The 72089-nt window shown below is 38.2% G+C and overlaps 4 protein-coding genes, 1 long non-coding RNA gene and 1 other non-coding gene across 6 annotated transcripts in view; 3 read left to right on the forward strand and 3 right to left on the reverse strand.

Annotated features, from left to right (window-relative positions):
• Positions 1-5424: 5424 nt before the first annotated feature.
• LOC133784494 (uncharacterized) lies at positions 5425-7126 on the reverse strand. Its single transcript, XR_009871370.1, has 3 exons — positions 7011-7126; positions 6323-6384; positions 5425-5604 (listed from the first exon to the last, which is right to left on the reverse strand). It is a non-coding gene; the product is annotated as an uncharacterized LOC133784494 (long non-coding RNA).
• A 15538-nt stretch (positions 7127-22664) lies between these two features.
• Positions 22665-25013, reverse strand: LOC133786033 (uncharacterized). The gene has a single exon (XM_062225247.1). The coding sequence runs from the start codon at positions 25011-25013 to the stop codon at positions 22665-22667; it is 2349 nt and encodes a 782-aa protein (XP_062081231.1).
• LOC133787514 (small nucleolar RNA R71) lies at positions 24475-24581 on the forward strand. Its single transcript, XR_009872532.1, has one exon. It is a non-coding gene; the product is annotated as a small nucleolar RNA R71 (small nucleolar RNA).
• A 12019-nt stretch (positions 25014-37032) lies between the features above and the next one.
• Positions 37033-37944, reverse strand: LOC133786034 (uncharacterized). The gene has a single exon (XM_062225248.1). It carries the CDS (start codon positions 37942-37944, stop codon positions 37033-37035), a length of 912 nt encoding a protein of 303 aa, XP_062081232.1.
• Positions 37945-39692: 1748 nt separating this feature from the next.
• On the forward strand, positions 39693-41568 carry LOC133783210 (cytochrome P450 71D9-like). Its single transcript, XM_062222757.1, has 2 exons — positions 39693-40612; positions 40725-41568. The coding sequence occupies exons 1-2, from the start codon at positions 39713-39715 to the stop codon at positions 41352-41354; spliced, it is 1530 nt and encodes a 509-aa protein (XP_062078741.1). The 5' UTR covers positions 39693-39712; the 3' UTR covers positions 41355-41568.
• Positions 41569-72024: 30456 nt separating this feature from the next.
• LOC133783211 (cytochrome P450 71D11-like) overlaps positions 72025-72089 on the forward strand; it is a 2626-nt gene continuing 2561 nt past the window's right edge. The window contains exon 1 of the mRNA XM_062222759.1: positions 72025-72089. This exon is cut by the window's right edge and continues 977 nt beyond it. The gene's annotated coding sequence lies outside the window, so the exon portion shown is untranslated.

Consider the following 72089-nt stretch of genomic DNA (forward strand, 5'->3'; position numbering starts at 1 on the left):
CATACCAAAGCCAGTCATAACCAGCTTTATCGAAACCACTGATGAGTCATTTTCATCATAATCCAACTCATCTCTTAAGTCACCAATACAATATTACTTTCCCATCATAACATAACCACGCAATCTACATAAAAACTCTATGCTTCTCTAGATGCAACAAGCAAAGAACAACATGGCACAAAACTAGTCAGCACAATACAAAATCAAAATTAAAAAGCTGACCTGCCACCCCTAAGGAACTAGTCTCAGTCTCAGTCTCTGACTGCCTATAAACACTCGAGCTGGATTCGAGCTGTCTATCCCCTTTTGCTCATCCTTTCTTAGCCTTGGGAAATCCTTCTTGAAATGCCCAACCATGTCACATAAGAAACATGCCTTTTCTCAACATTCTCCCAGATGATGCCTCTTGCACCGAGTGCATACTGGATAAATTTTCCAGCTTTCATTCTTGCTTGCTCCAATAAGTGGAGGTGCCACTGCCTAAGCTCCATGCTCCCAAGCACTCTTCTTCTCATTTCTTATGCTCTCAACAGCAAGAGCCTTCTCTACCACAGGTAGAGATTTCATGCACTGGGGCAACTCTAATGCCCTGAGCTATTTTGGAATTCAACCCTTGAATAAACCTTTCCTTCCTAGCTACATCTGTGGGTACCATATCAAAAGAAAACTTGGCTAACTCATCAAATTTGTTAACATACTCGGTTACTGCTGCATTGCCCTGAACGAGATTCAGAAACTCATTCATCTTAGCAATCTTGGCTGCATCACAATAATATTTTTCATTGAACAGCTGCCTAAATTTCTTCCAGTCCATCACAGTTATGTCTCGTGTCTGGGATACTACTTCCCACCACGTCTGGGCATCATCTCGCAATACATATGTCGCACAAATCACCCTATCGTGACATACCAGCCCTATACTGCCCAGAATAGAACTGATCATGCCCATCCATTGCTCAGCTCTGAATGGATCTAGGCCCCCCCTCGAAGACTAGAAGGTAATACTCCTGGAATATTCCACAAAGAAATTCCCACCTACTTTCAACCCTAGGCTGAGCCAAAGCTGGTGCCACTCCTGGCATAGCAAAGGAAGAGGTGTTTCCCGACAGGTTCTACTGTTGCTTCAAACACCTAATCTCTTCCTCATGCTTCTGCAACCTTCGTTGCAATTTTGTAAACATTTGCTGAAAATTCATAGGAGCAGATGGAGAACTAAAACCCTGGCTGTAACTCTCAGCCTCTGTATAATCACCACTAGGCCTCATTATCTGCCTTGGATATAAACCTGCTAATTGAATCTGCAGTCAATAACTTGACCCATTAATCATGATGAGCATATCAAGAGCTTTCCCCGTGGAAACAATCTTACCACACCATATTCACAAATCATTGTAGTGCTAAAAACATGCTCATGGAATTCATACATCAATCTTAATCCCTTCTCTTCCAACATGCACACCATGCCTCCAACTCCAACATGCAAGTATTACAATTATATATGTTCATGGAGCAGGTAATCATATGATAATATTCGTATATATATATATATATTCGCGGACCATGTAATCATATAGTCAAGAGCCAGGCTCTATCAGAATCTCATGCTCCTTAATACAATGTGCAGGTAAAGCAGCTACATTCTATTTAAGCAATTAAGCACATAACTACAGAAATAGTTACCGTTCCCTGAGTGAAGCTATCTTCAGTGACGAGTTTACATGGCCAACTTTTCTTTAGGAACCATAAACCTTGGCTCGCTCTGATACCAAATTGTAACACCCTAAACTCCAGGGACCGTTACGGTGCGCATTTTAAACAGTGTTAAACTCGTTAATCGAGTCATTAGGCCATAATCGTGTAACTAAGTATGATTAGTGGTTTAGGGATTAAAAAATTTGGTTATGATATAACGTTTCACTAAAACATTTACTATATACACTAGGATCCCAAAAATATAATTTAAAGATATATTACAAGAAAATATTTACAACCAGCCGATCTAAGCGGCAAAATAGGGTTTAACCTTAGTTCCTCTTTCAACCCTCGGCCGTGGCGGTCGAGCATCCGCATATGTACACATCGTCACCTAAGCTCTCCAACTCAAGGATGATCCAACTTCCTTTTGCCTTTACCTGCACCACATAGCACTTGTGAGTCGAAGCCCAGCAAGAAAATTCAATATGCTCATGAACAGTAATAACATGTCATCAAATCATAAAGTGCATGCCTAGCTATAATAGCCTTAATCACGCATGCAAATAAGTTTAGACAATGAACAAGTGACTGATCAACTAGTCACTAACAGGGGGTCTGTACCTTTAAACGAGTGACTAATCAACAAGTCACTAACAGGGGGTCTGTACCTTTAAACCGAGATAGGTATCTGATGAGATAGTCGCCAACATAAACCTACCGAGTGACCATAGAGTCATTAACGTGGGATTCTGTTCCCTTAGCCGTGTGACAAAATGGTCACCTAGGACTTTGGCCCTGGCTCTAAGTATCTAGTCATAGACTAGACAAGCGCTTCTAATTTTCATTGAACTTAGGGTTGATCCAACATTAATACTCCATATGAGTCATTCAATGCCGATGTCGATTAGATCTAATCTTTTATCGGCTCTGCGTTCATGACGCTTATCCCGCTTCTGACTCTTAGGTCAGTAACATGCGACCAATGCCGATTCAGACTCTTCAGTGCCACACACAAGTAAGCAATGCTACCAGGCATATATCATATGTCAAATATCTGAATACAAGGCATTCAACATGCTCATTTAGAAATTACTAGCATAATTAGAATCATGCACAAACACAGAGACTCAAACTCTGATCAATCTCACATTTAACATTCATGGCATGCCCTAACCACATGTTTCTTGTGCATCACATGCATCACATTTAAACACTCGACATGCCTCAATAACAACCATGCATGTCATATATATAGGGTGCAGTTTTCTTACCTTTCGTCCAAGCACAGGTTACCAATAAACGAGCCACAAGCACGATCTTGATTCCAAGCCTCTAGTGATAACCTAGTCACAACCATAAACGGTGATCCAATGAGTTCAAGTTCTAAAACCCAATCCCGGAACTAAGACCTAGCCTCTGAGACATCGATTCCCACTACACCAGGTAGTAGGAACGATTCCAAGTCCTAAGGTTTGAGTTCCCATAATCAAAACTTCATTTTGGCCACAAATGGCCTTAAGCGCCGCAGCCCCCCTGACAAGCACTGAGGCCCTCAAGCCCATCAGCACCATCACCCACCTGCAACAAGCTCGGGCCGTGGTACACAAGAATAGGGCTGCAGCCCCACCTTGAAACCCAGCCAAAACCTCGTTTTTACCATTTTAAATCCTTCCAAATACCTATCCAAACATCTCCAAATTCAAAAATCAAAGTTCCCAAACATCCCCATGATCCAAAACCAACAAAACCCAAGTCTCAAATCAATCAAAAGCTCATCAAAACACAAAGTCCAATTCAAGCTTAAAAATTTCAAAAACTTAGAACTTAAAACTTGAATTACCTCCGATTGAGTTGTTTCCAACTAAATCCTCCAGGTAATAAGCTTGTAATCTTCCCTAGGATCATTATGCCTCGATCCTCGCTTGAATCTGAGTCCTAGAACTCAAGTTTCCTTCGAAAATGCGATCGGGAGACGAAAATGGAACTTTGAGGGAGAGAGAACTTACTGAACGTTCTTTCTATTTCTTAACAGGTTACTTCAAGCTTAAGTAGCCTCAAATAAATCCTAACGCTCGGGGTCCCGAAAACGTCCCGGGGAAAAATAGTCAAAACCTCCAGAATTTCCCCCTGATCTTACTAAGTCCCAATTTATCATAAAATATTGTTCCCAATAACCCGGTAATGCTCTAAATACCCCTTGACTTACACCGAGTCAAGTATAAATCCCGTTGTGACTTTCCCACTAGCTTACCTCCTAGGATCGTCTTGTGCTGAGTAACCCTAGCATAACCAAGTAATAATAAAGCACCACACACATATCACATATATGCTAAATATGCCCGAAATGGCCAAAATATGAAAATCACTCAATTAATCAGAAATGGGTTCACATGTATATTTAATACACCTAAACATGCATATTATCATTAAATAACATAATAAATCAATTATGGCCCCTACCGACCTCCTAATCAAGGTCCTAAACCTTATTAGGAAATTTGGGGCATTACACTATGTCTTTGGATTCCAACTTCTTTACAATAGGTATCAAATTGCTCATTACAAAACCCTAATCCATTGTCGGTTCTTAGTGTCTTAACTCTATGGGTTGTCGAATTTTCCATGAGGTTCTTCCACTTTGTGAACTTAGTAATGGCTTTGTTTTTATGTTTAAGTAAAAATACCCACACCTTTCTAGAGTGGTCATCTGCTATATAAAATAGGTACACCTCCTGTGAGTAAGAACCGAGTGATATTCTAGTGTGTGCTTAGTCTTGTGAGTGCCAATTTTGAACTTTAGTCTATGATGTTTATAAAAAATGCATGACTCACAAAAATCAACTTTACTAACCTTGTCTTTACCAAGTATATTTTGTTCACTCATTATTTGTATCCCTTTCTCACTTATATGTCTAATTCGCATGTGCCATAAAACAAATTTCTCATCTTCAAGGGTTTGTACAACTGAGTTGTGGCATCTTGATATAGGTTCTCCTTGTAGATAATATAATCCTTCATGTTTGTGCCACTTTATTATAGTCATAGCACCCTTGATGAGTCTCATAGTACCTGTTTCAATTTTGCTCACAATACCCAAGTCATCTAGAACACTAATTGAAATTAGATTTCTAGCAAGATTAGGAACATACCGTACTCCAGTAAGTCATCTTACCACTCCATCAAACATTTGTAGCGCCTCAAATTTTTTCTTAGTTAGACAGTTTTATCTTACACTGTAGTATTTTAGTTTTTGTGGATATTGGTCAAAGCCAGGATTTAGTTAGAAACTTGTAGAGCTAGTTATGAATTTTATAAGTTTAGCCTATAATTTAGAAATATTAATTGTATCATAAGGTTTGATTGATGAAAATAGTCCTAGGAATATTATTTATTATAACCTAAGGTTTAGATAGAATAATTAAGAATGTGAAATTTGTCACATGTATGTTCATTAAAGATTTAAGGTTTTTGATGAATAAAAATAATCATTGATAAGTTTAGGAAGTCTAGAACCTTCCCTCAACTGTTAGGATCTCGTATTACTTAGTCAAGGTGGTTTTAAACAACTTCAAGTGTAACATCCTCACTTATTTTAGTTAAAACCATATTTGAGGTGTTACGTTTTAAAACTGTATCATAATTTATTACTGCAAAAGTCTGAACATTTTTTTTTTAACTTGAAAACTTATTTCACATTATTTACATTAAACATAAAGTGTGTCTTAAACATATTATACATAAGTATTAAATAACCCAATTTGTTTTCAAAACATAACTTCACACTTTATTACAAACATCACACTGATAACTGAAATAACCCACAAAAAGGTCGATATGTTCATATGTACAAATCAGGGTCAGGACCATGCTTCAGTTCTCCTCATGTCATTCACACATTTCTTTCTCTACCTGCAACACAAGACAACTGTGAGCCTAAAGCTCAGTAAGCAAAGTAATGCATGCAATGCTAATGATTACCCAATATCAATGGACATACACAACTTCTTTTTAAATTTTGGGCACCTTAATATTGTGCACACTGTTTGAATTGGTCAATGCCTGCAAGGCTTGTTACACATACAATATAAAATCCCATGGGTTCTCCTCCGGCTAGCCATCACCACAGTAGGGCACATTAAAAACCTTATTCCATCGTTGCCCCGTCGGGCTCAAGAGTTAAGGCGGCCACACACTGTGGTGTCAATACATATAACAATAACTCATATGGAGGAGAAAAAAAAACAGAAATATGGCAAACAATATAATTGGTTCACTAAAACCTAGCCAAAATTATTGGGCAGCCACTATAAGCCTACTATGGGCCTCCGTTTACACTTATTAACACTTTCATTTGCCTTTTCAAAACAGTGGCACTGAACTTAAACTTCTTATTACAACTTTCTTTTATGTTGCACAAAACTTGCAAAGGCATCATATAATTAATCATCATAATATCATGCATGGTCTTATATCATATAATAATTTACCATATCACTATTATGCCATGCATACAAATTTATGATGAAGTGTCAATGTATGTTAATACTACTTACTCACAAAATATTCATATAATGCATACTTTCACATAACATGCAATTCTTGTGTTGCAGTTGAGTACTTTACTTACCTTCTGTCCAAAATATAATTCACCATGTAACAAGTGGTGTCTTAGGTATTGATGTTCTTATCCTGACAATGGCATGGATTTCTCATCATAATGATGGTAGTAATACATTGAACTCTCATTTAAAAATACCCATAAAACATCATATCAAATTTCATTCCCAAAACATGCCTAAAATGCCTTAAACCACCTAGATCGAGCATTCGATTTATCTTAGACATTTGGAGAAATTTTGACAAATTTTTCCCTTAATTTTAGCTATCCTCAAATATCAAAATCAACCAATAATCAACATCAAATAACCTTCCATAACCATATATATTCCAAATAACAACATAATTCATCATAAAGTTATCATATACCGATTTTGATAAAATTCTAATTTCCTAGATCATCACCTAAATTAAATGAGTCTCCACATCTATTCAAACATTTATAAACATATATACTCTCTTATAAACTCAATAAAATAACCAAAAATCAGCTTGTACTCCAAGAACCCCAAAAACCTCATAAAACACAAAATTTCACTTACCGAGCAACTTTTTCGGCGAAAACAATCTCTTCAAGATTTTCTAAACCTCAAACCACTTGGAAACCCCAAGAAATATCTTAAAAAGGATAAAACACCATATATAAGCTTTCAAAAAAATTCAAAAACATGGTTTAACTTCCAAGTACAAGAACTTACCATAAAAAGGCTAGAACTAAGCTTAATCTACTTCTTTGGCTTTGCTTTCACTTGGATCTCCTTAGAATTTCTTCAAACCAGCCAAGAAATGGTTTTTGGTTTTATTTTCTCTCTGTTTTTCAGAGTAATGGTCATGCAAAGTGATAAGGTTGATGAAAATTCTTTATTTTCAATGATTAAGCCTTATTGTATCAAAATTTGACACCTTTCATCTCATCATTTCACCTTTTGACTTATGAAAACCTTATCACTTCAATAATTTCGACTTAATCATCTGCTAGGCCTATTATCCTTATGTGTAAAACACTCACACCAAACCTTAGGTCCATATGACTTCATACCCAATAGTTATGCTTACTCGATCGAGTGTAGCGCACTTATGCTAAGCTCGTTTTGACTTTGCATCAATACCACTGATTATGTATACCTCCCATCAAGAATTGATCTAATGGTTCTAAAACCATTTTTACATCATCAATGAGACCTTAATCATACCTCGATTACATTTGGTAAATCCATAAATACTCAATTTTACACCCAAATTCTAGTAATCGAGATTGTACTATTTTTCACTACTTAACCTATTTTTCCTTCTATATCTCACTTTCATCACTTAATTCCATGCCTTGTACATATTTTTCATACTTTCTTATATCTTGAGCACATCAAACACCCATAAAAGACAACTCAAATTCCACAAGGTTAATAATATTGAGCATACATATAGACATCACATACACAACTTTTATACTTATACATGAAAACACTTATAAGAATATGCATATGCTCAAATTATACATATTGTATGATATGTAATGCAATGAAATCATGTGATTATTGGCTATATTACATCAAAATAATGTGGGTGCTACATCAAGTGTGTTGAAAGTGTGCAAAAATGTGTTTAAAATATCGCCGTAAGGCGATATATCGCAACTTTAGGGGCCGATATATCGCCTATGCTTTTACGAAAAAACACGTCTACTTTTCATGAACAGAACCACGGACCCTCGTGATTATGGTACAGGCGATATATCGGCTTTAGTGACCATTTTTGAATTTTCGTGGAATCTGAAGCTAGAAATAGCCCTCAACAACTTTGACTTGTTCCTTAACATTTTTTTACCAATTTCTGGGCATTTTTTGAGCGAAAAATGTTATTTTTGATCATTTATTTATTCATTAAAATGGGAGTTAGTTTCACTCCTTGAACTCTATAATTAGGACCCTTCAATCAGCCATTTTCATCATCTTTCAAGCACTTTTCAGAGCCTTCAAGCTGCTATTTCCGTTCTAGAGAGAAACACTAGGTTTTTGGGGATTAAAGCTTTCAAATAGAAAGCTTTTCTCTTCAATTGGGAAATAAGCTTTTGAGTGATTTCGATGCTTGAGGTATATAACGAAGCCATAAGCTGTCTAAGGTACTTTTAATCTTCAGGTTTGGTCATTTTCCATTCTTCTAATTCTTCTCTTTTATTTCAAAACCTAACTCGTTATAATGAGTTTTGGTTAGGTGTTCGATTTCTTTGAAACTTAAGGTTTTTGGTAAGTCTTATTCCAATGGTTTAGATCTTCTCTTCATCTTATTTTCTCTAGAGGACTTACGGTTTCTTTATGTTTGGTTTAGGAGTTTTCCATCCGGCACTTGTCTTCAATATCCCGGATTTGGTAAGGAAAATTAGGTAGTGTAGTTTATGACCTAGTTTATGTTTTGTTTGACATAAAATTTCAGGTACAATAAAGGGGTAAGTGTGTTTGGACCTAAGTTTTCTAATGATGTATGACAGACTTATGTTCGGTAGGCTCGGTTGCCAAAATTTTATGACGGACCTAAGTTGATGTCCGGTGTATGACGGACTATTGTCCGGGGCATAATTGTCACCCCTGTATAAGCACTTATTTTTTTATTATATCTGACTTGGTATTACCTATGACCTATAGTTACGATTATGACTTATGACTATAAACTATGACTTAGATTATGATTTATGATTATGACTTAGGCTATGATATGACTAGGGTTTTATGATGTTGTATGATTAGTATAAATAAGTTTTGTTATGACGCTTGTGAAATTTATGATATGTTTGATTATATGATTATATGACTAACTCTTGTTTGTATTTTCCTTACTGGGCTTAGAAGCTCACCCCTTATGATGTTGTTATTTCAGGAAATTGAAGATAGAAAGGTCGGTGGCGAGTGGGACCTATGTTTACCCCTTATAAACACCTCACAGAGCCCCCTATACCTATAAATCGGGGACTAAGCTTGCCTTTCTTCCTTGCTGGGCATTAGGCTCATTCCTTTTTGTGTATATGTGCAGGAAAATAGCTTTGGTGGCGGGAAAGGTTCTAGAAAGCTTGGGGATGTGTATTGAGGAGGAATGGAGTCAATGGACCGAGAGTTCGATCGAGGATGAAGTCTTTTTAAATTTTATATGTATTTTTATAAAATACATATAAAATTTTTATATGTGCAGGAAAATAGATTTGGAGGCGGAATGGAGTCATTGAAGATAGAAAGGTTGGTGGCGAGTGGGACCTATGTTTCCCCCTCAAAGATATCTCCTATGAAAGGTGTAAAGCGGTTTGGGAAGAAAGGCAAGCTTAGTCCCCGATTTATAGGTATTTTTGAGATATTGGACAAAGTGGGAGCAATTGCGTATAGACTAGCCCTACCGCCAGCACTAGCAGATAGTCACAACGTGTTCCACATCTCGATGCTACGCAAGTATGTGTCAGACCCATCTCACGTCCTCAAGTACGATATGATAACACTCCAGAACGACTTGAATTACGAGGAACAACCGATTAGCATCCTGGATAGGGGGTGAAGAAGTTACAGTCCAAGAGCTTTCCTATAGTCAAAGTCCTATGGAGTAATAGTTTAGAACGAGAGGCAACGTGGGAGTTGGAGGAGGACATGCAAGGCCGGTATCTAGAGTTATTTGGTAAGTAAATTTCGAGGACGAAATTCTTTTTAGTAGGGGAGAATTATAGAGTCCAAGAACTTTACTTAGCTAGTTAGATAGTAGTATAATAGTAATAGTAGTATTATTTTTATGACTGTGGATTTTTGGTTCAGACCGGGATTTAATTGGACACTCGTAGTAACACTTGTAGATTTTCTATGTTTAACCTATAGTTTAAGAATATTAATTTTAACCTAAGGTTTAATTAATATGACTGATATTGAGGGTAACATTTATTATATAATAAGGTTTAGATAGACCCAATAAGATAGTAGCACTTGTCATGTGTATGTTTAATGATGATTAAGTATTTTTGAGGAATAAACATATTAAGAGTAATATTTGAATATCCTAGGGTCTTTCAACAGCTTTGAAAACGTTAGAGGACTTAGTCAAGGCTATTTACTCAATTCAAATTAGGCTAAAAACGTGCAATTTTGTGATTAAATATTCAGCGTAAGCCGATATATCGCAACTATAGGGGCGATATATTGCAATACGGGGATACGAAAAACACGAAACTTCGCACGATCACCTCGGGCATGCTGGCCAAGGTGATATATCTCCTAAAGGGGGCGATATATCGGCCCCTTCAGTGTACTTTTGAATATTTTTGAAAACGTTCCCATTTAAATCTTTAACCTTTTGATAAGTCCAGCATCTTTCTGAACGAGTCTTCAGCCTCTGCTGAACGATAATTCAAATATTTTTCACTTATAAAGCCATTATTTTTATTCAAGTTAAATGAAGATCTTTTCATCCTTGAACTCTATAAATAGGACCTAGTACCCAGCCATTTATTCATTCATTAAGCTAAGTTCAGAGGCTGCAAGTTGCTAGGTTATTATTGAGAGTGTAAACACTTGGGCTGGGGATTATAAGCTTACCAAACACTTGGGAAGTAAGGATTATAGCACATTTCGGTTCGAGGTTTAGATCGGTCATATAAGTCTTCAAGGTATTCCAAAACTCTAGTCTATTTCTGTATTGTTTTCCTTAAAATTCTTATAGTTTCTACCCAACATCCTAACTTTATTCCTTATTCTTGCATAGGAAATCTAAGATCTTGAACATAAGGTTTTTCGTAAGTATGTTCTTGATGGTATAGTTCATCCATTCTTTTCATCTCATTCTCTTTAGTATACTCACCCTTCCATTTATGGTTTTTAGGAGTGTTCCAAAGTCCCAAATCTGTTCTCATATCCCAGTACTTTTGGTAAGGAAAATAGGATAGGATTTATGTGTTATGTTATATGATTTATATGTTATGATAAATGTTATCTTATGATTATGTGTTATGTAATATGCTATAATATGTATGATTGTAGACTTGGGCATATGACCCGTACAACTAACAAGCCCCAATTAAATTATGGGCATATGACTTGCTTAGCTAGCAAGCCCCACTAATCTAATGGGCATATGACTTGTTTAGTTTATGGGACCCCAAGTAATAATGGCCATTATAGTATATGTGATATATGTTACGATACGTTTTAGTGTATGTTGATATGAATTTGATGTATATGATTTATGTGTTAGATTTTCCTTGCTGGGCATTAGGCTCACTCCTTTTTGTTTATATGTGCAGGAAAATAGCTTTAGTGGCGGGAAAGGTTCTTTGAAGCTTGGAGATGTGTGTTGAGGCGGAATGGAGTCGATGGACCGAGAGTTCGATCGAGGATGAAGTCTTTTTGAATTTTATATGTATTTTTCCGCACTTTATTATGTAATTCATGTTATTTAAAATTATGTTATGTTTTTCTTTTAACAACAATGGGATCCCATATCCTACTTATGAATTTATATAGTTTTAAGCCTTTAATAAAGATATGTTATTTTAAATTTATGTTTTTGTAAGTTTTATTAAAGAAATTAAGAGTCTATGTATAGTTGTCGTTAATGGTCCAAAGTCTAGAGTAGTTGGGTCATTACAGCGACGTTATTTATTTTATGTCTTTTAAATTATGTTTTGATATAATTCTGCTATTAGTATTTAAAGTTATGTTTTATGTTTTATCAAGCAATGGGTACCCATACCATATTTTACATCTTATTTTGTAATTTGCAGAGTATTTATTTTGGGGTTTAATAAAGTTATGATTATTTCTTAGGTATGTTTTCCCAAAAATAGTAGCTATGTCTAGTAGTTTTAATGATCCACGGTCTTAGAAATATTTGGGTCATTACATAATAATATCATAAATCTATATTATACTATAATAATCATAGCCATTAAATATTATTTAAAAAAAATATTAAACCTTATTCTATCACCATAAGTCAAGTTGAATCTATTCTATAAAATGAAGACATCCTATAATCACATAAATAAAGAGGTCTAAGAGAAAGGTAACCTTGGTTACTACGATACAGAGGGAAGAGAAGATATTATGGGCCATGACTGTGGACGAAAAGGTTTTAAAACCCTTCTACTGCAGTTTTTAGATAAGAACCGAAGTACAAAGTGGGCTTTCTACTTCGGTTCTTGTCTAAAAACCACAGTAGTAGGGATTTAAGAGTAGTGGGGCATGAGTAGCTGGGCACTTTCTACTGTGGTTTTATCTAAAAATCGCAGTAGAGAATGCCCAAAAACTAATAAGGGGTGCATTTGGCTTAACCCTTGTTGACTGTCTTTTTCGCTATCAACCTTAATAAGAGAGATTAAAGAAATAAAGTGTAAGAACACAATGATTTTTACGTGGTTTAGGTTATAAAAGAACACGAGCCTCTTGTATTAAGAGGATTGTAAGCTTGTGATTGCAAGCTTTAATGGAAAATTCTCAGGTGGCGTTTAGATTGCTTTGAGTACAAGTAGTTTTCTCTCTCTAAAAAAAAATCGAACCCATTACAACGAGACTCCCAACCCTATTTATAGAGGTTAGGGTCATTAATACTATTCATAAACAATTAATACACATTCTTCCCATTATTTGGGGATTAATACTAATTCAATGCACTGGGCTGCATTGAATGGAGACCATGGCCCAAACGAGGTTTGCGAGGCCCACTTCTAAAAAGCACCTACTTTATAGGGAACATGCCCCATGTACTGTCAGGGCGTGTTGTAAGTACCTCCATGTCAGGCGACGTAGTGAGTGTGCGAATTGTCGAGTCATACACTCGACAACACTGTTGACGGATCGCCCATAAAGGTTGTCAGACGATCCTCTGGCTCTAAAAACCCGCATTTACTGACACGTTGCGCCTTATCTTAGGTTCGAGAACCAGAACCTCGGACCTGGGAGACGACTGGGAGGCGAGAGCCCTTGCCTTAATTGCCCAAGCTGGAGAACCTCAAGCTCCAAGAGTGAATATCGGGGAGTAATCTACACTGCCGACCCACTTTCAAAGACAAAGTCTCACTAAGAGGACCCTTGCTCTAACTTGAGGCCTCGGGCAGTAACATGCCCTGAGGATGTCTACGAATGTCCAAGCCAGTTGTTGGGGGTTGCCACATGTAGGAGGTGTAAATACAGACAAGAACCCTTTTTTTACATCCTTATTCTCTCCAAACCGAAGTAATGGGCCTGTGCAACCAAACGTGGCCCTCTTTCCATTGAATTTTTAACTAAGAAAGTGAAGTAGTATCCAATTTTTTTAGCACCAAATCCAAAAGCGAAGTAAAAGAGTTTAATAAGGCTTTTACTTCAGTTTTTTTGTATGTTGGGTATAAAAACTGAAGTAAAATCCTACATTTCTAGTAGTGTGATTAAAATGATATTAATAATTACATCTTCTGACTAAATATTAATTTTCTATTAATTAATTACAAATTTCTTTTGTAAATAAAAATATTTCACAATAATTTTTTTTTCTTGAAAGTCTATTAAATTAAACAAGGTCATTCCTGGGAAAATGGGGGCCTAAGGCAACACAAATTAAGGGGCCTTTCATGTAAAAGAAAATTATCAAGAGAAATAGAAAATCAACCTAAAGAAAACTTTTCACATAAGATTATTAGTTGGAAAACCTCATATAACATTCACAATGTTATATATATATATAGAAAAAGAAGAAAACAACAAGCATGGAAGCCTAAAGAAAAATATAGCGTAGTTTAAACCAAACTCTAAAATATCATATAAATACAACTTGTCTTGCTTTTTTTTTATGCAAAAGTACTAATTACACTTGTACAATCAAAAGTTTTCCCACCATGTCTTTTTCAATTGTTTTTGTACCCAAGTTGTCTGAAGATAAGATTTGATTAACTTCAATTTCGAAAAACTCCTTCCTACATGGACAACAGTGACTGGAATTGTAATATCGGCTTCTACTGGTAAGGGTGTTATGATAATCTGGCTTGGGTCAGGGTATTATGGTAAACTGTATGTTCTTATGTGTTAGAATATATGAACTATGATATGAATGATTTATGATGTATGTTTACTTTATATTTTCCGCCAGACAATCCACACACATTTGTTTCTTCAAGTATTATGGGCCAAAGTGTGATAGAAGTTGAGTTAGGGGGTCAAAGTAGAATTATGGGTTTTATGATAGAAAGTGTAATTATGGGAATTTGAAACTATTAGTTTTGAGTGGAAATTACAATAAGTGGCTTAAATAATTATTAAGGAAAAGTTAGGGGTTGGGGATAGTAATATAATTTAGTTTTTATACAATTAAAATTATATTAAATAAATGAATAATAAAGAGAATAGGTTTAGATGTCGTACAAATTCCTCAAACCTTTGGTTTTGTGATATACGAAAAGAAAACAGACTAAGAAAAATTTTCTCGTTCTTGATTTGAGTCTTGAAGCCAAAAGTTTTGGAGGAGATCATCAAACTAGGTTATTGTAGTGCTAGGAGATCTCATAGACAACAAGATCTAATTTTTGTGGCTTTATTTTGGTTTGTAAGTGTAACGACCCAAATTCACTAATTAGGCTTAAGGGCCTTGATTAGTGTGCCTGGAGGGCATGATGGGAATTATGTGTGATTTTAATGATTAAGATGCATGACTATGATTTAAAGCATGTTATATGACTATGTGTATTATGTTATGTGATAATTATGCTATATGATTTGTACCACGTGGATGGGGTGATATCAATGTGATGCACGTGTCGAGACGGTCCTAGGCAGCTAGATAATGGTAACTGGTGATTTGGTAACTTGTGTAACTGTTAGTAACCATAGAGAGTAACAGGTTTTGTTGGAGAAGTGGTAGAATTGTAATGTAAGTATAAGGACAAGTGTGCCCTTGAGGTTTAGTTAGAAAAGGATATTAGTGGAGGGATAAGGTGGTCTTTTGGCAGTAGATAGATGAGCTTCAGCTGAGAGGAAAAGTTAGTCACGTATAACACATTGGAAAATTGATTTATGCTGAAATTGGAGGAAAATCTAGAAGAAAAGAGAAGAAGAGGGAAGCTGGAATTGGGAGACCTAAGAAGAGAGTTTTGATGGTTCAAGGCAACTAAGCTGAGCGTAAGTCAAGATTACTCAGAGGTAAGGATTTGTCTATGGTTTGTTTAAGTTTCAAGTCTGGTTTTTAGAGGATAGATATGAATTGAAACAAGTTAGTGGCTGGTTTTGCATGAATTCAGAGTTGGAATAATCAAAAGAGAAGGTGATTTGAAGCTAGAGTTGAGGAGAATTCAAGCTGGGTTCTTGACTGAGGTAAGAGTGTATCATGTTTAATTTTCGTAACTGTTATGGTTTAAGAATCTAGAGGTTTGGTTTGCACTTTTCTCAAGTTTTGGTTTAAGTGTTTGAGTCTGAAATTTAAGTATGAATTATGTGAGTGGTTGCGTAATTGAGCTAGATTATGATGTTTATAGGTTGTTGTATGTTCTATTTGGGGTTTTAAATTGGTTTTGGGGCTTAGGTATGAGTTTGGGGTGATTTGGAGTGATTTGGGTTCGGGAAAAACGTAGGGGAAAACCCAGTTTTCTGGGCTCGCGAAGGAGCGCCGCGGCTCTGTTCTTGCGCGCCGCGGCGCGAGGCCGTTTTTGGGCAGAGCAAGTTCTCTGACTTGCTGGGCGCCGCGGCGCTAGGCCAATTTCAGAGCATGGGATTTTGCAATTTTGAGCCTTTGCTTCGAGGTTTCAGGGGATGTCTTCGGTGCATTGTTTTAGGGATTTGGGGGATTCTGAGAGTGTGGGATTGGTTCCGGGAAGTAGTTTTGGATTGATTAGTGACAAAGGATGTTTCATTTGCATTGTGACTAGATCTTTGGAGAGGCTTGGGGTAGAGGACCGTGCTCGCGGCTTCGTGGCATCGGAAACTAGTAAATTGAAAGGTAAGAAAACTGCACCCGGATAAATGTTTGTGATGGGACAAAGTGCTCTCGAGAATTGTGTCGTGTCAATGTTGGTATCACGCCATGGGACATGTAAAAGCCGCCTAAGAGTGCCATACATGAAATTAGCGCACAGGGCGCGAATTGGCCACTGGTAGCCAAGAACTACAGGATAACGGAGGGAGCATCCTGAGAGCGCTAGCCCTGGTTATCATTTGTGAACTGTACATGTTATGAATTGATATGCATAGTATGTGGAATACTTGATGGTACTGACTGATTATATGGTTGAGATTATGTGATGCAATATGAGATATTGACTTGTCTGCTAATTGCTTATGCTCTGTTGTTGTTGTGTTTTCTTGCTGGGCCTTGGCTCACGGGTGCTACGTGGTGCAGGTAAAGGCAAGGGCAAGCTGGACCAAGCCTGAGGTGGAGAGCTCCGAGGTGGAATGTACATAGTCAGCGGTTCGACCGCCACGGTCGAGGAGTGGACCAGGACAGGGGTCACCTAACTACTTATTTTGCCTTAGTATGGCTGGCTATTGTACTTAAACCTTGTGTCTTTTGTAAATAGTCTTTGAACTTAATATTTTTGGGATCCCGTGTAACAGATGATGCTTTTTAATGAAAATGTGGCTTTTGAGACCAAAACGCCTTTAACCCTAGCTCCTTTATAGTTTCAACTACACGATTTTAATTAATTAATTTGATTAGCAAGTCTGGCACTTTATAAATACACAGTGTAACAGTCTTGGCTATCCAGGGCGTTACAGTAAGTGTTCAAACTTTAATGTTTAAAGTTTAAAGTGGAAGGCTCGGAGAGGAGGAGGAGGTGGCGGCAGCTCTGGTGCTTGGGGAGGAGGAGGCAGCACTCCGACTACAAAAAAAGTTAACCAAAATTAAAAATAAATATTAAACTAAATAACAAAAAATATACTTACGATGTTGAGGCGGCTCAGGGGGTGGTGCGGGAAGCGGCTCGAAGGGGCACCATAGGGAGGTGTGACAAGAAAGAGAGAGACAAATATCAAGAAAGGGATGACGAGTTCAAGGTGGCTCATGGTGGTTAGTGTGGCTTGGAGATAGAGAGATAGAACCAGAGAGAGAGAGAGAGAGAGAGAGAGAAAAGGAGAAAACCAAAGTAAAAAAAAATGGGGAAGAAAGGTCATGTGGGGCTAGTATATCTGACTGACTTTTGCCGACGCGTTTTGTTGTGCCGGCAATAGTTAAGCATGCACCGAAAAAAGTCTCTCCTAATGCCCTAATTTGAAACAACACTGTTTTATTAAGTGTTAATTTTTTCGGCACAACGAAATGCGCCTTCAAAAGTCAACCCACCACCTACCACATTTATCATGCAAACTTTTGGCAGCGCGTTTCACCTAACACATCGGCAAAATTCCCAACGGTAATTAAACAGTGGGACTTTTTCCCGCATGTAAGGTGAAACGTGCCAGCAAAGGACTTTCCCATGTGGGTTTCAAATTAGGACTAGGCGGGAATTTTCCCGCTCAAATTTTGGCAACGCGTTTGGACATTGCACCGACAAAAATTACTTTTTCCGGCATATATTGCGTCGAAAAAAGTATTTTCATTTTTTATTTTTCCCCTTAAATTTTTAAAAATACTTACAATTATCCCGACATAATAATTAAAACATTTATTTTTTCTAAATAACAAAATAATGCTTAACAATATTGAGCCTCAACGATACAGACTAGGTTAACTATCATTACTGCATAACATTTAGAATATTTTAACACTTAGAGTTTAATCGAATATTTATAATGTCCATAATTACTAATAAATAATAAATATATCTAACAATTGGTGAAATTAGATGACATACAACAAAATTTATATATCACAATATCTAACATACATAATTAATATGATCACTATTAATTTTTGTTAATTATAATAAAACATCAGTGGTATGATTGACTATTCCTTTATTCATCAAAAAATGAACAATTATTTAATATTCCAACAAACTATCAATATGATTTTATTTATCAAAATTATTGAAAAATACATATATATTATCAAAGGAACAATACTCATGAGTAAAACTAATAATGCTTAATAAGACCAAGATTATAAATATTCATAAATTTTGTGTGTAATCAAATAGTATATTACACCTATGATAACAATTTTTTTTTTTAAATAAATGATAACTGTGTGGTTAGATAAGCATAATCGACAATGCTCACAACACTTTAACCCTAATAGTTGTGTTACACCAAAATTTCGAGGATGAATAATTAAGTCGTGAAATGTAGGCTCATAAAGAGTAAGATCAAAGATAACAAGCAGTGGCTAAACACTTTTATGAATAAGAATGATTCCAAACTTATTCTTGTTGGCGATCAAGCACAAGTTTAAAGGCTCGAGCTTAAGCATCAAGCTCGAAAGAGCGAATCTTCTCCAATGCACATGGGTGTTATTCGAGCTATAGTTGTAAGCTCGAAGATATTTGTTGACGCCGTTTTTCATCAACAGTGAAAGAAGAGCACGAAAACAATAATCAGTAATTGCCAAAAAATATGATAATACAAACAATATTTTTTACGTGGTTCAGCAGTTAAAATCTGCCTAGTCCACGAGTCTTTCTTATTAATACTTAAGAATATCTCTGAAAATCCCTCAAGGATGAATTCTCCAGAGTTTTCCTCAAGCTCACAAAAGTTTCGTCGCTTACAATGGTACATGATCTCTCTATTTATAGAGAAGATTTCATAATACTATCCCACATAATTCGGGAAGTTATTCTGTATATGAAAATAAATTAAATGGCATTAAAAGCCTGCAATCCGATATACAAAGAAACGTCCCCTGAAGATCAGGGGGCGTATAACTGAACAAATAATATCCCTTGATTATAGGGGATTTAGAGTAATAAATGTAGACCGCGTCTCTTATTGGTGATTCACTAGTGTTATCCCAAAATTTGAAAAGGATGATGTGGCAGTAAACTTGACACGTGGCATGGATTAGTTGGGTGATCTGGCTTAGCAGTAGCCCAATGCATCAGTGAAAAATTTGGACTGCTTGAGAGATGCCATGGTCAAGCCAAATACACCCGAGGATAATACTTGGGCTAAAGGGTGCTTGGCTCGGACCCTTGTCCGAGAAGCCCAAGTGTTTGGTTCAAACTCAAGTCTAAGGAGCTTAAAGGATGGATTTGGACTTTGGCTCAAGGGACAGAAGCAGCAGGTCCGCGATCGGACCTTAAGCTTGAAGAGCCCCTAGAAGCTTGGCTCGAACCTATCCGAGGAAAGCTTTCAAGAGGTTTGGCTCGGACATATCCGAGGTAAGTTTCAAGAGGTTTGGCTCGAACATGTCCGAGGTGAGCCTCCAAGATGGTTGGCTCGGACCAAGTCCGAGGAGAAGTCCCATGCATGCCAAGAGATGGACTTAGATTTTGGCCAAGGAAAGGCCACACAAGGTCCAATCGGACCTTAGTTGGAGATGCCAAAGTGATTGCATCGGACCTATCCGAGGTGAGATGCCAAGGAAATTGCCTCGGACCTATTCGAGGTGAGATGCCAAGGAAATTGCCTCGGACCTATCTGTTGCTTAATTTTAATACACGCAAGTGCACGTATCATACAAGTAGTATTCACACAGGTGAGGTCGAACCCAAGGGAATTGCAGTCAAGTACTAACAAAATTAGATTTATATTTCTATTTGGCGACAATAAAAATTGGTTTTTAAATCAAATTGCAGAAAACGCGACAAGCAATACAATAAACAAAAATTAAGGGTTTAACAATGGATGTGAAGATAGGGATATGATTTCAATTGCTTCAATTACCCAATTGTTAACGCTAGTTGACTATTCTTCTTCTTTCAATGAAATGACAGATTATAAAATTACCTAAACTCTTTTCAGATCATTTAGGTTCTAAATTGCATTGTCAACTATTGCATTTCTGAGATAGCACAACAATCAATTCGCATTGAGTAATAATCTATAAGTCACATAAGCTATGCGAATACTTTCGTTTCGCATCAAAACCTACGTTCATTCATTTAGAGCATTCCTAATATTCACTTTTCAGATTTCACATTAGGATCATGAATCATGCTTAAGGTGATCAATCTCAAACATACATTAAGCATAAAGATGAACAAATTTCATAAACAAGCAAGAAGAAATAATCAAATAGCATTAACCATGGGGTGATCTCAGTCAATATCCATCAAATCCCTAATAAGAGTTTAGTTCATAATCTCAATATTCATATCCATAATCAAACTGAATGTAAACAATAACATAGGAAATCAAAGAAAAAGAGAATGAAACTAGATGGGGAGTTGTCGGAGATCGCCCACACTTGCTCCAAGGTTCGTCTTCTCTTGTTTCTCCCCTCTTTTTGTCTGTTTCCTCTGTCAAAATCGCGATCCCCCTTTTCAAAATGAAGACCTCATTCTATATCTTTCCCAAAATGACGAAATTGCCCTTAAAATTCTGAGGCGTACGGACGTCAGCGCCGCGGCGCCAATTCATGCTCCGCGGCCCTGCTCGGAAATTTCGAAATCTTGATTTTCTGGAAAAGGGCTCGTCGTGGCTCTAATACGCATTAGCGACGCGGTGCTAATTCTTGTGCCGCGGCCCTAATGCAATTTCAGCAAAACTTGAATAACCCTTCAGTTTAGCATACTTTCTCCACAATCCACTCCAAATGCCCAAAACATATGCTTAAACCTAAAATCAAGCAAAACAAGCATAAATCTGCTCCAAAAACACATAAACCATTAAAAAGACAATGATCAAGACACTTAAAAAGTAGGCTAAACTTAGCCTAACAAACTCCCCCAAACTTTATTCTTACTCGTCCTCGAGTAAGGGAACGACACATTAAACTAAAACAAATAAACATGACAAGTTAAGCCTCCAGTCTTATTTAAACCACGCCGTCATCACTCACAAAACTTCAACTGTTGATCAACCAGAATTTCAATTCAAAAACTCTAACAATTAATCTGAATTCCTCAATTGGAAATTAGATTATACCTTGCAAATACAAATGAATAACTAGATAACACCATACATGCCTCACTCATTCCAACGATCCACTAGCCAAAATTCAATATGCTTGCACACTTACCTTTCTCCACTAATGTCAACAACACATGTTATGGAATTAAAAGGACTTCAAAGGTTCATAACGTTTTGGCTTAGGTAAAGGTGGATGAAAAGACATTTAGGCTTCATTATACCATAAGCACATCAAAAACCAATCAAACAACCCACTTTGCATTCAGTTACCAACCCTTTTTTTCACCCACTTTTTATTGATTGAGGACTCATACTCAATGCTCCAACATCACTTTATTTAATTATTCATCATTTTTTTTATATTTTATTTTTTTATTTTTTTTTATTTTTTATTTTTATTTTTTTTAACATAAGGAATCAAAATTTAGTGATGTTGGAAGCACTTTTACATTTCACACTTGTCTCAATCAGAAGATTACATCGTTCATCCACTTACATTAATTACCCAATTACAATTCGTTCCCTCAAACTTATTTCTAAGCTTATGGCATAATTCACAGGGTAGGGACAAATAATAATTGGTACATTTTTGGCTTAATGAGTGGTTATACAATCAATCAAACAAGTTAAGGCACAAATAGGCGGAATAGGGATAATAATGATAAGGGTCAGCTTGAAAGGCCCAAATGTTCCAAAAGATTGCCTAAATCATATTCCAAAACATATGTCATCAAGGATTTCGTCTCAAAAGGCAAGCAGTGCAAGTTCTATCATTTTCATCAATTCATACCTCAAACCCAAGTAACACATGTATAGCATAATCCACTTATTCACATTTGCAACATATACTAAAATTTCCAAAAGGCATCAAAATTAATCCAAAGAGTGATCAAATCAAGCACACAGTTAGACACAGTTTCCGTTTGACAAGCGACAACAACAGCAATTATTCATATCATCGGCTTAACTTTTGACACACACAACAACTAAACACAACAAAATTTTAACTAAACTAAACTAAAACAGAAAAGTAAGCCCCTCCCTCAAACTTTTATTTCACATTGTCCCCAATGTGAACATGACAACCCAATAGAAGAGAACTTACCCGAATGAGCCTTAAAAGGAATTCCCAATGTACCGTCGTGGCTCCAGCCTTCAGTGCTGTGACTCTAATGCTTTTTTTTTTTTTATGTGTTTCACGATTCAACATTACAATCCCAAAACAAAAAAAAAAACAAAAAACTAAACAAAGTCTAATTAAAAATCAAAACTGAAAAACAAAAACTAAAAAAATAAAATAAAATAAAAGTAAAAACCAAATTGTTCATACTTCAAAACTAAAATTAAATTAAAAGATTTGGGTGCCTCCCAACAACGCTTTATTTAACGTCTTTAGCTGGACGCTCACTTCTCTACCCTTCAACTTGGGTCAAGTCCACCCCTTGCATCCTTGAGAGCCATCGTGTCATACGAGGAAAACTCCCTTCTACTGTTGAGAATATTGAAATTATCCCCAATGTCATCGAAACCTTCAAACTTGCCACACAATAATCTTTTCATACGACGTCGAACTGTTCGAAATCGTTCTTTGGTCTTCTTCTTCTTTTTACCAATTGATTCTTGACAATCATTCTCCACATCAACTCTGCAACATGTAGGAATTTCAGTTGCTGCAAAGACATTAAAACTTATTTCCTCATTTTGGACTCGCAACCTTAACTCCCCTTTTTGTACATCGATTAAAGCTCGTCCTGTGGCTAAGAATGGTCTTCCCAAAATAATGGGAATGTTTGCATCTTCCTCCATGTCAAGAATTATGAAATCAGCGGGGAAAATAAATTTACCCACCTTCACCAAGACATCCTCTATCACCCCACGAGGATGTTTAATGGAGCGATCAGCCATCTGTAAGGAAACTGTTGTAGGGCGAGCTTCTCCCAATTTTAGCCTTCGAAAAATAGATAGAGGCATTAGATTCACACTTGCCCCTAAATCACATAAAGCTTTTGTTTCGACTGAGCCCCCTATAGAACATGGAATATTGAAAGTACCCGGATCTTTAAGCTTGGGAGGTAGTTTCATCTGCAAGATTGCACTGCACTCCTCAGTAAGTGCCACTGTCTCATATTCCTCCAACTTCCTTTTCTTGGCCAAAATATCCTTCATGAACTTAACATACCTTGGCATTTTCTCCAAGGCCTCCGCAAATGGGATATTGATATGTAGTTTCTTGAATATTTCAAGGAACTTTGAAAATTGCTTATCAAGGTTGTTCTTGCGGAGCCTTTGTGGGTAGGGAATCTTGATGTGGTGATCTATGCTCACTTGTGGTTTAGCTTCTTTGGTTGGGAGGTATTCAGTAACCTTGTTTTCACCTTGCTTCTTTTCCACTGTGCCCTGTGCTTGTTGATCCTGAACCTTGTCTTCATCTGACTGCTCCACATTAGGCTCTTCATATTTCTTCCCACTTCTCAATGTAATAGCCTGGCACTCTTCTTTTGGATTGACTTCAGTGGTGCTAGGAAGGTTACCTTGAGCACGGTTTGCCATAAGAGTAGCCAATTGCCCAATCTGGTTCTCCAAATTTCTAATAGAAGACCGTGTTTCAGTCATGAATTGATTAAGAACATCAGACTGAGTATCAGGCTGTCTCATAGGATTCTGTTGTTGTCGCATGGGCGGTTGGTAAAACCCAGGAGGTGGCTGCTGAAATGGTTGTTGTGACGGCTGAACTGAAGACTGGCCTTGTTGGTCATTCTTCCAAGAAAAATTGGGGTGATCCCTCCAACCCTGGTTATAGAAATTTGAATAAGGATTGTTATTGTTTTGACGAGGAAAATTCCCAATGGCTTGAGCTTGTTCCAATGGCATATTATTGACATCCGCGTACTGACATTTTTCATAAGCATGAGAACCCCCACATAATTCACACATAGTTTGAGCTTGCATCACGGGGGTTGCCATTGTATTGCCTTGCAGCTGTTTAGTCAAAGCCTCAACTTGAGCAGCTAACTTAGATATTGCATCAATCTCATGCAAACCAGCCACTTTCTTCGAGTTACCTCTTTCACTAGGCCACTGTTGATTGTTAATGGCCATTTCTTCTAACAAATCATACGCCTCATGGGCGCTCTTCCTCATAAATGCCCCACCAGCTGCTGCATCAATGAGTGTGCGAGTGGTACCACACAACCCATTATAAAAGTTATGGACTAACATCCATCTCTCTATCCCATGATGCGGGAACCTCCTTATCAAGTCTTTAAATCTCTCCCACGCCTCATACAGAGATTCATTATCCAGCTGGTAGAAGTTGTTGATCTCCCCCCTTAGCTTAGCTGCCTTGGCTGGAGGGAAGAACTTGGAGAGGAACTTTAGTGCAAGATCATTCCATGTATTGATTGAGTTAGGTGGCAAAGATACCAACCAACTCTTGGCTCGCTCCCTCAGAGAAAATGGGAATAATCTGAGTCTGATAGCATCATCACTAACTCCATTCATCTTAAATGTCTGACAGAGCTCCATGAAGTTAGATAGATGCATGTTTGGGTCTTCAGTGGGTAGTCCCCCAAACTGGACTGTGGATTGAACCATCTGAAGTATGGCTGGCTTTATTTCAAAATTGTTTGCATCTATGGTGGGTGGTCTTATACAAGACTGGACCCCTGTCATTGTTGGCAACACATAGTCCCTCAGGCTACGGTCGGGTGGATTTTGACCATTAGCTGGGTCTTCTATGGCACCCCCATTATTACCGTAGTTGGCCATAACTTCCTCTTGCTCAATCCTGTGTACAACTCTTTCCAACCTTTTGTTTTTTCTGTTCTACCGGCAAGTCTTCTCTATCTCAGGATCAACAGGCACTCTTGCAGCTGGTCCTTGACGTCGCATAAACCAATGGTACCTGAGATGAGATAAGAAGAATCTGACACAAACAAGTTAGCAAAAAGTGAAAAGAAAACCAAATTAGAATTTAATCCAATTAACGTAATATTAACTAAACAATTCCCCGGCAACGGCGCCAAAAACTTGTTGCTTAATTTTAATACACGCAAGTGCACGTATCATACAAGTAGTACTCACACAGGTGAGGTCGAACCCAAGGGAATTGCAGTCAAGTACTAACAAAATTGGATTATATTTCTGTTTGGCGACAATAAAAATTGGTTTTTAAATCAAATTGCAGAAAACACGACAAGCAATACAATAAATAAAAATTAAGGGTTTAACAATGGATGTGAAGATAGGGATATGATTTCAATTGCTTCAATTACCCAATTGTTAACGCTAGTTGATTATTCTTCTTCTTTCAATGAAATGACAGATTATAAAATTACCTAAACTCTTTTCAGATCATTTAGGTTCTAAATTGCATTGTCAACTATTGCATTTCTGAGATAGCACAACAATCAATTCGCATTGAGTAATAATCTATAAGTCACATAAGCTATGCGAATACTTTCGTTTCGCATCAAAACATATGTTCATTCATTTAGAGCATTCCTAATATTCACTTTTCAGATTTCACATTAGGATCATGAATCATGCTTAAGGTGATCAATCTCAAACATACATTAAGCATAAAGATGAACAAATTTCATAAACAAGCAAGAAGAAATAATCAAATAACATTAACCATGGGGTGATCTCAGTCAATATCCATCAAATCCCTAATAAGAGTTTAGTTCATAATCTCAATATTCATATCCATAATCAAACTGAATGTAAACAATAACATAGGAAATCAAAGAAAAAGAGAATGAAACTAGATGGGGAGTTGTCGGAGATCGCCCACACTTGCTCCAAGATTCGTCTTCTCTTGTTTCTCCCCTCTTTTTGTCTGTTTCCTCTGTCAAAATCGCGATCCCACTTTTCAAAATGAAGACCTCGTTCTATATCTTTCCCAAAATGACGAAATTGCCCTTAAAATTCTGAGGCGTACGGACGTCAGCGCCGCGGTGCCAATTCATGCGCCGCGGCCCTACTCGGAAATTTCAAAATCTTGAGTTTCTGGAAAAGGGCTCGCCGCGGCTCTAATACGCATTAGCGTCGTGGCGCTAATTCTTGCGCCGCGGCCCTAATGCAATTTCAGCAAAACTCGAATAACCCTTCAGTTTAGCATACTTTCTCCACAATCCACTCCAAATGCCGAAAACATATGCTTAAACCTGAAATCAAGCAAAACAAGCATAAATCTGCTCCAAAAACACATAAACCATTAAAAAGACAATGATCAAGACACTTAAAAAGTAGGCTAAACTTAGCCTAACACTATCCGAGGTGAGATGCCAAGGAAATTGCCTCGGACCTATTCGAGGTGAGATGCCAAGAAGAGTGGCTCGGACCATTGGGTCGGACCACCTTGGTCCGAGGAGAAGGCAAGAAGATTGGCTCGGACCACCTTGGTCCGAGGAGAGGGCAAGGAGATTGGTTCGAACCACCTTGGTCCGAGGAGAAGGCAATGAGATTGGCTCGGACCACCTTGGTCCGAGGAGAAGGCAAGGAGATTGACTCGGACCACCTTGGTCCGAGGAGAGGCCAAGGAAATTGGCTCGGACCACCTTGGTCCGAGGAGAGCCAAGCATGCATGACCTTGGTCCGAGGAGAGCCATGCATACATCACCTTGAGCCAAGGAAAGCCTAGAGGAGTATATCTGACCAATACTTGCATGTAACCAACATGCATGTGTTTGACTACGTCAAAATCCCTGGAACGACTTCAGCAAGAATCGGTCTAGGCACCCGAGAATCTCTCATTCCTCACTCAAATTGAGGAATCTGTTGTATTTTAAATATTTCTTATAATTTAAATATAGTATGAATAATGAAATATCCCTATCTAAAGGGGATATCAGTTGAGGATTCCAAGCCTATAAATAGAGGGTTGATGGGATCGAAAAAGGACTTTTGGAAAATTGAGAATTAATCTGTGTTCTAGAGAGAGAAAGTGTGTTTTTCTGGAGAGAATCCCTTTTTTGTATTCTGGAATATTTACATTTAAGAAACTCAGTTGACACTGGTTCATCTGATCTTGAGTGTGAATAAAGTAATAAAATCTCTAAGTGGATTAGGCTATTACTGACTATCGGGGCTGAACTACTATAAAATCTCGTGTTATTTACTTTTGATGATAAAAATGTATGTTGTCGTTTACATTCTCTTGAAGGCTTGTCGTTGATTGACGTTCTCACGTCGTTGGCTAAAAACACAGTCAACAACTAGGATGCTCAAAATCATTGTCATATATCACCAAGGCCCCATTCACTCAGGTTTCTTATTGAGTTTCGAGCTATAACATCTTCTCGAGGCTATATGACTTCGAGCTCACACGCGCGTCAGGCTCGATGTTCTGATCCGAGGCCATCCCGAGCACAGATGTATCTCGGGGGTCTATCTTTCGAGCTTGTGAGGATTTCGAGGCTATTATCTTCGAAGTTGTCTCCGCTTCGCAGGTTCGATGCTTAGATCTTGGACATATTCCAGACTTCGAATTCATTCCTTATAAATCCAGCTTTCGAGGTCACAATTTTCATGGCTCAAAATCTGGGTGTAACAATATTGGTCTCCAAAGATTGAGCTCGATGAAACTACTGGCTAAGGAGGAGGCTGACTGGAATAGGGAGCTCGAAGTATTGGTCGATCTCGAAAGCAAGTTAACCTTGCATTCGAAGTCAGCAACGCGTTTGGCACACGACAGCTATTAGTAGATCCATATTCCTTAGGGATTTGTTGTTATTTGGTATTAAATCCTAATTATCATGGGATATTATACATCTAATGTATTTATTTACATTTATTTCAAATCTGTATAATTGATTGTAACTTCCCTGAATTAGTGGAAGATATTCTCCTAACCATGCCTATAAATAGCCTGGTATTTCCATTTATATTAACGCACACTATTGTACTAAGAATACTATGTTGAATTACTCTGAGAAAGCTTCGAGAGAGTATTACGAAGCAATAATATTGACTCGTGGACTAGGTAGATTTTAACTATTGAACCACCTAAAATTCCTACTGTTCTTTTCTTCTTTTCTGAATCTTTGTTTAATGCCCTTCAAATTTAAGTTGACGAGAAACGAGGTCAACAAGTTGATAATTATAAAATTCATTAGTATTGTCGTTAATCTTATAACAATCTAACAACATTATACAACTCATTATTATATGTTAAATGCTCATTAATTTATGAATGGTACTACATAAAACTTTAACACTTCAAAAAATCTTTAAAAAATTGTGTATTTCTATTATGTACACTTTTTCAGCGTAATTTTATCTTTTGTCGGCGCGTTTATGACTTTTGCCGGTGTGTTTGAAAGACTTTTGCCGACAAAATTGCATAATGCACCGACAAAAGTAGCATCGTAAAAACTTTGTTCGATAAAATATTACTTTTGCCAGCATAATAATGCCTTATGTGTCAGCGAAAAAAGTTGCTGTAAAAATTTCGCATTTTTTGCCGGCTTGTTTTGAAATTGCACAGGCAAAAGCATTTTTTACCGGTGCAAATCAGAAATACGTTGGCAAAATCCACTTACGCTAGCGTATATAAACGCCGACAAAAAAATTCATTCTTTGTGCGTTTCACAAATTACGCCGACAAAATCAACAAGATAATTTCTTCTAGTGGGTAGATCTGTTCATCCCGAATACCCCTCGCAGATCTGTTCAAGTTTCTGTTTTGACAAAGTTTGAAGATAAATATGTTCATTTCTTTCTTTTCCAAACGCCACATATTCAATATCATATACAAATATATTACCTTGTTTCTTTGTCAAATCCAAACCGCAAATCCCATCGTCTTTAGAATACTCGTTTACAAATATATTACTTTTTGCTTAGTCTTGTTTAGAGCACTCTTAATGGGTGCTATACTCCATTTTTTAAAATACATCATCAAAACGCACATTTTTCTATTTTACCTCTAAGTTTTACATTATACCATACATCAGCTTCTTTATATATTTCTTTACATCATTTAAATAGTATATCTTTAAACATATTTTATTATTTAAAGTAAAATAAAATAATTGAAAAAGAAAAAAGAAACAATAAATATATACTAAATAAAAAGAGAAAAGTTATAAAAAAAATTAAAATATTATATAAATAATATGTAAATATTATGTAAATGTAGATATGGATTAATTGGAGTTTGTGCATAGCCATTATAAATATATGTATAAAGAATATGATGGAAGATATTTTTATGAGTTTTAGCTAAATATTATAAAGAAAGTGTATTACAAAATATATCACCAAAACATACATTTTTATAATTTACCTCAAAATTTTTACATTATACCATATATCTGCTTCTCTATTTTTTCTCTACATTATTTATATAATAAATTTTTTAAAATATTTTATTAATTTTAAGAAATAAAATAATTACATATAATAATATCACACTCATATATATATAAACATTTATAAAAAAAAATAATAAAATATTTATAGCTTGATGAATAGTATTTCACTACATATAAAGAAATATTATTTATTTAGGTAAAACAATATAACTTTATATCATCTATTAGAAGACTACTTAACTATTTTTTCTCATTATTATAAAAAAAAAATAATACATTTTAGCTCATTCATTAAAAATATTCTTCCGTACAATTTGTTAAATAATTTATATTTTTTAAAAAGGCAAAGTAAAATTTTTGTTTTTTATACTTTATGCTCGTAAGAAAAAGCAGATGATTTTTTTGGTATTCAACTTCTTTAACTATTTCAACCAATTAGAAATTGTTAGATAACCACTATATAAGTCAAAGTCAAATTTAACTGCAGAGTAAACGACAAGGACCCACATAGCACTAAATCAATAATGTTAAGCATTTTTCCCCCGAATTTTTTTACATCAGATATTTATTACATAGATAAAAAAGCTAGGACAAAGGATTAGACGATAATGGCAATAAATGATCATCCAATAGAATCATATATGTTCCCTTATCTTTTTCCTTAATGGCAATAATAGACAGTGACCTCTTGTTCTTGGTCTGTTTTGTCAATGTTATAATTATAAACGTTTTTTTTAATCAATATCAGCCTTTTCACTTTATCAACCTTAGTGGATCTCCAAGTCATCATGACCACAACGGTCTTTTATCTTGACACTGGAGTATTTGAGGCGAAAGGAAATGCAAAAACCAGCTCAAGGAACACTACTAAAAAAAATTGTATGGAGTGGTGTTTTTAAATCAAGTTCAAATACTTGTGAAAAAACACAAGACATCGGTTCCTCATAAATCGACCTCTAGTATATAAGTATATGACATCATATGTGTTAGAGAATATATTCAATGGAAATGGTAAAATCAAAGATATAATTCTATGCAAAAAGTTCTAATAAACAAGATGATAGATAAACAAATATTACAATTTAATTGCAAAAATACAAGTAAATAAAATTAGAAAATGATAGATATATTGATAATACAACTTGATCAAAGCATAACAACACAAAAAATAAATAAGATAGAAGCAACCAACTTGAACAAAGATAGACTCTCACACTCACACAACCAAAGTGCAGAGTAGTGGGGATCACCAACTTGAACAAAGTTTAAGACATTTGTCAAAAAGCTTATTTTCCCTCTATTATCTAAGCATTAAGGATTCTCTCAAGGAAATAGCTCTCTGGAATGATCAAATATCTATGATGTATTTTCCAACCAAGTAATTTGTAGATAGAAAATAGTGTATCTTACAAGTGAGCAATAATCTTCTATTTATAGAGTTTTGAAACACTCTTTGAATTTTCACCAACTTCCATGGCTATTACTAATGTTTAATTGGATGTTTATAAAATTAAAACTGAGTTTTTGAAGTTACATGAGGTGTTAGAACCATTCAAGATGGAAAAAAGAAGTCGGAGTTGGCTGTCAACGTCCCTGGCTACGACCATTGGCCTCTATCCCCCAGGTCGTGACCATGGATAATTAATGGCCGCGACCACAAACAATTTCAACCTCCAAAAATTCCATTTTTCCAAAAAGTCTTAAATTATTTCCCACGTGATTTTGTAACCTACATACACCTAATGGAAGTTGAAAACATGTCTCCAACAACCATATTACATAATGACTCCATGAAACTCAAACACAAATGTGTAACTCACAATCTACACATTATTAGGCAGTATTTGGGAGTTACAAATTGTAACTCCAAAATATGTTACATTTGGGCAGACACATATGTCCAATTTTGTAACTCTCACTAATATGATACAAGGTGCGACAAATCACATTTGTGGGACAAATCACATTTGCATATTATTTAATCTAACATTATATTATAACATTTATTTAATCAATAAAAAATTATATGAAATAATCACTTTTTGTAACACTTATTTAATCAATAAAATATTATATTAAAATATAATATTCCTTCACTTGATTAAATAATTACTCTCTATAGAAACCTTTGCATTAGTTCATAAAGTAAAATGTCTTTCGACTTGAATTTTACTTTAATTAGTGTAATTATCACAAAGTTTGTTGAAATTTTGGTTGCCAAAGTATTGAACCACTATCCCTTGATAACAAACCGGTGATAACATACTCACATTTACTATGTTAACTTGAGACCTCAATGTCTCATTTTCGCACCATTGATGGCCATGTAGATATTCCATTCATAGACTTTTCTTGAGATGACTCTCAATTCTTATGAGGGGCAACACCACCCCTAGGTCTATATAGGTAAAACTCTTACAATTTCAAGACTAAAATCTATTAAAAAACCTTTCAGTTTTAACTCTCATTTTGGTAACACTCTAGTACTCATATCTCAGATAGGACACAATTTGAGTACTGCTATTATTCACTTGATTGACTTGTTATTACCTATTGAACAGACCTGATACTAGTTTGATTACTAGTATTAAGATAGGTTACCATCAATCATAAATCTCTTTAGGGAGTCTAAGTCTCATCTATTGAGATGTAAAAATGATTCAATTTGAGTAATTTCTTTTCTCATGTATGCATACTTAATCATTCTCTCATTATATTATTCAAACATTGTGCTATCTATAGTTTGATTAAAATAGTTACATCTTTAAAATAGTAAGTTTGACCGTAGTCAACACCCCCACTACTTTATACTTCAATGTCCAAGATAAACACTTTTCTTGAATATTAATTCTAGAAACCTCTTTATTTATAAAATTCTCTTTGTGTTTTAAATTGATTCCTTCTTGAATCAAATATTTTACAAACAATAACTTTAGACATAACCCATGTCTAGATTTATTCATTCTATACATATATAACAAAAGTAATTTAAAATGTAGAATTCCAAATTACCTATTTGATAGGATGACCAAATTAATCAATTATTATCAACAAAATAAATTGATTTAACTTTGGAGCATCACCCCCACATTTTCTAACATAAAGTGAAAATATCATTTTTTTTTTTTAAAATAGAAATCTTTATTTCTATCAAGTCTTTTATCTTCCAAGATAAATCTAGACTTATAATTCCTAGAGTTCTCATCATGAGTCCTTTAAAGCCACATGATAAACTCTCAATAGATCAAGATAAACAAAACATCAATGTTAGTTTATTTGATTTATTTACTTGCTAATATAGCAAGACACACTTCTTTAAAAATAACGTACATTTACTTGATTGCATTCTTTTATATATTTCCCAAAAATGAAATATGTGAACAAATGCCATGTGAAAATTTCTCAAGCAAATAATCACTAAATTTCATTTTTAGTTGTTTAATAATCTCAAAATCACTTAAACAACTTATGTGCATTTTCTAAGTCTCTTTGAGATTCTTTTGAAAACACTACTTTGACATCCATTGACTTTCCTCACTAAGATCAATTTGAAGATGCCAAAAACAATTAAATCAAGGAAAATAAACCCTCATTGATTTATTTAAATACTTTGATTTCTTATACTTTAAAATTGGTTTTACAATTAAAAATGTCTCATCATTGAGATTAAATTAATCATATCACCATTTTATTATATAATATAATATATATACACAATAGTATATATTATATAATATAATATTTTTGTTTATGATCACTTTATTAGTCTCTTATCAAAAACATATTTTATTTAAACATATGAATATGTTTTAATAAAATAAAATAAATATGACTTCTTGGTACAACTTTTCCAACCTATAGTACTTTAAAATCTATAATTTACCAAGCACTCAACAACTTTTTTCCATAGCACAACTGCAGCTGCTTTTCCCCATATCATAGCTACAAATGTACCAAATTGGCCCTAATTACTTCATAGATTACCTTTCACATTTATATTAATATATATATATATGGGTGCACTCTTAATGGTTACTACCCATAGATGGTTACTTTAATATTAACCGTTAGATTAAGATCAATTGTCCATATTTATAGTTTTTAATTAATATTTCTAAAAATAAATTTTGATTTTTTCAATTTTTGGAAGGGTTACCTGATGAAAAACATGTATTTATTATGAAAATATAATATTATAAAATTTTTATTTTTCAAATGTATGTCAATTTCTAAATATAGCTAGTGTTTCTCATTGGTTGGAAACACCATTAATTATGGCAAACAAAAAATAACTAAATTCGAAATTAGTGTAGAAAAAAATATTTACTTATCGGTGACTTGCTATACCAAGTTACTATGTTACCACATCATCATAATTGTTAGTACACATCTATGGGAAGTAACCATTGATAAGTCTTCCATATATATATATATATATTTCCAAATCTAGATGTTCCCATCAAGGTAGTTTGTTGCCATCTTAGGAGTAACCAGTTACCATCAGTGTTACTTGTTACCATTTTATAGGTAACTAGTTACAATCAGGATAATTTGTTACCATTTTAGGGTAACCAGTTACCAATATTATAAGTAATTTGTTACCACCAGGATAACTTGTCACTGTATCTTAGGGATAACCATACTTAAATTTAGCTTTATGTATCTTATCTACATAGCTTGATAATATCCCACAGATTCATGCCAGTTGTTAGCAAAGAGCTTATCAATAAATCTCTCAAATTAAAGGATACTGTACATATGCTACTAAAACACAAAATATATCTCCTCGGCAGAATCATCAAAAGAGTTAATTAGATAATGCAAAAATCACTTTACCATCAAGAGGCCTCAGTATAATCTTTTGATCAATCTGTATTTTTTTAAGGTGTATTTTCATATTTCATGAGAATTAGGTTAATGATATTTAACCATTTTGCTCTTGCAAAAAATTTCAACGCTATCGGTTGAGGATCCAAGAAAGACTGTTTAGTATCAATCTTTTAAAGCTCATACAACTTCATCTTCACATTATTATTAAGAGCTAAAATTATATTTACATTACTAGAAGACCCAACTAACCTATTGATGCACCCAACAACCTCTCTAACTTAGTTGTTTTTACTCTCGCCCTTAAAAAAAGAAGATAAAATAATAAAACAAAAAAATAAAACAAAATGGAGAATATATATATATATATATATATATATAAATAAAGATGCCGGACTCAAACCTGGGAAAATAGTAACATATAGCACAAAAAGGTGAAAGAAAAATGATTCTAAAAAATTACATAAACTTAAAAAATTATAAAGAATAAACCAAGCACTAAAAAAAAGGAAGAAAAAAGTGAAAAAGTAATTCTAAAAAAATTGGAAAAAAATACGTACAGAAAGAAAACAATGATATAATATGAAAATATCAAAAACATAAAAAACAATATATGGAATTGTAACATAATTATCCATTAGAGTGAAATAACAAAATTATCCTAAAAGTAGTACACAACTAAAAACACTTAACTTAACTAAGGCATATATCAAAGAAAAGTATGTGAAATTTAATCCCATATAATTAACTTTAAATAAAAAAAACTATACATAATTTTGGAAAAGTTAAACTCTTATATTTATGTTAAAAGATAAAAAAAAATTATATTAATTTTATGTAATTTTCGATCATTTTTTTTCATAATTAAGTAATATTTAATTACCTATTCTCACTAATATAATTATAATATCAACTTATTATATATAATTATATATTTTTAAGGCATATAATTATAAAATTTGATGAGACAGAAAATACATTTAGCAGTTACAACAAATTACATTTTTTATGACTACTATTTTTAGCTACGCCTATTTTTATAATACTAATAAATTTATGACGTTATTTTTTGTCCACAACATTTTCATTTTTTGTTTCAAATTATGTTGTACGTACAAATAAAATTTTTGTAGTGTGAAAATCGTTTGTATCAGTGGCTTCTTCACGAGGACAAGTATAAAATTATAGTTTGTTTGAGGATTTGGAGGATCTAATCACAAATTATATATTGGAACTAAAAGTTTTGGATTTTATATATTTGGTTTAATTTGTTTCAATAGATTTGGTCTATGCCCCATATGAATAATCAAAGAGGCAATAATTATGCCACTTGTTGTGGAACTTCAACAGACCAAGGATGGTGTTGCTAGTCAAAATTTTGAATTTTCTGATTGTTTGAAGGTTCTAAAACTGTTTGACTATTTTAGACCTAGTGGTGAGGATTTTCAGGTTTATCTGCCAATGTTTCTTCTTTTCTTTTTTTGGCTACATATGTAGAGTTCCGGTTGTCTAGAAAGAGGAATATTTCTTTTGCTGCACTGTCAATTATTGTCTCTATCTGACATATTTATATGTGTGTATATATATATATATTATTTTTTAATATTTCGATTATACATTATAGCAATAATGGAGAAAGTTAATCAATATTGAGTATTATTATAATTTTTTTGTTAACACTATTGAGTATTATTTATTTACTATACTCACAACAATGCCTTTCCCTTTAGGATAATAAGTTAATTACTATCATGAGCTCTCTTTAACATAACTGCCTCTTGTTAATTTGACTTTTTTTAATAAACAATAAAACTTCATTAAGAGACACTACTACAAAAAAAAAAAGCATTTGTGTTGGTTTCTAACTGCCACAATTAAGTTTTTGCGTCAGTTTTATATGTGACTGGAATCCCATGATGCAAACCAGGCTGACATTTGTGATAGTTAGGCACTGACGCAAATGCTACATTAAAAAAAATAAAAAAAATGCTACGCAAATACTGATCAAGCTCCCAGCCAGACACCGTATGCGACCCCTGCCCTTAGCCACCATCTCGACCCCAGCCACCCACCATGACCTCGACGACCATCGCGACCACCACCAAGGGCCTCCTGCAAAATGAAACCCAAGCAGAGAAAAAAAAAAAAAAGGCAAACCCCAACCCCATCAAAAATAAAAAATCTACACAAAAAATTAAACAAAAACCATGTATAAGGTTCATAAACAAATAATATTCATCAATTTAACATTAAATATGAAAAAAATATATATGAAAAACTCATCAAAATGGGTCAAGAAAGTCAGAGGTGCCGCTGGTGTGGAGGGTTTTCACGTAGAGAATTTTTTTAGAATTTTTTAGGTCAAATGGAAATTGAGGACGAAGCTGTGTATTATTGGGGTCTAATGACATTTACGTCAGTGCCTAACTGGTGCTAACAAAAGGTTTGCGTCAGTGCCCCACTGACGCAAACCTTCCGTTAGCGTTAGTTAGGCACTGACGCTAATGTCCCCATTAATAGTGTCATATTGCCACTGACACGAATTTTCCCCATTAACGCTGTCAGTGTTAGTATTGACGCAAATGCCCTTGCATTTGTGGCAGTGCCCAACTGACACAAATGTTCAATCTCGGTCAACGGCGTCAATCAACACGTTTGACTGACACAAAATGGACATTTTGGTGTAGTGAGATATCGTTTAGCAATACATCACTAAACTCAGAGAGAGCAGTACTCTCTCCAAAACTACGCTCAGAAATGACATTGGATGCTCTTGCCAAGTAATGAACAACTCTATTCGCAGAGCATTTAACAAAAAATAATGAAACATTATGCAAACTAGGAAGTAAAGTCTTACAATCTTGAATAACCACCCCAAAATAAGAACTCATCTGTAATGAGCTCCTAAGAGCTTGAATCAAGCCAAGGAAGATTGTCTCAACAATAAAACTCATCTTTCGTTGGCCACGAATCCAATTCAAAGCCTCCTTCATTCTAATAGTTTCGGCCACCTCAGGTTGTATTTGCCCAAGATTACACACAGATTTTGCTTCCACCAAACCACCATCTGAATTTCTAGTCACCAGATAATAATAGTTATAGCACACATGATCAGTAAAGATAGTTGCATCAACATTTACCTTGACTATACTCGCCTGAGGTCTAATCCAATGCTCACTCCCGTCTCTTGGTAAGAATAATTCCATTGAGACATTTATATCTCGATCTTGAGCATTAATCCATTGTTCAAGGCATAACATAGCTGATGTAACTAAGTCATCCACATTAGTTCCTTTTTGGTTCCACACCAGATTGTTCCAAGCTCCCCAGATAGCCCAGCAAACCGCTGCAACTTTCCCCAACTTGTCCTTATCAAATCTCTGAAACAGCCCGTCAAACCAATCCCTAAAGCCTCCAACGACCCCAACATTCACATGTAACAGAAAACTGCTCCAAACTTCTTGAACAAAATTACATTGAACTAGACTATGAAAGATAGATTCCTCCACCACATTACAAAAAGGACACAAAACATTTACTACCACTTGCTTCATTCTCAACTGAGTTTTAGTGGGCAAACAACCAGTTAACACCCTCCACAGCAGGTTCCTGACCTTTGGTGGCACCTTCAAATACCAGAGAGTATGCCAGAATCCCAATTTATCCTCCGTTAGATTTAATACTTTTTTTTTATTTTTTCTCTAACACCGTAGTTTTAAAGTCATCTAAATATGGTAAATATGTTAAAAAAATAAAAAAATAAAGTTATCTAAATAAAGTAAATCAATTGAAAATAAAAATACAAAAATAATTAATAAGCCATAATAATTTCTCATCACATATTTTAAAATTTATATTAAAGTATTTAAATTACATTATCAATTATGTTTTAAAACCTATAACCAAAAAATATATATGTGTTAATTTTTTTTTTCATTCTTTTCTTAATTATTTATTTTTGTCACTTAATATATTTTGTTTATCCAAACATATATGTAATAGTGACACAAGACATAAATATACATATTTCTTATTTTGTCCCTTAGTTTTTTAACGAGAAATTACTTATTTTAATTTTTCTAGCTATTAATTGAATAATATATTTTTATATATAAATTTTTATTCGTTTAATTTTTTTTAATTAAATAGTTAAAATTTCATCAAATAAACTTTTTAAATTCATACTTTTAATTTAGAATTTCTTAATATTTAATTATATTGACCATTTTTTCTAAATTTTTTTAGAAAAAAGTATTTACTTTTAAAATTAAAATTACCATATATAATAAATAAATCAACAAAATAAAAAAATACAAAAATTTAAGTTATTATGAACACTAAATTTAAAACTAATAGAAAATATCAAATAATTTACTTTGAAACAAGAAGATGTCATATTTTTATATGTAAAAAGTGTGTATCTAAGAGATTCTTGGTTTAAAGATATTTTTAAATAAAAGTTATGATATTATTTATTTCTTTTAAAATTATACAATGTTTTAACTTGATTTTTTAAATATGTTTGTGTCTTTCTTTTATAATATATAACATTGTTTATTTAAAATTTAAATAATAATTAAAATATATAATAAATTTTAAATAAAACTAAACAAACACTATATTTATATATATATATATATATTGCTCTTTTTTCCCTGTTATTTTCTCAATCCAGGATAATTTGAGTTTTGTAATATAAACTTCTACATGACAATAGAAATGTGTATGTGTTATCCTCAAAGTGATTTTCCCAAAGAGAGCCATAGCAAAGGTTCCACGTCAACACACATACTATTACACTCTGCGAACACTTTTTCTTGAATATGTAAAGAAACTTAAATATTAGCTTTAAAAATAATATATTTAGTTGAACCCAAAGAATTTAAGTTGACAGCTATAAAAAAAGAATAATAATCGATGTGCAAGTAATTTTAACCATGGTTACCACTAAAACTTATCTATAGCTAAAAATAAATACATATCATAGGCTGCAAAAAGTGTGTAATTTTGAGTGTGTCCAGCATTACTCTAAAAAAAATAATAAATGAAGTAGAACCCACAGAATTTATGTCATCCAACAAAGTCTATACTACTTCAGTACTTATTAAGTGCTGATCACTACTGATATCAGTATCTACCAATCGCACTTTTCATCAATAGAATGAGAGGATGCTTGGAGCAAAACGTCAAAATATTAGGTTTAGTGTCACATCTAGACTTTGGAGCCATTCAACAAATATGTGGAGTGGTCATGGTACTATTATTCATACTACTTTTATTTAAAGCTTATTCAACAAACTTGAACAATCACTTAATTTCCACATGGAGATCCAACTACAACCTTTTCTTTTCTTCTCATTCATCTTTGTGTTTATGGTGATAAAAATACTCATACAAAGTAGCAGAACCAGCAGCTCAGCTTCAAAACTACCTCCAGGGCCATGGAAACTACCTATTTTGGGAAACATTCACCAACTTATTGGCCCTTTAGTCCATCATACTCTCAGAGATTTAGCCATGAAACATGGACCACTAATGTACTTAAGAATTGGAGAAGTTCAAACCATAGTGGTTTCATCACCAGAATACGCCAAAGAGGTGATGAGAGTCCATGATATCGCTTTTGCATCAAGACCCTCCATTCTTTTTGCTAAAATCATCTTCTATGACTGTAAAGACCTTGCTTTTGCTCCATATGGTGACTATTGGAGGAAGCTGCGAACGATTTTCATGCAGCAGCTTTTAAGTGCAAAAAAAGTTCAGTCCTTCAGACCCATTAGAGAGAAAGAGATGTTCAACTTTATAGAATCGATTTCATCGAATGTTGGTGATGTTATCAATCTCAGTGAGAGGCTCAACATGATGATGTATAGCATCATTTCACGTGCGGCCTGTGGTAGGACAAGGATGCACAACAAGGAGTTCTTATCAGTGTTGATGGAAGCTACTGAGGTATCATTAGGCTTTGCACTTTCAGATTTGTTTCCTTCTGTTAAATTATTTTACCAGATGAGTCGAACTAGGCCTAAACTCGAGAGGCTTAAACAAAGAGCGGCGAGGATATTTGAAGAAATCATCCATGAGCACATGGAGCAAAAGCCAGCTGAGAAAAGTGGGGATGGTGAAATAGATGAAGACTTTGTTGATGTTCTTCTAAAGTTTCATAACAGTAGCGACCTTGGATTTTCCTTGACAAGTCAAAATCTGTATGCGATAATCTTTGTAAGTAGTTTCCTTTTATTTGCTACTTTACACACAATCACACATGCACATGCAAATCTGACCTTTGTACGATGATACCAATTTTTAATTTATGAATGATGATGACTTTTAGGACATCTTTGGTGCTGGGACTGAGACATCTTCTACAACTGTTGAGTGGGCTATGTCAGAAATGATGAAGAATCCAAGAACAATGAAAAAGGCACAAGATGAGGTTAGAGAAGTCTTTAACAGAAAAGGATTTGTTGATGAGACGGGACTTGGTGAGATGATGTACTTAAAATCAGTTGTTAAAGAGTCCATGAGATTACATCCTACTTTTCCATTGTTATTGCCAAGAGAAAATCAAGAGAAGTGTGAGATTAATGGTTATGAGATCCCTGCAAAAACCCAGACCATAGTTAATGCATGGGTAATTGGGAGAGATCCTAGATATTGGACTGAACCTGAGAGTTTTATACCAGAGAGGTTCTTAGATAGTTCTATTGACTCCAAAGGTAACAACTTTGAATATATCCCATTTGGTGCTGGAAGGAGAATATGTGCTGGCATGTCTTTCGGTCTTATCAATGTTGAGCTTTCTCTTGCACTGTTGCTATATCACTTTGATTGGATACTCCCCAATGGAATGAAACATGAAGACTTGGACATGACTGAGTTTTTTGGTGCATCACTCAAAAGAAAAAATGGTCTACAGTTGATTCCTGTTGCTTATGAACTGTCTACTACTACTGCAAAATAACAAGGAAAGATGAACAAAGTTTCTTGTTTTTTCAATAATTAATTGAATAAAGGATGTTTCTTCTTCTCATTCGTGTAAAAAGCATATATCTTATGAAACCTTGTTGGTATTCACAAGAGACGTGTTCAACCTTTGCTTTGTGTCATTAATTGACCACACATTTGGCTTTGTAGAATGAGAAGTACTATTAAAATATCTAATTACTGTTCATTAATTAGTTTCAAAATTTCAAAGCTTTGTTTTGGTGCATATTGATTGATTATTAGGGCTGTCAATTCGTGTTATTGTGTCAACCTATTTATAACCGTGTTCGTGTTGTGTTACCTTTTTATGACCCGTTTAATGAAAATCGTCATTCTGATCGGTATGTCAAAAATTAATTAATCAATATAATGATTAATTTGGTTAAATTTTATGAAATAGTTCTCACAAAAAAAATAAATTAGCTCGTGAAGTTTATGCTTGTCATTTTATTTATATGAAAATGATTAAACAAAATTTGTACAAATATTTATTTTATATATTGTATTAAATTTTGTAGTTAATCGTGTCAATTTGTGTTGATTCGTGTCAATTAATCATGTTGTGTTCGTGTCATGTTATTGTACCGTGACCTGTTTTGCCAGCCTTATTGATTGTAGTCCTTTTAATATATTTGGTGCTGGAAAAGGGTGTCAAGACTCAACAGTGCAATAGACCAAACAACACCAGCAATACCGAGAGCTCACCTGCACCTGCACTGCAGAGGATAATCACCAATTGATTATTCTTGAAAATTCTGTAGTACCATCACAACTGTCATAGGGAATATTTCTGTTAGGATTATTTGCTTTTCTCATATACACATGTATTGAGCTCATTTGCTCTAATTTGTTTTGTAACATGTCTCTATAATGAAATTCACTCTTAGTCTCCAATTGAGCTGAGTATTATTCATCCCTAAGCATCCAAAGCTTTTCTACCTAAATATCCAAAACTTCTCTTGGTATCAAAGACAGGTTCTCGATCGTCGCCGTCATGTCCACCGGTAGTAACGATGATTCTACTCCTCCAACCAGCCACTCAAACACAACACCAGCCGTCACTCCCACTGGTGAAATACAGATCCCCCTACCATCACTCCTATCCATTCCGTTCATCCTGTTCCCACCAACCCCTTTGGAAGCACCCTGAGTCAACCCTTTGTGATGAAGCTGGACCAAAATAACTTTTCACTATGGCAAACCATGGTGTCGACCATTATTTGTGATCACCGTTTAGATAGTTTTTTGAATTGTAGTAAAACACCACCCTTGAGTTTCTTGTTGCAGGTGCAAATTCTGGGAGCTTCGAGCCAGCTGCAACCTCTGAAATGGTGCGAAACCCTGAGTATGAGGAATGGATCGTAAACGATCAACTACTCATGGGATGGCTCTATGGTTCGATAACAGAGACCATAGCCACTGAAGTAATGGGGTGTCAAACCACAGCTGACCTTTGGCGTTCTCTGGAGGTTATGTATGGAGCATACTCCAAAGCAAAAATAGATGTGTAACACCCTCACTTATTTTAGTTAAAACCATATCTGAGGTGTTACATTTTAGAAATATATCATAATTTCTTACTGCGGAAATCTGGACATCTTTTTTTTTTTTTTTTTTGAAAATTCATTTCACATTATTTACATTAAACATAAAGTGTGTCTCAAACATATTATACATAAGTATTAAATAACCCAATTTGTTTTCAAAACATAACTTCACACTTTATTACAAATATCACATTGATAAACTGAATTAGCCCACAAAAGGTCGATGTGTTCATATGTACAAATCAGGGTCAGGACCATGCTTCAGTACTCCTTATGTCATTCACTCATTTCTTTCTCTACCTGCAGCACAAGACAACTGTGAGCTTAAAGCTCAGTAAGCAAAGTAATGCATGCAATGCTAATGATTACTCAATGTCAAATGACATACACAACTTCTTTTTAAATTTTGGGCCCCTTAATATTGTGCACACTGTTTGAATTGGTCAATGCCTACAGGGCTTGTTACAATATAATATAAAATCCCATGGGTCCTCCTCCGGCTAGCCATCACCACAGTAGGACACATTAAAAACCTTATTCCATCGTTGCCCCGTCGGGCTCAAGAGTTAAGGCGACCACACACTGTGGTGTTAATACATATAACAATAACTCATATGGAGGAGTAATAAAAACAGAAACATGGCAAACAATATAGTTGGTTCACTAAAACCTAGCCCAAACTATTGGGCTGCCACTATAAGCCTACTATAGGCCTCCGTTTACACTTATTAACACTTTCATTTGTCTTTTCAAAACAGTGGCACTGAACTTAAACTTCTTATTACAACTTGCTTTTATGTTGCATAAAACTTGCTAAGGCATCATATAATTAATCATCATAATATTATGCATGGTCTTATATCATACAATAATTCACCTTATCACTATTATGTCATGCATACAAATTTATGATGAAGTGTCAATGTATGTTAATACCCCTTACTCACTAACTATTCATATAATGCATACTTTCACATAACATATAATTCTTGTGTTGCAGTTGAGTACTTTACTTACCTTCTGTCCAAAATATATTTTACCGTGTAACAAGTGGTGTATTAGGTGTTGATGTGATTATCCTGACAATGGCATGGATTTCTCATCATAATGATGGCAGTTAGACATTGAACTATCATTTAAAAATACCCATAAAACATCATATCAACTTTCATATCCAAATCATGCCTAAAATGCCTTAAACCACCTAGATCGAGCATTAGATTTATCTTAGACACTTAGAAAAATTTTGACAGAGTTTCCCCTTAATTTTAGCTTTCCCCAAATACCAAAATCAATCAGTAATCAACATCAAATAACCTGCCATAACCATATATCCCAATTACCAACATAATTCATCACAAAGTTATCATATACCGATTTTGATAAAATTCTAATTTCCAAGATCATCACCCAAATTAAATGAGTCTCCACGTCTATTAAAACATTTATAAACATATCTACCCTCTTATAAAATCAATAAAATAATAAAAAATCAGCTTGTACTCCAAGAACCCCAAAACCCTCATAAAACACAAAATTTCACTTACCGAGCAAATTTTCGGCGAAAACAATCTCTTCAAGCTTTCCTAAACCTCAAACCACTTGGAAACCACCAAGAAATATCTTAAAAAGGATAAAACACCATAGATAAGCTCTCAGAAAAATTCAAAAACATGGCTTAACTTCCAAGTATAAGAACTTACCATAAAAAGACCAAAACTAAGCTTAATCAACTTCTTTGGCTTTGATTTCACTTGGATCTCCTTAGAATCTCTTCAAACCAGCCAAGAAATGGTTTTTGGTTTTCTTTTCTCTCTGTTTTTCAGAGTCTTGGTCGTGCAAAGTGATAAGGTTGATGACAATTCTTTATTTTCAATTATTTGGCCTTATTGTATCAAAATTTGACACATTTCACCTCATCATTTCACCTTTTGACTTATGAAAACCTTATCACTTCAATAATTTCAACTTAATCATCTGCTAGGCCTATTATCCTTATGTGTAAAACACTCACACCAAACCTTAGGTCCATATGAGTTCATACCCAATAGTTATGCTTACCCAATCGAGCGTAGCGCACTTATGCTAAGCTCGTTTTGACTTTGCATCAATACCACTGATTATGTATACCTCCCTGTTTACCGAGATTTTCAGAAACGACACTAATGAATACTAGCTAAGACTAATGATATGGAATTTAGAAGATTAAGACAAGATTTTTACGTGGTTGGGGCGTTAATCAGCCTTAGTCCACGAGTCAGTTGTATTAGAGCTTGGAAAGTCTTTTACAATGGAGTTTTTCTCTATGTTTTGACAGAGTAACTGTATATAAGTCGAAGAGAGATCCTTTTCTCCAGTGCTCTATAGCCTGTATTTATAGACTCATAGGAACACTGGATTTGGGCCGGATATGACTCGGGCCCGTCAAAGGTGTGGATACTCTTGGCTTCTCTGGCGAAAGCCCAATATAAAAGATAAAACATACATAGGTTCAAGACTAATTAAGGCCCAATAGGGTGGCCCGAGAACTTTATTTTTCCCGAAAGAAAGGTGCTTTTGGTCTGGGCACTTCGAGTTACGAGACAGATTCAGGGGACAAAGCCAGTCAGAGTACTTGGCAGTGCAGGTCTGAAACAGCAGCATGCAATCCCGAGGTGGCCTTTTCCGCAGGTGAAAAGTGGGGATAACCCCCACGCGTCGTGGGGCGGCTTCAGGATCACGGATTCTTTTCCTTGCCAAACTGAGAGGACCTAATCTGGGTCCGTTTACCTTTGTCCCTCTTCGTTTACCACAGGCCTGGACCGTTTACCAGGTCCCAGGATCGTTTTACGTATACTTCAACTGCAATCCGAACTGTCAGAACGTCTCCCGGACTACCGTCCTAGATCACCATCCTGGACACCATTAGGGCCCAGAATCACACTTGGGCCGTAGCCCTTGCTTATTTCTGTACCAAGCGAGCTTGGGCTGGGCCCACATCCGAACGCCCGGACCATGGGCCTGAACCATCGTCCCGGGCCCACGAAAGGAAATGGGGATAACTTTTACCCCCCAAGCCTTCGCCTGGGGCTGCCAGGTGGAGGCTTGCCTTGTTCCCAAATGGCCCACAGTTGCCTTCCCAGTTCCTGCTTGGAATCGTGGGTCCGTGACAAAGGGCAGCGACGCTGGCCATAGGCTGGGCCCGGACCATTTACCATTGTCGGAGTACGTTTACCTAAGTCCTGCTTCGTGGCAGGGGTACACGTGTCACCAGGTGACTGCTGCATGGATGGATCTCGTCCTCGAAAGGTCACCTAGCCACCTCAAGGGTCGCTAGGCCTGGGCTAGTGCGTCAGCACAGATCTTGAAGCATCCCATCCGCACGGGGGTCCTTCATTAATGCTCCTGTGCTGATGTGGACCGTCAGATGGGGCGACCTTTGACATTCGCCTTTCCTGGGCCGTTAGATCCGAGATGGCGAGGATCCAACTTTTGAGTGCTCATAAATGCCCCTGCACGATCGTGGACTGTTCGATGGGGAGATTTCTATCCATTGGATCAGAGGCCAGGATTGGGGCCTTTATAAATACTCCCGAGACACTCATTTGCCATTTTTACACTCTCGAGCCATTTCAAGAACTGATAAGCTTTGCATGTCCGATATTGCCGATGACATCCCTCATCGCCTGCTTACTCTACGCCGTCGTCTGTTTCCGACAGTCCCAGCGTCTGCCCATCCGCCTAAGAGCACGTCCTGGGTCTGCCCTATCGACGAGTTGCTGAATCAGCTTCTCCAGTTCAAGAAAGAAGTTTTGCCGTTCTTACCGTCAGACAACCACCATCTTCTACGGCCAACAACTCCCAGTAAGTCCTTCTGACCTTCTTGATGAATATACGAACTTAGGCTGTTCTTTTAATTTGTATGCTTAGGCTGCTAGAATCTGATTACACTTAGGAACTATTAGGAAGGTCGCCTGGTTCGGGTTGCTCCGGGTCCGGATGCTTCCCGGACAGATGGTGGAGCCTTAGTAGCCCTTTTTTCGTTCCCGATCTAGGTTTCGTGGTTCCTTGGTGATCTCGGACCCGATCCGGAGGGGACTCCAAGCAGTCCTTAGGAGACCCCCCGTACCTTAACCGACTTTCTTGGGTTTAGGTACTAACTGCTTGGCTTTCTTTCTTTGTTCCCAGATCATCAACTATGGCAATGGGCGTCACCCTTCACTCGGAGGAGGAAGTCAACAGGGCCCTCGTCACCCTCCCCGGGTCCCGGACCCCCATGGGCAACAAATGGGAAATGGACGTGGCGCCCAACCTGTTCCGGAACTACCAAATGATGTACATCCTGGAGAAGCGCCTAGGCATAGAGTCCACTCTCGGACTCTTCTAAAATCGCATGGCCAGGATCGAGGAGCGGGCGCACACGTCCGTAGAAGAGTTCGAGGCCTGGAGCGCCGACCACATCAGTGCAAGAGCCACATTCCCGCTCAACGATTACTTCGTGCGGTTCCTGACGTACGTGGGGATCGCATTGTTCCAGTTCCTGCCACAAGCCTATCGACTGCTCGCGGAATGGAGAATATTCTGTATCGCGAAGGAGATCGCGGAGCCGACCCCTGCGGAAATTTTGTATTTCTACAAGATGGAGTTGCAGGTCAACGCCAAGGATAAGACCTTGGACAGCTTCTACAGACTGAAGTCGCGAGGTAGCTACCCCACTCCCACCAGCTCTTGGAAGCATCCCCCGGATGTCCGTCACTACTGGTTCATGACGTCCGGGTTCCTCGTGGAGAAGAACCCCACGCTTCTGCTGGACTTCCAGCGAGTGGGTAAGTGCTTCCCCAATCCGTTTCCTCTTTTATTTTTTCTTTCTTTTTCTTCGTTTCTCATCATGTTACTTCGGGTGGCAGGACCTTTTGCTTAGACTCCTCTCACCCAGTTTATCTTGGAATGGAGGAGGTATTACTTCGGGCTGAGTGCGGATGACTTGGACGTAGGAGGCTACGTCAACACGGACAACCTCCGACTGGTCGGGATCCTCGCGGCCCACCAGACCATTGTCATCCCCAACCTTCAAGGGATCCAGTGCAAGAGGAATGTCGCCATCCAGGAGCAATTGGCCCTGAACCACATTGCAGAAGTGGAGAAGGCGACGCGAGCTGACGCGGCCAAGAGAAAAAGGAACCAGGCCCAGACGGAGGCGGCCATTTCAGAGGAGCTGAAGGAGCTCTTCGAGGACGCCCTACCGAACACGGGGACTCCCAGGGCTAGCGTATCGGGGCGAGGTAACTCCCCTTTAATCTTTACTTATGCTCCCCAAGTCTGGGACTTAGCTAGGGATAGGCTAGTACTCTGAGGCCCCGCGTTTGGGGCTAACGGGGAGATGATACCTTCGTCTCCCGTCCCCGTAGGCTCGGAGGTTCTTATGTTCTTATCCGGGTTCCTTCAGTACAGGAATTTCCTGAACCCGGATGACATAGGGGATCGAGTCCATTCCTTCGCTTTAGAGGAGTTGAGTCTCGCCCGGGGCATAGATGAGGGTTCATCCCGGGTCATTATTAGTTTTGATGTTGATTCTTTTGGTTTGCCATACTAATTCTCTTTTTTGTGCTTTTGCAGGAGACTCCGGCAAGTCTACCCCTGCAAGCGAAATGAGGCAGCTCCTCAAGGACAGAGCGGCCCGGAAACCTGCCATAAAGGCAAACGAGGTGACGGGCCCGGACCCAAGCCTCAACAAGGATGTGCCTGAGGCGGAACTTCGACCCGGCGGGAGAGCCCTTGCCACGGTCCCCATTCAAGTCGTGGACCCGGATGCAGTCTCTGGCTCCGTCCAACACTCAGTGATTGATTTGGAGATGGGTGCAGCAGCCAGCCAAAGTTCTGGGAAAAGGGGCCTGAACGCTGGCGCTAAGGAGGACAACACCGGGAAGAAGAGGCCCCGGACGAGGCGGGCTGACTCGGCCGACAAGTCGCACGGCGAGATTCGGCTCGCCACGAAAGAGATTCCCGCACCGCCGGTTCTCCCCATACGTCTGGCACTACTCGAGGAGGGGGAAGCCGTTGTGCAGGAAGAACAGTCTTGGCTGATTAATCGGACCTAAGAGAATGGTCGGGGCTGGAGAGACGAAACATACAAGGCCCTGACGATCCGCCGTCAGGTCGAGTTTGCGGAGCGTCCGGCAGCGTTCAGCGCCCCTCAGCCGATCGTGGATCGGCCAGCTGCCGAGACGGGCTTCCGTCCCAAGCTTGGGCAGGACACGGCCCCTTAGCGACGGACCTGTTGGACTAGGTGGGGGAACACCATGTCCAACCTCCAACTCAGACGGTATGCGACAATAGCTAATCCGAACGTGCTGTTTATCTCCCAGGCTCTCCGTCATCAGGCCACCGCGGTAAGTTTTTCTTGTCTTTTTCTTCCCTCTTCTTATTTGTTAATAAGGATTTCTCCTAACTTTTCTTTGCTCCAGGTTGATTTGCTATCTCATCGGAGTGCCGACCTTGTGGCCGAGCTGGCCATGAAGATGGAGATAGTCCAGCTGGAGCTGGAGTCACCCGCGAGCCAGAGGGAGGCTGCCAAGGAGGCCCTTTCCAGGGAGACGGCCCAGGCTCGGGTGGACCGCGTCAAGGCCGGGCTGGAAGAGGCTTTGTCCCGGAAGGAAAATGAGGCCAACGAGAGGGCAGCCCTTTTGGAGGCGGCCGCGGCTTAGTCTGCCCGGGACAAGGAGGAGATCTAGACCTTGACGGCCCGGGTCTGTGAACTGGACAGCTCTCTCCGCGAGGAGAAGACGGCACACGAGGAGGCCCACCGCGAGAAAGAGGAGGCGGACGGCATGCTGGAAGTCACCTTTGAGGAGGCCATTTACATGGCTTGGCGCAAGGACAAGAGCATGAACCTCTTGGTCTTACCCGACCCGGAATCGAAGAGGGTCGAATTCGAGGCCAAGGAGAAGGAAGACGCGGAGCTCCTGAGGGATGAAGCATAGGCCCGGATCCTCACCTTGTCTCTTCTCTATCTTTTTTATTTTTTTGTAATTTTGTAATAACTTTTCTGGACTCGTATGCGTCCAAAACACTTTGTATTGCTTTTTTCTGGTATCTATATATTTTTTTGTTATTCCCTGAGTAGAAATTTCACTTTATTGCCGTGTCTGACTGATTCAGAGGGTTTGGTCCCTGTTCCAACGGCCTAGACTAGACCAGCTGACTAGCTTGTCGAGTTTTCAGACCTAATCGCCAAGTTTCCAATCTCGGCTCCAACGGCCCGGGCCAACGTGGCTGCGTTTATTTTAGAACCTTATTCTCCCTTTATCAGTTGTAGGCCACGACTTTGCCCTGGGGCGTACTGGATGCTTCTCTCTCCTGAACATCGCTCGTTCGGAGTGGGACCAGCCTTGGGCTCGATCCTTTTAACTTGTACCCCCGGACATCGTTCGTCCGGGGTGAGACCAGCCTTGGGATTGGTCCCCTTTAAGGTATACCTCCGGACATCGTTCGTCCGGTGTGGGACCGGACTTAGGCTCGGTCCTCTTTAATTTATACCCTCGAACATCGCTCGTCCGGGGTGGGACCAGCCTTGGGCTTGGTCCTCTTTAATTTATACCCCCGGACATCGCTCGTCCGGGGTGGGACCGGCCTTAGGCTCGGTCCTCTTTAATTTATACCCCCGGACATCACTTGTCCGGGGTGAGACCAGCCTTGGGCTTGGTCCTCTTTAATTTATACCCCCGGACATCGCTCGTCCGGGGTGGGACCGGGCTTAAGCTTGGCCCTCTTTAATTTATACCCCCGGACGTCGCTCGTCCGGGGTGGGACCAGCTTGGGCTTGGTCCTCTTTAATTTATACCCCCGGACATCGCTTGTCCGGGGTGGGACCAGCCTTGGGCTTGGTCCTCTTTAATTTATACCCCCGGACATCGCTCGTCCGGGGTGGGACCAGCCTTGGGCTCGGTCCTCTTGAATTTATACCCTCGGACATCGCTCGTTTGGGGTGGGACCAGCCTTGGCCTTGGTCCTCTTTAATTTATACCCTCGAACGTCGCTCGTTCGGGGTGGGACCAGCGTTGGGCTCGGTCCTCTTGAATTTATACCCCCGGACATCGCTCGTCCGGGGTGGGACCAGCCTTGGGCTTGGTCCTCTTTAATTTATACCCCCGAATGTCGCTCGTCCGGGGTGGGACCATCCTTGGGCTCGGTCCTCTTTAATTTATACCCCCGGACATCGCTCGTCCGGGGTGGGACCAGCCTTGGGCTTGGTCCTCTTTAATTTATACCCCCGGACATCGCTCTTCCGAGGTGGGACCAGCCGCGGGCTTGGTCTCACGGGGTTTGTATCACCCGGACATCGTTGGTCCGAGCCGGGACTAGCCTGAGCTTGCGCTCCGCCGGGTATTTTTTCATACCCGGGATACCCCCTGCAAGTGAGCGGAGACTGGTCTGGGGTGACTTGAGGAAGATTCTCATTGTTCGACAATATTTCTTTATGGCATTTTGTACACGCCATTTTTATTGTTCATAGGGGGTCGCCCTGAGGCGTACATTGTTTACAATGAAAATGCAAAATTGGAACACGCTTTCCTGACTACTGATAGTATTTACGGAGGTGTTCCGCATTCCAGGCTCGCGGGACTTCCGAGCCATCGAGTCGCTTTAATCGGTATGTCCCAGGGCACACTTCATGATGGATCTCATACGGCCCCTCCCAATTTGGGCCCAGAATCCCCACTCCCGGATCTTGAGTAGCAGGGAAGACTCTTCGCAAGACTAGTCACCAGTTTTGAACTTTCGGATTTTGACTTTCGAGTTGAAATGCCGTGTGATATTGCCTTGGTACATCTTCAGCTGCACCTGCGATTCCTCCCGGATCTACTCAATGAGATCTAGTGATTCTTGGAGTAAGGCGTGGTTCTGGGCGGGGTCATACGTGTCTCTTCGGTGATACGGGATGGTCGTTTCAATGGGGATGACGGCTTCGCATCCATAGACCATGGAGTAAGGAGTGTGGCCGGTTGATGTCCTCTCGGTCGTCCGGTAAGCCCACAGCACGCGGGGCAGCTCCTCGGACCATTTGCTCTTACAGGCCTAGAGCTTTTTCTTCACCGTCCCTTTTAGGATTTTGTTCACGGCTTCTGCCTGCCCATTTGCTTGGGGCCTGGCGACCGCGGAGAATCTTTTGACGATGCCATGCCTCTCGCAAAAGTTGGTGAAGTGGGCGCTGTCAAACTATTTCCCGTTATCAGATACAATTTTGTAGGGGAGGCCGTACCGACACAATATGTTGTTGATGACGAAATCCAAGGCCTTCTTGGAAGTGATTGTGTTCATGGGCTCCGCCTCAACCCACTTGGTGTAGTAGTCCACGGCCACGATGGCATACTTCACTCCTCCCTTTCCAGTTGGGAGCGATCCTACCAGATCGATCCCCCACACCGCAAAGGGCCAGGGGCTATTCATCAAGGTTATTTCTGTCGGGGGGGCCCGCGGGACCGTTGCGTACCTCTGGCACTGTTCGCACTTGCGGACGTAATCGATACAATCTTTCTTCATGGTCGGCCAGAAGTACCCTTGGGCAGGATCTTTTTGGATAGACTAGGCCTGGCTGTATGATCTCCGCAAAAGCCTTCGTGCACTTCATGCATGATGGTGCTTAGCTCTGTCCCGGACACACACCTGAGGTAAGGCATGGACAACCCCCGGCGATAGAGTTTTCCGTCCATCATGACATATCGGTGGACTTGGTACTGAAGCTTCCTGGCTGCGGCCCTGTCGACTGGTACCTCCCCGGCTGTCAGATAGCGGATAAGCGGTCCCATCCAAGACGTGGAGTGACCGACGGTGTGGACCGCGGAGGCCCTGATGCTTGGGACGAGGAGATGATTGACGGGGACTAGCCCAGTGATTAGTGCTCAAAAATATCATTTTATTAGTCTTAAAGTGTAAAATTAATTAAGTTTTAATTAAGATTTTCATGGATTTATTGTCATATATTTTATATTTGAAAATATTAAATTTAATTTAATTTGTGTTTAATTTTCAGGAAATAAAATATATTTTTGATACAAAGAAAAAGAAAGAAGAGAGAAAGACTTAAAATTGAAGATATCATGAAGAAAATTGCATTTTTGAAGATGAAATGGCCCAAAACTAGGCCCAAAAAGGAGCCCAGCCGCCAGCAACTAGCCACCATCTGCCACGTTCTGACACCTGTCCCCTGCATCAGCCCCTGTCCCCCATGCGCCAGAAAGCTGTCACCTGACGCGCCTGACATGCGTCCCATCTGCCTGACACGAGCCAGCCCATTGTCTCCCACGGCTCAACCACATTTTTCCCCACTTTGCACCTATTTTTCAGCCATTTCTCCATTATTTTGTACACAGTTTTACACGTTTTGAGCCCTATTTACACTATAAATAGAGGACCAAATGGAGTAAAAAAGGATCAGATGGTGGAGGGAATAGTAGAGAGTATTGGAGAGAAAAACACTTAGCTTTCCTACTTTTCTTTTACATTTTTGTGAGTGAAAACAATGCCTATTTTAGGCTAAATTTTCTTGTGGAAAGGCTAGAGTGGAGTTCATGTTTAACATTATATTTTTAATATATTGATTCTTTATTTTGTTCTTCATTTCTATATATTTGTTACAATTAAATTTATTTTCTTCTAATTTTTATTCTAAATTTATTATTATCTTTTACATAAGTCTAGTCATGCTCTTCTTATGTAATTTAGGTTTTTAATTTAATTTAGAATATTTGTTATATTATATGCTTTTTACTGTATTCTGCCATTGGTATTTTGTCGCTCTAAAGTATATAATATGATAGGTTTTTAAAATTAGAAGTTAGTATAATTTAATTAAAGAACATATTTTAAGGTGAGCTTTATTATATATATTTTCCAACTATAATTAATGGTGTAGAATTATAGTTGAGTATAATGAATCAATTTTATTAAAATATATATATATATATGTTTGCATGAATGAAACTTATGCCTTCCATACTTTCTTTCTGATTCTAATCCCTCGATTTTATTCATTTAATGTTTATATTCTTTTTCAAATTTACATTTTTCCAAAGTTTATTATTTTTAATTTACTAATCTTTCTTTTAATTTTGTATTTTACCTCTCTGTGGATACGACATAGCCTGATTACTACTGCGACCGCTTAGGAATTATTAGGCGATATCACCCGGCCAGTTCTGCTTCGGCGTCGGTGGCCAGCTTTGCTAGTGTGTCCGCGAAGACATTTTGCTCTCTCGGGATCTGGCGGATGGAGTGCTTTGTGAACGCCTGCAGCATCTCTCTCGTCTGGATCACATAAGCAGCCATTCTCTCTCCTTTAGTTTAATATTCCCCCGAGATTTGCCTGACAACCAGCTGGGAATCGCTGTAGATATCCAAGTTTACTGTCCCTACTTCCCGGGCCAAACGCAGCCCGGCTGAGACAGCTTTGTGCTCCGCTTCGTTATTCGATGCCTTGAACTGGAAACGAAGGGAATTTTGTAATTGGTTCCCCTGTGGTGACACCAAGATGATCCCGGCCCCGTTCTCGTTCGAGGCCCCGTCCACGAAGACCTTCCATACGGGCGCCGCGGGGTCCTTGGGATCATCGTCTTCCCAAGATACCCCAGAGCACTCAACGATGAAATCGGCCAGGGCTTGCCCCTTGACGAACACTCTAGGGACGTAGGATATATAAAACTGACTTAGTTCCATGGCCCACTTTAGGAGTCTTCCCGAGGACTCGAGCTTCTGTAAAACTTGCCGCAGGGGGTGGTTGGTCAGGACCTTTATGGAGTGGGTCTGGAAGTACGGCCGGAGCTTCCGGGATACCATTATCAGGCAAAAGGTCAGCTTCTGGATTAATGGATACCGAGACTCAGCGTCCAACAATTTCTTACTCATGTAGTACACCAGGAGCTGTGTCCTTTCCTCCTCCCGTACCAGCGCGGCGCTGATCGCGTGCTCGATCACTGCCAGATAGAGGTACAGAGGTTCCCCGTCCACCGATTTTACCAAGATCGGAGTTTGGGCTAGGTGTTCTTTCAATTTTTGACCATTCAAACCGCTAGCTTCCCCGAAGGACGTTAAAGAACGGGATGTACTTGTCCGTGGCTTTGGAAACGAAACGGCTTAAGGCAGCTATCCGCCCGGTCAGGCTTTGCACGTCCTTATGCTTCTGGGGAGAGGGCATATCAATCAGTGCCTTGATCTTATCCGGATTGGCCTTTATTCCCCGAAAGCTCACTATGAAGCCCAGGAACTTCCCGGAGGCCACGCCAAAAGTGCACTTCTTGGGATTCAGCTTCATCTTGTACTTTCGAATGACTGCGAAAGCTTCAGCCAAGTCGTCCGAATGCTTCCGGGACGTCTTGGACTTGACCAGCATGTCATCGATGTGGACTTCTATGTTTTTCCCTAGCTGGGCTCAGGACATTCGATTGACGAGCCTTTGGTAGGTTGCCCTGGCGTTTTTCAGTCCGAAGGGCATGACTATGTAGTAGTATATTCCCTTGTCAGTTTGGAAGCTAGTGTGCTCCTGGTCTGCCACATGCATAGAGATCTGATTGTAGCCGGAGTAAGCGTCCATGAAGCTTAGGATCTCGTACCTAGACGTAGCATCCACCATTTGGTCGATCTTGGGCAGCAGGAAACAATCCTTCAGACAAGCTTTGTTGAGATCCGTGAAGTCGATGCACGTTCTCCATGTACCGTTTGGTTTCGGCACCAGAACGGGATTGGCCAGCCACACGGGGTATACAGCCTCGTGTATGAAGTTGATTGAAGACAGCTTCTCAACTTCCAGCTCAAGGACCTCGGCCCTCTCTTTCCCCAAAGGCCTACGTTTCTGGCGGACCGGGGTCGCGTTTGGGTCAATACTCAATGCATGGCAGATAATGTTGTGGTCGATCCCTGCCATGTCCGAGTGAGACCAGGCCAGGATATCCTTGTTCTCCTTAACTTGGGTGTGATGGCGGCCCGAACATCCGCCGACATATTTTTCCCGACTTGGATGACCCGGGTCGGATCGGTGTCGCTGATGCACACCTCCTCTATCTCGTCCATTGGCTCTAGGACGCGGTCGTCCCCTATCCTCGGGTCCAGGTCATCTTCTTCCTGAATCACCCTCTCAGCAGGTGGGGAAGGAATCAGGTCGATGAAGTCCTCAAAGGGCTCGTCCCGGACCATATATATTGGCCGGGCGGACACATGGTAGCACTTTCGGGCGCTCTTCTGATCTCCGCGGATAGTCCCCACCCCTCCGTTGTCGCATGGGAACTTCATACAAAAATGCCGAATAGATGTGATGGCCACGAAATCGACTAATGCGGGTCGGCCAAAAATGACGTTGTAAGCGGTGGGGCAGTCCACCACTACAAAGGTGCAGAACTTGAACGAGTGCTGCAACTCACTTCCCAACCTAACGGGAAACTGGATCTTCCCCATGGGGAGCAGTACGTCTCCATTAAAGCCGTAAATCTAGGTCGAGCACGATGCCAGATCTCCCACGGGCATCCTGACCCATTGGTGGAGATGCCCCAGCTTGATGAGATTTTCGATCTCATCTTTAAGCTGCCAGTATTCTTCGGTAGTGTGGCCTAAATCCTTATGATAGGCGCACCTCTTGCAGGTATCCCTCGGATTCCTTCCCACCTCGAACATGGGGCTAGGCTTCCGATAGTGAACCGCCCTCTCTGTGGCTAGGTAGATGTTCTCCCTGGTGTCCACTAGATTGGTGTATTCTAAATATTGGGGCTCATAGCCCCTTTTTCCCTTCTTGATCGGCTCGGGCCAGTTCTGGCCCTTGCCAGATTGCTTCCCCCGGGAGGGGTTCACGCTCGCTTCTGTCACTCCCTCCTGTGACTGCTGGGCCCCGACAGGGGCGACACTGTGACCCGCCGGCGTGGCCCAATATCTGAAGAAGTGGGCGGATTGGGCCGGGGCATATCCCGAAGAGGCTGGACCGTACACCATAGGGGTGTAGGTGATTCCAGGATAAACGATCGGTCCTGGGGTTATCGAGGGCGCGACGTAGGACTGCACTGGGAACTGTGCCCCGTACCCCGGGAACGCTTTGGCACTGGGCTGTGGTGTCGGAGGCCACCCGAAAGCCTGGATCTGGGCCTCTTCCCAATTGATAAATCCTTGGGCCCTCCTGATGAACTCTTCCAGGGTAGCCGCCTTGTTACGTTGCATGTCGTCCCAGAGAGGGGACCCGGCTCGGATTCCGAACAGCAACGCTACCAAGCGTTGTCCGTCATCCACCTTTGTATTGGAGGCTTCTTCAGTGAAGCGCTGGATGTAGGCCCTCAGTGTCTCCGTGGGGAGCTGTTTGATATTTGTGAGGGCGCTGATCTGCATGTCCATCCTCATGGCAACAACGAACTGCTTGCGAAACGCTGACTGCAGTCTGGACTAGGATTGGATGGATCCCGGCTTAAGTCTTTTCCACCACTCCTCGGTAGGACCACCTAGAGTGAACAAGAAACAAAGGCACTTTCCGTCATCACTGACGTGGGCCACTGTCATGAGCTGGTTGTATCGGAACAGATGGTCCCTGGGGTCGGTGTTTCCGGTATAGGCGGTGAGGCTTGGCATCTTGAACCCCTTGGTGAGTACAGTGTCCAAGATGTGCCTCGCGCAGGGCTCTTTATCCTCTTCATCGGAGTCGGTATCCGCTCCTTCCTGCTTGCGAACCAAGCGGTCCATGACCTTTTTCAAAGTGGCCAACTGCTCCATGAGCTGCCTGGCTGTGCCATCCTCTAGGGGGACTCTTTCATTCCTCCTGTCGTTGATGTTGTTCCTAAGGTCGCCATCTCAGGGGAGAATCTTTTCCTTACGTGCTCGCTCTTTCCGAGCGTTCAATCCATCGCGTAGGTCTATCCGGGACGTGTCGTCCCCTGAACTAAGGGCATGACGCTCCTCGCTGCGCGGCCGCTCCCGATGATTTTTGTTTACCGAGGCGCTTGGATGCAAAGACCTTTCCTGTTCGTCTAGCCCTGGGGCGTGCCGGGGCCGTGCGTTCCACGGCCGCATCCCCTGCGGATCGATCAGGTGGCCTCGTCCTGGGACGGGGTGCACTTTCTCTTTCCTAGGGAGCAGCCGAGAACAGGCCCTGGCTTTCGTGACGGGGGTGCTCTTTTCTCGGGTCTTTCCACCGACCTTCTTTTTCTCCCTGTCCGGGTTTCCTGGGGCTGGCTCAGGAAACTGCTCCGGGGGAGGGGCTGGCCTTGCTTCTTCGGGTACCTCGGCTCGGGCTTGCGGAGCGGGTTGTTGTGCTCCTGGAAGTGGGCCAGCTGCAGGATTAGCCGCCGGACCCTGCGCGGCTATGAATTCCTGCAGGGCTTGGAGAGAATCTTGCATACGCCGATGCGCCTCCGCTTGCTCAGCGATCTTGGCCTCCTGGTCCAGGACTTGCTGCCTCAGTTTAGTCACTTCCAAGTCCTGCTGGTTGGGCACTCCTTCGGGGATCTCGGGATCCACAGCTTCGTCGTGGTACTCCCCCTCGTTTTCCTCTTCATAATATTCCTCCTCGTTCTCCTCTTTATACTCTGTCCCACCCTCATAGTCTTGTGACTCATCAAGGTGAGATGTTTGAGGAGGAGCGTTCTCAGGTGGATTCTGAGGAAGATGCTTGGAAGGCAACGGATCTTCATTGCCCTGTTCTGGGTTACTAGGGTCAAACGTTGTGTGCCGTGTGTTCACCATTGTAGTAAAGGCTTGGTGTTAGCACTAGCTTTCTTCAGCTCTCAATGAAAGCACCAAAATGTTTACCGAAATTTTTGGAAACGACACTAATGAATACTAGCTAAGACTAATGATATGGAATTTAGAAGATTAACACAAGATTTTTCGTGATTGGGGCGTTAATCAGCCTTAGTCCACGAGTCATTTGTATTAGAGCTTGGAAAGTCTTTTACAATGGAGTTTTTCTCTATGTTTTGACAGAGTAACTGTATATAAGTCGAAGAGAGATCCTTTTTTCTTGTGCTCTATAGCCTGTATTTATAGACTCATAGGAACACTGGATCTGGGCCAGATATGACCCGGGCCCGTCAAAGGTGTGGATACTCTTGGCTTCTCTGGCGGAAGCCCAATATAAAAGATAAAACATACATAGGTTCAAGACTAATTAAGGCCCAATAAGGCGCCCCAAGAACTATATTTCGCCCAACAGAAAGGTGCTTTTGGTCTGGGCACTTTAAGTTACGAGGCAAATTCAGGGGATAAAGCCAGTCAGAGTACTTGGCAGTGCAGGTCTGAAACAGCGACATGCAATCCCGAGGTGGCCTTTTTCGCAGGTGAAAAGTGGGGACAACCCCCACGCGTCATGGGGCGGCTTCAGGATCATGGATGCTTTTCCTTGCCAAACCGGGAGGACCTGATCCGGGTTCGTTTACCTTTGTCCCTCTTCGTTTACCACAGGCCCGGACCGTTTACTAGGCTCCGGGATCATTTTAAGTATACTTCAACTGTAATCCGAACTGTCAGTACGTCTCCCGGACTACCGTCCTGGATCACCATCCTGGACACCATTAGGGCCCAGAATCACACTTGGGCCATAGCCCTTGGTTATTCCTGTACCAAGCGGGCTTGGGCTGGGCCCACATCCGAACGCCCGGACCATGGGCCTGAACCATCGTCTCGAGCCCACGATAGGAAATGGGGATAACGCTCCCATCAAGACTTGATCTAATGGTTCTAAAACCATTTTTTACTTCATCAATGAGACCTTAATCATACCTCAATTATATTTGGTAAATCCATTAATACTCAATTTTACTCCGAAATACTAGTAATCGACATTGTACTATTTTCACCACTTAACATCTTTTGCCTTCTATATCTCACTTTTCTCACTTGATTTCATGCCTTGTCCATATTTTTCATCCTTTCTTATATCTTGAGCACATCAAACACCCATAAAAGATAACTCAAACGCCACAAGGTTAATAATATTGAACATACATATAGACATCACATACACAACTTTTATACTTATACATGAAAACACTTATAAGAATATGCATATGCTCAAATTATACATATTGTATGATATGTGATGCAATGCAATCATATGATTATTGGCTATATAATATCAAAATAATGTGGGTGCTACAAGATGAGACCCGAACCAAGTTGCAAATCACCAGGAAGGGTTCTTTGAGTATGGCTGACTATCTTCGCCAGATGCGGACTTGGGCCAATATCCTTGCAATCGCAGGTAGTCCTTACCCTGACTCTCAGTTAGTCACTAATGTTTTGAATGGGTTAGATGCATATTATCTATCCATTGTGGTTCAGATTGAAGCACACAAAAATATCTCCTGGCAAGAGCTATAAGACACTCTGCTCAGTTTCGATAGTCGTCTTGAACGACTAAGTGTTTTGTCAACAACCAGCAAGGGGTCCAAGGATCTAAATCCTCCCTCAGCTAATTTTTCCAACAAGATTACCTCTCAACCTCCACACAAACAAAACCAACACAACAGTCATAGTCTCTCTCAGGCCCATACTCGTGGAGGTTACAATTCAGCCGGAGGGAGTTCTAGTCGTTTTAGAGGCCATGGAGGAAGAGGTAACAACAACTCTCGTCCCACTTGTCAAGTGTGTGGGAGATATGGACACTCGGATGCTTATTGTTATAATCGATATAATGAAGCATATATGGGAACCGATCCAAATCAAACTCAGAAACCAATTGTCTATACAGCCTCACCAGAAGTTGGCGATTCTGATGCCTGGTATGCGGATAGTGGAACCTCTAACCATCTCACTTCTGATGTGAACAACTTGAGTCAGCAAGCTCTGTATAGTGTTAAGGAGAGGCTAGCTGTGGGAGATGTTAACACTATATACCTATTTCCCATATTGGTATAAGTCATTTACACACAAAACCTAATGCTTCTCTTATCCTAAAAGACTTACTCCGTGTCCCTAAAATTATAAAAAAATTGATTAGTGTGTCAAAACTTTCAGCTGATAATAATGTTTTGATTGAATTTGACTCTAATTATTGTTTTGTGAAGGACAAAACCAAAAGGAGGGTGCTACTTCATGGGACTCTTAAGGATGGCCTCTACCAATTCCATACCAATACCCACGCTTCTTCAACATCTGTTGCTTCTTTGAGTCCCTTTACTGCTGCTTCGTTTTTGTCTAATTCCAAAGAAAATGTAAATCAGTCCGTGACTGATGAGTCTTTAAATTCTAAGAATAGTGTGTGGCATATGCGTCTAGGTCACCCCTCCGCTAGGATTTTGAAACAAGTTCTAGTTGACACTAATGTAACTGTTCCAAGAAATGAAGTACCTTTTTGTTATGCTTGTCAGTATGGAAAATCTCACTCTCTTCCTTTCCCTTTATCAAATAGTAAAGCTAAACATGTCCTTGAATTAATTCATACTGATCTTTGGGGGCCATCACCCGTTATGTCCAATACCAATTACAGATTTTACATCCACTTTGTAGATGATTTCAGCCGCTATACTTGGCTCTACTCACTTAAGTTCAAGTTTGATGCTCTTCAAGCATTTATTCAGTTTAAGGCATTGGTTGAAAACGAATTTGACAGGAAGATTAAAACCACTAGGTGTGATTTGGGGGGGGGGGGGGGGGTGAGTATCAATCCTTTTCTAACATTGTCAAAGAGCATGGAATACTTCTCCAACATTCTTGTCCTCACACATACACTCAAAATGGGTGAGCCGAGCGCAAACATCGTCACATTGTGGAGATGGGACTCACTCTCTTAGCCCAAGCTGGTATGCCACTAAAATATTGGGTAGATGCTTTTCAGACTTCAGTCTATTTAATCAACCATTTACCAACTTTCCTGCTTAAGCACAAGTCTCTATTTCAGATAATTTTTCACCAAAAACCAGCTTACTCACTCTTGCGTGTCTTTGGTACTGCTTGTTTTCCTTGTTTGGCGACCGTACCAAGAACACAAGTTCAGCTTTCGTACACTTGTATCAACCTCGGCTACAGCAACTTCTTCAAAGGCTATAAATGCCTCAACTCTACTAGCTGTTTGTTCATATCTCGCAATGTCACTTTCAATGAAAGTCGCAGCGCTGATGTGTAGAGCCGCAGCTCTAATGTGCTTCAATGAAATTCGCAGCGCTGATGTGTAGAGCCGCAGCTCTAATGTGCTTCGCGTTCCAGATTTTGTCTCTGGAGTATGTAGCGCTGCAGCGCTGTCTGATAGAGCCCCAGCTCTAATTCTGACTAACTTTCATTTTCTTCTCTGTAACTCTTAGGGCTGCGGCTCTAATTCCAAATTTTCACCAAATCATCAATTTGACCCCCCGTTTCACCTAGTTTCCATTCCTTAGCCCGTTTAACATCATTTCTTCCAAAATTAAGCGCTTTTCCTCCAATTTAAAGCTATTTCCTTAATAATCACACTTAATCCTGAAAACACAATAAACTCCTGCATATTATTGCACAAAACCAAAAAAAGACTAAAATTGCATCTTAAAACACGCCATAAAAGCATACCAAAACTAATCCTACCATATTCAATACATCATACCATATTCCAATTTTAGCATTGCATACATTGTATTCAATTATAAAGAATTTACAAACAATGGCTAAACATTCATTATTCAAAAGATTGAAGTGACTCACCAATGCAATCCAACCAAGCACAAAGATTCTAACCATATAATATTTCGAGAATTATGTAACACTTTTTTTTGGCTCATCGACTCGTGTTAACAACTTGATTCACAATCCCGACGCACAACAAAATTAAAAACACAAACTAAACAAAACAAAACAAAGACACAACAACATAAATACACAAACAAAATAAGAATTTCCCCCAAACTTAAATCACAGATTGTCCCCAATGTGAACTTGATAATACAGAATGGAAGGAATCGTACCTGGACGAACCCTCAAAAAGGGATAGGAGGTGGTGGCTGGTCATATGGAGCAAATCTTGGTGGTGGTGCAAAGTAATTTTCATCAGCTTCATTCATTGACCACCGTCCAACCAATTGATTCAGCTGTGCCGCATGGTTCACCACATATTCATTTTTTCGACCCATATAATTATGCATATGCATATTTTGTTGAATTATGAAATTCAATTGATCATGAACATATTGGGCACTTGGGTCTAGCGGACCTCTAGTCACCATCAAGGAACCGCCCTCATTTTCATCATCTTGTTGAGGGCGATGTCTCGGTCGAGGCACTGGTTGCATCGGTGGTGGCGCGGATGGTGGGACCTATTCACCTTGGACAAAGTGACAGGCTTTTGGGGCACTGTTTTTATGTAAATTAAAGACTCTGGTACCCTGTATGCTTTACATAGATCTGTAATCATTGAACCATGGCCTAATACTCCGGTTGTTGTAAGGGGACATATATAGTTAATATTCTCCCGGATGTACCGCCCAATATTAATATTCCAACCTTTCAGAATGGCATAAACCAACTTGAGACGGTCCGTAGGAACATCCAAAAAATGATTATTCGGGATTAACCGCGAACTCACAAAATACATCCATGCTTTTGTTACAGGGTTCAACTCACACCTATACATATAGTTCAGCTCACCATTTTGTACAGTAAATCGTGCACCAGGTTATCCTAAGGTCTCAACCACCTCATCATAATCCAAATTGTCCCCCCTAACACACGGAGCTCCTCTTCCTCAACGGGAAAATCTGGGACATCACACAAAGCATTGAGCACCGCGGTCCCTACCGGCACCTACCTGCCTCTCACAAATACCTTGCCATCAATCTATTCTGAACAAGTTGTATGAAATTCATAGACAATAGAATATTTTGCTTTAGGAAAATTTGTATCAACAAAGCTATTCCATCGTCTTTGGACAATCAAAGCCCGAATTTGTTCATACGGCTGGCCATTGTCAAATGATTCTTCTTGAAATTCCATTCCATTTTCATCAACTATAGAGCGGGACGCAAACCTTGTGTAACGTTCTTGAGCTTCCTCGCTCACAAATTTTTTAGTATCATAATTCGTTTGTGATGGGTTTCTTTGGGCATGGGATGATGATGCTCCCCCGACAATACTCCTTTTTGGACCCATGGACCCCCAAAATTATAACACCATGCAAACAATTTCTACATAAATTTTGGCAGCACCTCCCCTGTATTTGATTCTTCACCAAATTGTCCACAACACAAAATAACTCCTCCAAAAAAAATGCAAACAACTCACAAAGTAATTCTCAGACCAAAGAGAAATTTATACCCAAAAATCTACACTATAATGGAATATTTACAAGCAAATTTCATAACAATTCAAATTTGAACAAATAGACTTGGTGAAAGACTTACTTTAGTAGAGAAAACATTGTATTGAATCCCAAAACGTGCATCTTTTCAAGAAATCTTGTACTCCTTTGAAGTTGTAGAAGAAAAAGGGTTTTAAAATTGGGGATGTAGTGATTTTGGGGTGGATTTTAGGTGTAGGAAAGTGGAAAATGAAGATCTATGGAAGAAAAGTGGAGAATAGTGGTTTTTGTGGTGGTTGGAAGCTTGAAAACAGAAAAAATGGAGGTTTTGGGGAAAAATGGGAAAATTTGGTTTATAGTGCCAAATCTCGAAGTGGTGTCGCGACGCAGTCGAAGGAGCGTCATGGCACTAATTTTTTTTTCTTGAACTGCTCCCAGGCGTCGTGGCTCAAAAAAAAGGGTGTCACGACGCAATTCTGATCACAACTTCACCTTCTCTGTTCCCCTCTACGTCGTGGCTCTTAAGAAAATGGCGCCACGACTCTAATTGCTAGCGATGCAGCATTAATGGCCCTCTATCCCTCTTTTTTTTTTTTTTTTTTTTTACAAATTTACAAGATTTAAAACAACACATGACAATCAGTAACAAAAACCTAAATTAAAAAATTTCACCTTTAACAAAAATTAAATACATAAAAACTAAAGCTAAACAATTGTTGGGATGCCTCCTAATGGCGCATTGTTTAACGTCATTAGATGGACGTTTCCTTCACTTCAGACCGGCTTCAACATGATGACAAACTTAGCTTGATCAACAGGACCACCCAAGTATATATAGCTTCACTCGTTGACCATTTTTAATGACCCACTAATCTAGACTATTTGGACCATTAACGAAACTATACATAAAACTTACATTTTTACGAGAATACCATAATTTTATTTAGTAACTTGTAAAATAAAATTTACTTACAAATAAATAAAATTCTAATAAGGATATGGGATCCCATTGTCTTTAAAAACAAAAAATGATTTTAAATAAAAGACATTACATAATTGGTGCGGAAAATACACATAAAAACCATAAAAACATAAAATGAGACTACATCCTCGAATCGAATAACGCTCGGCCCCTTGACTCCATTCACCATCGATACACATCCTCTAAGCGTCACGAATCTTACCGCCTCTAAAGCTTATTTTCCTGCACATAAAACAGAAAGGAATGAGCCTAGTGCCTAGCAAGGAAAATCTAACACATAGTCATACAAATCAATTTCATAAGAAACATAAAGACTTAACATAATACATATAACATACACTTATTATAATGGCCATTATTACTTGGGGTCCCATAGACTAAACAAGCATATGCCCATGGAATTAGTGGGGTCCTACTAGCTAAGTAGGTCGTATGCCCATAATCCATTTGGGGTCTTGTTAGTCATATGGGTCATATGCCAAAGCCTACAAACAAACACATTTATAACATATTCATAACATATCATAACATAACACATAAGATAACATAAACATAAACATAAACATATAGATTCTAGCCTATTTTCCTTACCAAAGTTACCGGGATATAATGGACTGAGTTGGGACTTTTTGGAACACTCCTAAAACCATAAGAAAGAGTGAGTCTAAAGAAAGGAGATGAAATGAAAGAGATGGAAAGACTAAACCATTTGAGAAACACGCTTACCGAACTTATGTGCTCAAGAACTTAGATTCCCTAACCAAAATGAAGATTAAGGTTAGAGATTGAGTAGAAGACTATGAGAAAGAAAATAACATAATACAGAAATGAACTAGAGTTTTGGTTACCTCAAAGACTTGAAAGACCAATCTACACCTCCACCGAAATACTATAGAACTCACTTCCCAAAGTGTTTGATAAGCTTACGATGTTTAAGCTTATAGTTTTCCCAAACCAGGTGTTTACACTCTCACACTCACTTAACACTAGCAGCTTCTGAACTTAGAGCAAAAGGTGAATAATGGCTGGGTACTAGGTCCTATTTATAGAGTTTGGGAATGAAAGTATCTTGATTTTACTTGAATAAAAATAATGGCTTTTTAGGTGAAAATCATTTGAATAATCGTTCAGCAGAGGCTGAATACTCGTTCAAAAGATGCTGGAATTTTGAAGAAGTTTGAATGGCTGAAAGGAAAAGAATTCAAAAGAGTTTGAATTCATGCTGGAGGAGGCGATATATCGCCCCCTGTAGGCGATATATCGCCTGGGCCAGTATGCCCGAGGCGACCGTGCATCGTCTCGTGTTTTCCGTATCTACGTGCTGCGATATATCGCCCCCTATAGCTGCGATATATCGGCATGCGCTGAATATTTAAACACGAAATTACACATTTTTAGCTAAGTTTGAATGGAGTAAACAGCTTTGACTAAGCCTTCAACGTATTCAAAGCTGCTGACTGACCCTATAACATTCAAACTTTACTCCTTATTAAATTTAATCCTCAAAAATACTTAATCCTTAATCACCATTCATAACATGTGCTTAAAATCCTATTGGTTGATGTCTAAACCTTATAATATAATAAATATAATCCTTAATATCAGTCACATTAATCAAACCTTAGGTTATACTTAATATTCTTAAACTATAGATTAAACTTAGAAAATCTATAAGTACTACTATGAGTGTCCAAATAATTCCCGGTCTGAACCAAAAATCCATAGTAACAAAGATAGCACTAAACATACTATAACACTACTAAACAATTAGCTAAGTAAAGTTCTTGGACTCTACACCATTTACCTTAAAAATCTCATTATTTTTGTTTTGTAATTCCACCACTCCATAAGGAAATACCCTCACTACAGTTTAGGGTCCAGACCATCTTGACTTCAACTTTCCTGGGAATAGCTTCAACCTAGAATTGAACGATAACACTTGCTTCCCATGTTGAAACTCCTTGCGAACAAGGTTTTTATCATTGCAAGCTTTAGTAGGCTTGTTGACATGTGAAATTGGCAAAGGTCGTATGTACAGTATATAACACATTTTGAACGAAATAAATATAATATACGACACAATACAAATATCTTAAACAAACACACAGAAATTTTATAGTGGTTTGGCTCTATTATGATGAACAGTAATAACCTAATCTGCTTAGTTTTTAATATTGAATCACTCGATAGAAAATTACCTGAATGAACAGAAGTATTCACTCATTACTAATTTGCCCAGAGTTTCTCTCCAAAATATTCGTCAGATCCCAAAAGTCCCTTTTATGAAACCCTGGGTCCTTTATTTATAGTACCCAGAGGTTATTATATGATCAATAATACTGGAGATCGTGGTTTGGTACACGATTATTGGGTAGTGGAGATACGTGTCCACATCCCCATGATTATGAGATCGTGGGTCTTCTCATTATTTCTCTGGATCGTGGTTGACGATGCACGATTGAAACCTTTGAGAAAACGCTAAGTCTTGGTTGGTCTACGAGACTTAGTTGCTAGGCCTGACGACCCTTTAAAGCTTGGGTTCTAGGCCTGATGACCCTCTAGGTGCTAGGCCTGATAACCTTCTTGGTGTTAAGCCTGATGATTTTAGCTTGAACGAGTGTAAACTTCATCCAGTAAAATGTATTTTGGAGTTTAGGCCGACCACCCTATGAAGAAGAGGGTGGGTCGACCACCCCTAGGGGTTGGGGTCAGGCCAACCACCCTTAGGGGCTAGGGCCAGGCCGACCACCCCTTGGGGGTTTAGGCCTGGTCGACTTCCCTATAGGTCCGGACCTATCTTTTTTTCTCATCGGTCTTTTTTCAATACTATATCGTTTTTTCCTGACTTGTGATGCCACGTGCCGCTTCCTCATTTGCCACGTCATCTCTTGATTTTTGAAGGATAACAACGCTCTTTATAGATCTTAGTGTTCTCATAGCCCTCATTACGAAACTCCTCCATCTCATTCAACTCCAAAGACCTATGATATCTTGTTGCTGTGGCATCCATATTCAACTCCCTCATTGCCCAGTATGCCCTATGTTCCAGTTCCACAAGTAAATGACAAGTTTTTCCAAAAACTAACTAGTAGAATGACTGTAACGTCCCAAATTATTTAATAAGGCTTAGGGCCTTGATTTGGGGCCAGGATGGAAAATTATGGAAATTATGTGCTTATGTGATATATATGTGATTCATTGCATGATTATGTGAGTTATATTATAATATGACTTGATATGCATGTTTAGGTGTATTAAATATGTACGTGGGCCTATTTCTTATTAGATTGAAAATTTTCGTAATTTGGCCTGTTATGGGTTCGCATTGACTCATGCAGAAGCTAAGGCTTGTCCCAATAAAATTTGCAAGTAAAACTGAAAAAGTTGACTTAATATTGGATTGAACCCAGAACATCTATAGTTATTGCATGGATAGTTGAAAGTCTACATCCTAGATATTTGAGTGAACCTGCATAGCATTTGAAACTAGAGAGGTTCTTAGATAGTTCTATTGACTCCAAAGGTTACAACTTTGAATATCTCTCATTTGGTGTAGGAAGGAGATATGTTGGTTTGTATTTTGGTCTCCTCAGTGTTGAGCTTTTCTCTTGCATTGTTGCTATACCACTTTGATTGGATACTTCCCAATGGAATGAAACATGAAGATTATTTAGACATGAATGAGTTTTTTGGTGCAACCCGTAAGAGAAAAAATGTTCTACAGTTGATACATATTGCTTATGAACTGTCAACTACTACTGCAAAGATAAACTAATTATAAGGAGTTTATTTTTTAAAAAAATTGTTTAATACATGTGTCTTGATGTCATTCATGCAAAATGATATATAATTTATACTTTATAGATATTCTTAATAAGTTCCAATTATCTCTAGAATCGATCATTGATGTTGTTTGTATGAGACCTGATCAGTTTTGTGTCTTTGTATTAATTGACTATCAATTAAATTGACATCAAAAATGAAAAGTACAATCAAAGTATATATGTAATTACTGTTTATTAATTAGCTAGTTTTAAATTTATAAAGCTTGTTTTGGTGGAAATAAATTATAGTTCTTTGAATATTTATGGTGCTCCAAAAGAAGAATTCTCCTAACAATTATTTTGTTTGGTCTCACCCCCTTCTACATTTGTTTTTATTATTGCATAATTATCCTTCAATATATATATACATATATATATAGAAGAAAATGCACAATTGGAGTCTGTGCCAAACTCCCAGGCCTCAATGTGGCAATTTCATTTAACATAAAAAGAAAATACAATTCAGCTTCCATTTTATATGGTTCCCAAAATATCTCCAAACTAACAAACTCAAAGAAATGCACTCTTGGCTTATAAGCCACTGCCTCACGAATTTCAACGGCTATGGGAGCTTCCTGATATGTTCCATCACCTTTGTTCAGCTGCTGTTGTTCTTCGGCAAGGTTTTGGGCTTGATCCACAACTGATTCTTGGGCTTCCTTTGTTGCCGTTTGTGTCCAGCCTTGGACCTATTGTTGGTCCAATTCAACTTGGGCTTGGCTAACAATATAGAGAAATTTACTTTAGTGTATTTTATAATTTAATTACAAAAATCACTTAAAAAAACTTTATTTACAAAAATATATTGACATATCATCAAAAAAAAATATCAGATTTTAAAAGTAATATATACCTGAATTTGAAAATTTTCCAAAATCTTGTTTTTCCCATTTTTCTGGGTTTAAAAAAATAACATTTTTGTTACTTAAAATGTTAATAAATTACCGATTAGTTACTTTTTCATGAAAAAATTTATTTTTATAACATATTATTTTATATACATTTTGGTTACCTTCAATACTACTTTTTTACTTTAAGACACTAATTAGTTATTTTATAGTTATATTATAGTGTCTTATTACTTAAGATATTTTTATGTTGTCGATTAGTCATGTTTTAGAAATTAATGAGTTACAATAAAATATAACAAATTACTATATAACTTATCATTAAAAGTTACTTTTAGTTTACTATACAGTTATTTTTTTTATATTCTATTTAAAAGTTACCAAATAATATCCTAAATAATCTATTTTAAAAAAGTTGCTTGGAATACTTGTAAATCAATTTAAGTTGTTTATCTTTTAAATGTAAAATAAGAATACAAATTTTAGTATATTCAATTTTGATCAAGTTTAAAATTTAGTTATTTTTTTGTCAACACAATATAAAAAAGAAATTAAAATGTTGCTTTTTATTCTGGCCATCTTCACTTGCGACGGCCAAAAAACGTATGCTTCTCACATATAAAAATAATCACTTTTAAGAGTTGGTTGCGATGGTACCATTTTTGAGCCCAACCGACTAATGATGTGCTCGGAAAATATTTTTGAAATTAAAGTTAAGAAAGAATGTAAGAAATTAATAAAAAAAAAATAGTATAGTGGTGAGAGAGAGAAAGGGACCCCTACCATGAAAAAAAAAATACAAATAAAGTTTAAAAAAATAATATAAAAATAATGAAAAAAGTAACTAATTGATAACTTATTAATATTTTAAATAACCAAAATGTTATTTATTAAACCCAGAAAAATGAGAAAATTGAGATTTTGGGAAAGTTTTAAATTTAAGTCTGATATTTTTTTTATTACGTGACAATGTATTTTTGTAAATAAAATTTTGTAGATAAATTTTATAATTATATTATAGTATAGGGATAGAATTGGAAAGAACTCATCAATATATTACACGTTGTATAATTTAAATATTAATAAAACAAATGTGATGTCATCTCTCACCTACTCCTTATTACACTGTCGAATATTTAAAACGTAATAAAACAAAACTCACTCACCTCCTTGTCTTTTTATTAATTCAAATCTTATAATTAAATAATATATTTAGATTCTGTCTGTAGAAAAAGAAATGAAACATATCATATATTTGTGCAAATTTGAATTTTTATTTATTTATTGTTTTTAGCGACGATATATGAGTATTAGGAGTGGAAGAACTATGACAATTAATTCTAAAGCTATATTTCAGAATTGATTTTATTGTTTCATTTAACATTCTTTAATTCAAATATTATGAGTACAATTTTTTTTTTTTTTTTTTGCAAAGACCCAATTGGAGATAAACTCTAGCAAAATAGAAGAAGCAAAAATATGTAAGCCTGGATGGTTCCCAATTTATATAGTTGCTTAGTGAGAAAAAATTGTTATTACCAATTTACTTTTTTCCTTTATATATGATTAGATCATTTTCAAATATTTTTTATTTATTTAAAACAATTAGTCTATGTACACTATATATGCTCTTATTCCCTCATTATCAAAGGGTATCAGAAACAAAAACAGAAAGTTTAGAGAGCAAAGTTTGTAGTGAGATTTATTTGTATCTTGAAGGAACAAGATTCCATTTGTTTGTACACAAAATTGATTGAGCAATAAAGTTATTACAGTCATTTGTTGGCTGATTTAGATCCTTGGATGTAGACAGCAAAAAACTTTGTTTTATCTGTTGAACCAAGTAAATTTGGTGTGTTTTGTTTCTGTTTTATTGATCTGAGTTTTGTGTTTTTCAGTTCTTGTTGTTATTTTTCACAACAATTTTATACAAGATCCTGAGACCGAACAGATTCCCGGGATCGTGGAGACTTGGCCGGGTACTCATTACGCATCAAGATAGAAGGACATCAAGTATTCACCGAGAGAAAATGATGATAAGGGTACACAAAAGTTACACACAATAATATATAATAAATCTCAACCATGTTCCTCAATCACAAATATATTAATGGTTAAACTTAATTATTTACATATTATTGCATATGTAAGTGTGTATGAATTGTTTTCTCCTTATAAAGGCAATGAGTTGTCATGTCATGAATGATGACAGCGCACACTCACACAAGACCCGACACAAAACGTAACACCATATGGACTTATATGGCAGACCAATATTATTTTTCTTCAATAATGTTACCACGTACTTCTCT

This window comes from Humulus lupulus, chromosome 6 (assembly GCF_963169125.1).
Source record: "Humulus lupulus chromosome 6, drHumLupu1.1, whole genome shotgun sequence".
NCBI lineage: Eukaryota > Viridiplantae > Streptophyta > Magnoliopsida > Rosales > Cannabaceae > Humulus > Humulus lupulus.

Excerpts from the sequence above, each read along its gene's own strand:
- LOC133786033 (XM_062225247.1), bottom strand. The coding sequence starts at position 25,013 with ATGGCCAACTACGGTAATAATGGGGGTGCCATAGAAGACCCAGCTAAT.
- LOC133783210 (XM_062222757.1), top strand. The coding sequence starts at position 39,713 with ATGGAGATCCAACTACAACCTTTTCTTTTCTTCTCATTCATCTTTGTG. Across the intron at positions 40,613-40,724 it reads ATCTGTATGCGATAATCTTT|GACATCTTTGGTGCTGGGAC; the intron begins GTAAGTAGTTTC and ends GATGACTTTTAG.
- LOC133786034 (XM_062225248.1), bottom strand. The coding sequence starts at position 37,944 with ATGAAGCAAGTGGTAGTAAATGTTTTGTGTCCTTTTTGTAATGTGGTG.